General features: G+C 37.1%; 1 protein-coding gene across 1 annotated transcript; it reads left to right on the plus strand.

The window, feature by feature from the left end:
- The first annotated feature begins 18,504 nt into the window (after positions 1-18,504).
- LOC5576028 (cytochrome P450 4C1) lies at positions 18,505-45,722 on the plus strand. The gene is made up of 8 exons (XM_001655916.3): positions 18,505-19,227; positions 27,837-28,034; positions 28,175-28,363; positions 28,571-28,640; positions 28,697-28,823; positions 42,728-42,919; positions 44,939-45,243; positions 45,343-45,722. The coding sequence occupies exons 1-8, from the start codon at positions 19,053-19,055 to the stop codon at positions 45,614-45,616; spliced, it is 1,530 nt and encodes a 509-aa protein (XP_001655966.1). The 5' UTR covers positions 18,505-19,052; the 3' UTR covers positions 45,617-45,722.
- Positions 45,723-72,089: the final 26,367 nt, after the last annotated feature.

Consider the following 72,089-nt stretch of genomic DNA (forward strand, 5'->3'; position numbering starts at 1 on the left):
CTTAAGGTAATTTTCCATGAATTCCCTCTGAATTTTTTCAGAGATATGTTCTGGCCTTCTAATAATTCCTCCAGGGTTTTCAAGGTTCCTTCAAGAATTTGCCTCCTCCTCCTCCAGGAATTTTATTAGAAAAACTTTAAGATTATTCAGGATTATCCAGGGATTTCTCCAGAAATATCTCTGCAGGGATTCCCGCAAAATCTTCACATTGACTCTTCCAGAATTACTTCCAGGATTACTCCAGGAATTTTTCCAAGGCTTCCTCTTGAGATGCCTCCAAGAATATCTTCAGCATTTTGCCCAGGTAATCCTTCAACGATCCTTTCATCACTCAACCCAGGTAACATTTCATTGATTCATTCAGTATTTATCCAGAGATTCCTGAAGGAATTTCTCCAGATACTTCTCCAGAGATTCTTCCAGAAAAATCTCGCCAGGGATTTCTCCAGAAATTTACTCAGCAATTTATTAAAAAATTTCTCAAAGAATAACTTCAAAAAAATTTCTGCATGGGTTCGTCTAAAAACTATTCCTCAGATTTCTTCAGGGATTCCTCCAAGGATTTCCTCGGGAATTCATCAAGAGACTCCCGCAAGAATGTTACCAAAGAATTTTCCATGGATAAGGAAAGGATTCCTAGAAGGATTCTCCCCGATATTCTTCTGGAGATTACTCGAAGGATTCTCTATAGTATTAGAGATTTCTCTTTATTTTTTCTAGAGAGGATCATCAAGGGATCTCTAGGGATTACTCTAAGGATTTCTTCATTAAATTTTATAGAGATTCTTCCAGGGATGGCTTAATGGTGATTCCTCCAGGAATTCATCCAGAAGTTTTTGAAAAACTTCTTCAGTAAAAGAGTTCCTCGAGCGATTGCTGGGAAAATTCTTGGAAAAATCTCCGGAGGCACTCATAGTTAAATTTCTGATATAATCCTTGGAGAAATTCAAGAGGGAATCTATAGATGAATTTGAACATGAATTCTTGGGAAATATTGGAGGAGTACTTGAAAAATCTTTGGAGTGATTCATGAAGCGATTTTCTTAGAGATATCTCTTGAAGAATTCTTGAAGGAAAATCTTGAAGTAATTTCTGGTAGAACCCCTGGAGGAAGTTCTGGCGGAACCTTTGAAGAAATTCCTGGTGGAATCCTTGAAAAAATCTTCGGAATTATTCCTGGAGGAATCTCGAGAGGTTTACCTGAGGGAATTTATTCAAGCATGCTTGCCGAAATTTTTGCAGAAATAATTGGATAAATAACAGAAGTAATTCTTTAACATTGCTGGGGGAATCCCTGGATAAACCAAGAATTTGCAGAGATCTTCATGGTTAAATCCTAGGAAGAGCTTCTGGTAGGATTTCTGGAAGAAGCTGTATAAAAATATCAGGAGAAAACATTCAAAGAGATCTCTGAAGGTATCCCTGGAAAAAGATATTATTATAATTATTAAGGTTACCAAAGATATCCTTGGAGAAATTCTCAGAGGAATCTCACAAAAGATTGTACTGGATAAAGGACAAACGTCTCGAAAAATCTCTCGAAAAAATCATAAAAAGTTTTTCTTGCAGAAATACCTGGAATAATGTTGAAACCGGTCTTAAAAATCAAGTAACGATCAAAAGTTCTCATTGGAGGAATTTCAAGAGGAATTCTCGGAGAAATCGCTGTAAGAATTAGGGAAGAGATTATCTTGGAGGAATTTCTGAAACAATCCCTGAAAGAGTCTTCGAAAGAATTCCTGGAGAAATTTGTGGAATAGTATCTGAAGAAATAGCTGGTGGAAACATTGGAGATATTTCGAAAGGAACTTTTGATTGAATATCTGGAGGTTATTTCAAATTTGGAATAAAATATCGGATTTCAAATGGAAGTGAATGTTTTTATAATTAGATTTTAAGAGAATTTCATAATTCAAAATAATAAACTGAGAAGAGATGAGAATGTTTTATTGATTTGCATTAATTTTTAGTTGTTTTCAATATTTCGATCTTCGCACGCATTTTTGTAACGCGAATAGTCGCGCGTTGTACTTTGTAGAACATCCTTGGTTTTTCGTGTTCAACATGAAATACCTCGCGATCTTGATTGAATATTGAAAAACCATCTTCGACAATGTTATTAAGGAGATCAAGGGCTAACATGTGGTGATTATTCAGTTTCGGAATTTCGCCACCAGGCAGCGTTAGTGTGCATGAAAGTTTTGTTTGCAAACATCTCAAGATCCTGACCAGTTAGAAAGATGTCGTCTTCGATAAAGTTGTTGAGTAGCTTAAGGGCTATCATTATTTATGCCAAGGAATTCGAGAATTTGCCACCAGGCAGCGCTAGTGAGCATAAAATTTTGTTTTGCGGATATCTTAGGATCCTGACCACTTAAAAAGATAGTGTTTTCAGCGAAGTTGTTCAGTACCTCAAAGACACTCATTATAAGAAGCAGTTGATTCAATATTTTGTCATCTGGTGACGCAAATGAAATAGAAACATTTGTTTAGCAATTATCTTAGCAGCCCGATCACTTAGAAAGCTGGTGTTATCGGCAGAGTTGTTCATTAGCTTTATGGCTATCTCTATTGAGGTCGTGAAATTGGAGATTAACTGAAATAATGATAGCCTATGGGCTACTAACGACTTTGTCGAAGATGTCATCTTTCCAAGTGGTCAGGCTCCTGAGATATCTGCAAAATAAAAGTATCTTGCTCACTAGCGCCGCCTGTAGGAAAATTTTTAGATCAACTTGCTTGAACTATGATAGCACTTCAGTTACTGAACAACTTTTTCGAAAACGCCATCTTTAAATGGACAGGCTTCTGAGATATCTGCAAAACAAAAGTAAAAGTTTCATGCACACTAGTGCTATCTAGCGGTCAAATTCCAAATTGAATGAGGTAGTAACAGGTAACACTCCACATCCAGAACAATTATACTGAAGACCCCATGTTTCGAAATCATTTGGATTTAGAGATATCTTCTTCTTCTTTCTGGCGTTACGTCCCTACTGGGACAGAGCCTGCTTCTCAGCTTAGTGTTCTTATGAGCACTTCCACAGTTATTAACTGAGAGCTTACTATGCCAATGACCATTTTTGCATGTGTATATCGTGTGGCAGGTACGAAGATACTCTATGCCCTGGGAAGTCGAGAAAATTTCCAACCCGAAAAGATCCTCGACCGGTGGGATTCGAACCCACGACCCTCAGCTTGGTCTTGCTGAATAGCTGCGCGTTTACCGCTACGGCTATCTGGGCCCCCTGATTTAGAGATATGTCGATTTAAAATTGTAATCTACTCGAACCGTATATAGTGCGTTCATTATTATGCGACTTCTATGTACATTTGTTGATTTTACCGCATCATAAAGGAATACACTGTAAACAAAAACTGTTGAGTACTGTGCCTAAGAAGATTTTTGAAGAAAACAGTTTGGTGTGGTGTCAGATATCTATCGGTTTTGTGAAATTATAACATATATGTTATTATATATATTATATATAAATTTCCAACAGCTGCAATTTACAAAGTACAACAGCGCGAAAGCCCAAAGATTAATAAATTTAACGTTCATTCTGGAAATCACGGGATATTTTAGACGTCAGAAATTATATTCCGAGATAAGAAAATTACCGACATTCATCAAATCCCGGAATTTTTTGGTACGGGATCAACACTAATAAAAGTGCATGATATTCATTGAAAGGCGACTCAACTAATATTTTGGTACGAAAATACCTGTATTTACCATCTTTTTTAAATAAATTAAAATGCTTCTGGTTATTCTAAATATGTTAATTGAAAGCTTATCATAAATTATCGTAAATTGGGGTTTTGCAGTAATTGGGGTCAGAAACCCCCACACTAGTATTCGCCATGTTTGTAATTTTGGTTTTCAAATACGCCCTCTAAATTGACTTCTTAAGGAGATTTTCCCACCTTTAGTTTCGATCTTTCAAAAAAAGCTTTCCTGAAATTCCTTAACATCACATTTCATTTGTAAAAATCTTCTACAGACTCCCTTTACCTTTGACCAATATAGCCATAACAAGATGATAGTGATTTTATTGCATTCAGATTAGTTTTTTTTTAGAAAAATTCAAGTTATACCTGAGCTTATTGAATTCCGATTCTCACGATGCTTTCATGGTAAACACACAGTAATATGTCTCTTTAAGATGCTATAGATTACTTTGGGAACCTATACTTATGCAGAAGTAAAAGTTTAGAAGAATGATTGATATTTCAAGAATTTTGCTCCATTCTTCCACAGATCCGACATACCGGGATATGCTTTTTCTTAAAGGCAATTTGTCACTTTCTGTTAGCACTAAGGCACATGAACCATACGAAAAAAGAAAAAAGTTTTCAGTAGTATATACACTCCCTCAGCATATCTTGCACAAAAGCTGAAGCAATCGGCGAAACTTTTGAATTGGCTCTGCTCCAAAACCACAACGTTGTTGAGATCTGGCTGACGAAAGCGTTGACATAATCCTTGAATGGAGTTGTACATTAAAAAAAACTGCTCTCAAATATGATGTTCCTGTTGCTGATGTCTGTGCGTTTCTGACAACACAAACAAGGCCCAATTACATATAGTACATACGGTAGAGAGGGCACGCAGAAGAGCATTAAGTGAAATGAACCGGAGAAATTAGGGGAGTAATTGCCTAACTAGGGATTACCAAAATCTTTGTTTAAGCTATGTTTTCTCATGTCAATTGAGTCAGTAACAGATATTAACAACTATGCTCAAACATCTCTCAGATCGAATGTGACCGATGCTCAGATTCAATCCTCATACAATTCGTCATACCGTAGTTCCGTTTTAATTCCGGAAGCTCGTGATAATGGCAGTAAGATTTTGTATGCTTTCCATTTCCAAATGAAATGCCACACAAAAGCAAACATCATCCAGCGCAATCCTCCCCCGCTACCATCCATCCATTGGTGCCACCATAGTCATTGCCATCGTTGCAATATCCTGCTGCAGGTTCCTCGGAGTCTGGACAAGGACGACAACAAAGGCAAAACTTTCGCTCCCGCAGCCAGTCAGCTTAACTAAATGGAATAAGTTTATCATACTTTGTCCTACAAGCATGACTGCTGCTGCTGGCGGAACGCAACTCAGCGTGTGTCCCAATCACAGTGAACTAGTAGCAGCGCCCCAATGCTTGCACCCAGTATCGTTTGTGGAGTGTGTTTACTCTCTTCAATACAGTAATGGACAAAAATATTGATTAAAATTTAAGATATCCAATTTGTGGCATTGCGTCCCTACTGAGACAGAGCCTGCTTCTCAGCGTAGTGTTCTTATGAGCCTTCGACAGTAGGGTGCGATTTTTTTTCTTCAAAACTTCGTGTACTATTCTGAGTTCAAATCACTTAATAAGTGAAAACTCAAAGTTTGAGCATAAAATTTTAAGATTTAGAAATGGCAAGCGACTTAAAGGTGAATTTTCAAGATATAAAATATGGCGTTTACTAATATCTTCATTACCTAGTTGTTTTCTAACTAGTTTTGAAGCCCTTACACTTCTTAGAAAACTTACTTAAACAAACACTTCCTATAGATAATTTTGTTCGGTACTGCTTTACAGAGTGCACGAAAAAATTCTCCGAATTTCACATGCCGTGACCATTCAGCAAGCGCCAAGGATACATACACATGTACACTTGATGATTGTGATTTCAAGCGTACTCACATGGAAAATGTTACTCGCACGCTGTGGCTGTGTAATTTTTAGAGTTTCCCACCACTTAGAATGACTCCCGGACGACCTTGGGCTTTTGTTGCCACAACACGCGAAAATTTAATTAGAACTTGTTTACCGGTTGGCGTCAGACAGAACCTATGTTGTGCATTTTCAACTTGTTTTTCACTTTCACTTTGTGAAAACCCAACAATATTACTTCATGAGCTGCTAAAGCTGATATCTGGAACTATATGTTCACTGAACTGAAGTCATATACTTTAGAGATCTAAAACTGACATGGCATGTCTTATAAGTAAAAGAAAATAAAATCCAGGTTAAATCCTGGTAGAAAAATAGTTCATTTTTGATCAACAAATATCACTCAGCTTCGAAAATAATAAAAATACATGTTTATGAACTGCTATTCGCTCGATTAACAAAAATAGTGGAAAATAGTGAAAATTGTCAAAAACATTGTCATAAGATATGGCCATAAAAAGGGCTTAAAAGGTCATTCACAAAAATAAACACAATCTCCTAAATTGAATAAAAGAAGCAAACGTGTGTACAATAAGCCAGTTCCAAATTTAGAAAAGGTTTTGAAATCCAATCTGCCATATATCCCTTACCATCCTTACCGTAAAAATAGTCTTCTGTGAAATTTTAAGCTTTTTTGGTGGTAATTTGAAGGTGGCCCAAAGACAATTATATGAAAATTACTATGTAGAAAATAGTGAAAACTCATTCTTCAAACTATAATAAAGAAATTTACTGAAGAGAGCAAATCAATTCGACGGATAAAAGAAGAGATATTCATTTGTTTGCTCGCTATTATGTTACTTCATTTAGGATTCTAGCCCTGCTAACATCTACAAAAATCCTAAGCAAAATAAGCTTGAAATAGATTTGTTTCTTCAGAAAATTTTGTTTCTACAAGGTTTGAAGAAAGAGCTTTCACTATGGGATAATAAGCCACCGAAAAAGCTGAAAAATTTAACAGAACACTTTTTTTATAGTGAAGATGGTAAGGAAGAAATGGGAGATTTGAATATCAAACATGTTTCAATTTTTGAATCGCCCTAGTGTACACCAAAGAATCATGTTTCTAAACTATCTAAAACTATGCCGAAAACAACATTGCTGTACCTTAACATATTCACAGGTTCAAAGCCAAATAGGCTCAATGGCTATTAGCTTAGCTTAGCTTAGCTTAAACTGACTACACATAGCAATGGTTGCTATTCCGTGATTGACCGAGATCAGTGAAAATGCACAAAGAATCAACTAGAAGTTCGGCTGGAATTGGCCATAATCTTCTTCAGTGTGCATAATTCAGTGCCTCTATTAATACAGGGTCAATAACGGTGCCGGCCACGTCCTTGCAGTCAGGTTGGATTGGAGGAAGGAATGTTAGTGTGTAACCTTTGCTATTTGGAGACCGTGTTTGCCTCTGCATCTCCACAAAGGTTACTGGGAGGGATGTTTGTTAATGGGGACATCAATTTATTTACTTAATATTATTCTAAGATTCCCTGACCCATTACGTAAGAGAGGGTTTGCGTGTGTACACGAATAAAAAACTGTTCTCATTGAAACAAAAAATGCTCGTTGTTTTCAATTACCGATTTCTGTATAATATATTGTGAAACATTAGTGTTTATTGGATTTGTTGAACAACTTGAAATTCTTAACAACTACCGAAAAACTAAACATTACATATACTTTGCAATTGGATAAAATGGACAAATTGCTGTGAAATTTCCGAAAAAGTTACTCGTCTTCTCGGTGAGAATCGAACTCACGGCTTCCTGTTCACTAGATAGGTCACGTTACCCCTGCACTTCGAGAGAACTCATGGACGCAGAAGTATATGCAATTCATAGTTTTTATGGATGATAATGGACCAGAACAGCTTTCCCGGGAAACACAAAACTGATTAGAGCGACGATGAATATTTCGGGCGAACACTCCAGTTCGTTCAAAATCGGTGATGGACTTTCGTGCCTGTTGTTCAACATTACGCTAGAGGGTGTCATGCGGAGAGCCGGGTTTAACAATCGTGGCACGATTTTCACAAGGTCCAGTCAATTTGTTTGCTTTGTTAATGACATGGATACAATCGGAAGAACATTTGAAAAAAAAAACGGTGGCAGAAATGTACACTAGCCTGCGACACGGTTATATGAAAAATTTAGATTCTTGCTCCAGTCCACTTTTTGGATTGCATTTGGGTCCCATAACAAATGTGCAAAATTTCAGCTCAATCGGTGAAACGTCCATAGTGTTTTATTCCAGAAATAAATTCTCTATTTGATTTGTTTTTTTGTTATTATTTTAAGTATTTTCGCAAAAATACATTTATTGCTTAAAGAATATTTTTCTAAGAAAACTTGTTATTTCATAAATTATTTAAAAAATTTCCAAAATAATTGTAGCGAAATTTTTCAAAAAACTTTTCGATATTATTCATAGAATTTTAGTGTCTATAATCAAATTCTTCAAGGGATATTGAAGGGTTGCTTCAGAGCTTTTGCAAACCTCTTGGAAATAGGCTAATATTTTCAAAGCTGAACGATCACTTCGACATCTGGTAGCTAGTAGGAGAACCGTCATAAAAGAGGTTGGGTTGAGAACGCACCGTGTGCAGCATAGGAAAGAGCACACATATTACACTTTTTCTCGGAATAGTTATGTTGTAGACGATCAGAGAGCATTGAAAAACATGATAAACTTTTTTTTCCTTCGAAAATGTACAGATCCGGTCAGTGCTCATGTACGATTAGTGGGATAAAATTGGAAAATTGGTGTTTGGCTACATAGGTTATAAACTTCCGGATTCTTTGTTTGTGGTTAAATTTGTTATGAAATCACGCGTATTGCAAGAATAAAGGGTCGAAATGATTATGCCAATGTAAAATAGTTTAATAATTAGTTGATTATGAGCTAATTTTTGGGTCAAAAAATTGAATTTTGGACGTAAACAAACATTTTCAATAACATTTCTCTCCTTCTTCCCTGGCGACCTCTATGATGGTGGCGCATTAAATTTTCCTATTAGGGAAATAATATTGTGGGGTTTGTTCACACTGTCAAAGCGAATATTTGCTGGTTGAGATGCATTTCTTCTATGTCTATTTTTTATTAGCAAATTTAATGCGGAAAATGTTCCCGGATTTTCTTAAAAAATTTAAATCAATCTTTCAAAAGATAAGTTTTTTCTTGCAATTCCTCCTAAAGCTTATTGATAAAATTAAATCTATTACTGAGATATTTCGCTGAAAGTTCTACTGTAAATTCTTCTGTGAGTTTCTTTGAATAGTTTTCCCTTAAATTTTATTACATTGGCTTCGAATTCAGAGGAAATTTGTTGAAAACTCCCAGGAAAGCTTTTGCTTCCGAAATTAGCATAGCAGTAAAGGAATCTGTAGAGAAACATGTAGCAAAATAACTGGGAAGGAGGAAGGATTTATTAGGATATTCATAAAAAAATTGAATTGATCTTCCTTAAAGCACTTTTTTAGAAATAACCCAACAAACATTTTAGTGGAATAAGAGTTGAACAAACCACTGTTAAGCATATTCCAGCTGAATAAACTGTTATTCAACTACTAATGTTTCTTGGGAATATTACCAATTATTGGCAGAATCTATATTATTGGTTTCAATTTTTGTGCGATACGAGGGATATTTGGCAGAATTTTACCAGAAGTCAAGGAAAAATGGATTTCAAGTATAATTTCTAAAGAAGATATTGATGGATCTTCTTGTTGTTTCTCCTTCCTTCGTATGACGCTTTGAGGAACTTCGTACTAAAATCTTTCCATACTACAAAAAGCATAATCTAAAAAAGGTGAATTGCAGTATACTTATTCGCATAATTCCTGATTCCTGAAGGTCCATAAGGCATTCCTCAACAAATTTGCTTGTTTCCCTAAGTTTTCCTAAAGAATTGAATTCATTAAAATCTAACGTTACGAATTTTACCACAATACATCTTCGGTGATGTTCGAGTACTACAATAGCATTCTAGAACCCCTTGGCATGGCATAAGCTTCAATGGAGCGAACGAGGACGGTGACGTAGCAACGATCGCCTTCACGTATCAATACAACAACCAGTTAGTGTAGAATACAGTGACTCAATTTAATTTTCGTACGGGGCACTGTTTTCATATCAAGTTGGTATAAAACTATTAAATGGAGCATGGACTTCGATATACTTTATCGACAACGAAAGTCGTATGTGTCATCTATTGTTTGGCAATGACAAACCGTATTCATTTACTTAAATCTTTGGAATAATGAAAAAGTATTGAGTTTGTGTCTATAATTGACCCAATTCCATATTCGTACACATAACAAAAAAGAAATATACAACACTCAAACCTAACTTTTAATGGACTAGATGATAGATAAAAATTCTTCGTTGTGTTGTTCAGATGTAGTAGAGTACATTCGGAAAATTTATAAGCGGAAATATTTGAAACTTAAGTAAATTTAAGCAAAATACAATTTTTCTTTTGTTATTTTTTTTTTGCTAAAATGTACGGTAAGTCGAACAATAACTTACATTTTTTCAACATCACTTCCTTAAAAATGACTACTTCGAATATTGTACAAGTTTCAAAAACATATAATCAGTTTTAGAGTAGCTAGGAGTGCATATCGACAACTTATACTCTTGGATCTTAGGTAATATAACATTTATAACAAATCCAAAACCAAAAAAAATTAGTCAATTTCTCTCAGATTGGCTTCTACATGAATATACATAATCCATAGTTAATGTCCCTATCAAAACATTGCGTAATTATTATTTTTAATTTACAGTTTACTACCAAACATGATTATAGAGATTTATAGAATAAATATTATTGCCGTAACCGCAACACAAACGTTTTTTAAAATGATGAAAACAACAGGATATATTCTAGTTAAAAGCATATCAAAACTCTCTGCTAATTCAAGTTATTTTGTATTTTTCTTATAAAATCAGTAAATTGCAAAATACAGTGCTATTTTGAATATAATGTGAATATTAATTCAAAGATAATTGAATATTGCGATAACATCAATTATGTGGAGGCATGTACAGCGTAGTTTAGGATACTTTATTGTAAAACGAAGTTTGTAGTTCAAACTCTTTTAACAGACAAGTTCAAAATTAACATTTACCTGTTGTTTAGAATGAAAATTTGGTCGACATTGATCAAAAATATAATTTATTAAGAGTTTTGAAGATATGGCACAACAATTTTCTGAACTCAAGAGGGATAAAAACTGTTTATGATTTCTGTAAACTGTATTCAATTCAGCTAAATTTTTATCAGAGCTCACGACTATAATTAATAGATTGGATCCAATGAAAAAAATGAACGTTACTGTTCGAATTATTGGATTTTATAGCAAGAATCATTGAAAAACTGGCATTTCTTATAATTTTACCTAAATTTCATATATGTCCTCTAATAAATTGTCCAAATGTGCTTCACTACATCTGAACATCATAACAAAGCACTTCAGCAATCAAATAGAGCTTTTAAATTTAGTTTTGAATGTTGTACGTATGAGTTTTGGTAGGTGTACGAATATGGAATTGGGTGAATTTTGAACATAAATTCAATACTTTTCCATTTATCCAAAGATGAATGTAAATGGAAACATTTTGTGATTGGCAAATAATAAATGATACCTATTACCTTCAATGTGGATAAAGTATTTTAAATTCAATACATCATTTAATAGTTTTATACTAACTTGATGTGAAAATAGTATCCTGTACGAATATGAAATTGGGCCACTGTAGTGAGGATCGCTTGGCGCCAACGACTTCACCTGATGTGGGAAATGATACTGCAGACATGAAAAAGCAGATCGATGCGATAAATACAACTCTAGCTGAGTTCACTGTCTCTCGCCTGTGTGAGTCTAATCAGTATGTCGTTGATCAGCCGATTGCACACCCTTCACCTGCTTCTCCGTACAAGCTTTCACATGGCTGCCGCAAAACAAATGATCGAAATGCAATGCGTAATTCGGCTTCAACTGCAAATAGAAGGCTGGATTTTCTTCACGCGGATCAAAAATGATATTACTGAAGACGAAATTCATGCAATGGTTGCAGAGTCTCTAGGCATTGATGATGGTTTGACATCGAGTTTTTTGAGTTGATCCCCGATTGGAAGGATACGTCACTGCTGCCATTCGTTTCGTTCAAGGTCGGAATTGACCCTATTTTCCGAGATCGTGCAATGCGTTCCTCAACATGGCCAATAGGAATTCACTTTCGAGAAATCCGCGAACAACTGAATACATGGCAACCTTTGGTTCGTTAATGCTCAAACGTATTACACTCTAGATAACTTTGCTAAAATATGTATGTTGTCTAGTGTAGATCAATGGTTTAACTGTAGCAAAAAATGCATATATGTTTGTATCAAAGGTTAAGATTCAATTGGATCTAAGACGATCCGTTAGATTATACAAAAATAAAGAAAAGTACAAAAATAATTCATGAAGAAATTCCCGTAGGAATTCTCAGAGGAATCTGTTCAAAGCACATGATTTATTACCTGAAAAGTTTGCAAAAGAATCGCCAAGGGCATTATTTGAGTTTTTTTGCTAGTATTCTTCAAGGATTTTTGACTGGATTACAAAACTAATCAATCTTTTTCGTTACAAAAATTGAAATTTACAAATATCATTGATTTGCCGCGAGATTAGACAAAATGACAAATAAAAAAAATAATACATATCTGTTAAAATTACGAAATTTGTGAATATCGTTCTTATTGCGACCGACATCACTTCTGTAAAACAAGTATTTGCTTGCCCCCTTAAGACGCCTCCAGAAACAAATCCTAGCTACGCCAATGCATGCTGGTGGGCGGAATCAAACGCGACAGGGCTCGCCTGAACCAGCATTACGATGGACGGGGATACCTTCCAGGTGGTAGATGAATTCATTTATCTTGGATACTTGCTGACGGCGGACAACAATGTTAGCCGTGAAGTACGGAGACGCATCATCTGTGGAAGTCGTGCCTACTATGGGCTCCAGATGAACCTGCGGTCAAAAAAGATTCGTCCCGCCCCAAATGTACCATGTAAAAAACGATGCTTAGACCGGTACTTTACGGCCATGAAACGTACGATGCTTGAGGAGGATCTGCAAGCACTCGGAGTCTTCGAACGTCGGGTGCTTAGAACGATCTTTGGCGGTGTGCAGGAGAACGGTGTGTGGCGGCGAAGGATAAACCATGGGCTCGCTGCATTCTACGGCGAATCAAGCATCCTGAAAGTAGCAAAAGTTGGAGGAATGCGTTGTAAGAATGACGGACAGCAACCCTGAAAAAATGGTGTTCGCTTCCGATCCGGCTAGGGCACGGTGGGCTGACAAGGTGCTGCAAGATCTGGCGAGTGTAGCCCGCAACCGATGATGGAGGGAGACAGCTGCGAACGAAGTTGTATGGCGTGGAATTGTTGACGCGGTTTTATTGTAATAACAATGTAATACCAAAAAATGAATTAATAAGGTGGCGCAAGCGTCTTGAATTTTCAAGTAATAAAAAATTGTCTTCAGAGAAGCCACCATAACTTCGTTATTTTCTTACCAATTTTGAAACTTATAGCACCATTATCTTTGAAATTAAATTTATGAAAACTTCGTAGAATGTCGAATTTTTCTAAAATTGAAACTAGTTTAAGTTAAAAATAGTTTTCTCCAATTTTTTTCATTTTACTAAACATTTTATTTTGTCAAACACTGAAGACTATTTTTATAACATGAAAATTCACCTTCAAGACGCTTACGCCACCTCTAAATCTTCATAGTTGGTTGGTTTGACTTTATTAACGAGATTTTTAGCCCTGGGCTAGTTCATCTCGGGACCAACGGCTTTACTTCCCTTCCGAAGGAAGTCGTCACTATAACTTTTTACGTCATAAGTGACTATGTCGGGGATGGGATTCGATCCCAGGTCCTCGGCGTGAGAGGCGAGTGTTCTAACCACTACACCAGGTCCGTCCCCACTAAATCTTCATATTTTTAGCTCAAATTTTGAAGTTTCTCTTCAATTGCGATTTGAGTTCATGAGAGCATACGAATTTTTGGTTTTGAAAACTTTTGAAAAATAAGCCGCGTCCTAATGGGCAGTCTGCTAACCAGAAGCAAGCCACTCTACCATAAAATAACCTTGCACCTATAACTTTCCACATGAATTGACGTAGATGCAGGGGTAGAGTTTGGGCCAAATTCAAATGCAACATCAATTCTTCCCTCTTACTCTCATTGGTGTGCCTTCTGATGTTTCAGGTGCCGTAGTTCCCTAAATATAAAAGATCGCCAGCACTTAAACAATGACGATGGCTGTTAGCTCCAAACAGTTGGTTTCTTGTGTAATATCACCTGATCTCAAGCTATTATAGGGGAACCTGGTCCAACTCGGACCTTGTTCTAATTCGGACCATCAAGCATTTCTCAATACTGGCGCTAGTGTAGAGATCGTGTGTATCGTTTTTCTACCCACCTTCCGGCTTATATCTAACACAATAAATTTGACGCCTTTCAGATATTTCGTTTGATTTTTTATATTAGTTTGTTGTTTTGAAGTGCTCTAGTGTACTGTCTGTTAGAATTATTTCCAAGAATCTGTAAGCGTCAATAATTCTCAAATCTTTCGGTGTTTTTTTACAATGGAATCCCCAAAGCCTTAGCTTTCATCTGACCATATGGTATTGACATGTCTAGGCACTATTTGTGCCCAACTAGTTCGAATATCACATGGGCGTTGCATGCTAGTCCGTTGTCTAGTGTGGTGCTTCCTTCAAAGGGCAAACAGCCCACTGGAAGCATTAACGTGTAGTGTCTTTTAAAAAAAAATGTGTGTTGCTCCAATCCGGACCTTTTGATGTGGTTCAAAACGGACCTCTTGATTTTCAAAGTGCACTCAGTCTATTCCAAGAGCCCCGCACCGTAAAAGTCTTCTCGTCTTGGTAGAAAATCACAGAAGTTGTAATATTGATCGGTGGTGACTTTTTTGTGTTGCGATGAAGAAAATAACTTCGAAAATATTTAAGAAATACGGTATATCACTAAAAATTAAAGGAATCAGCTACTTGAAAAGAATACCAAAGGTATCCATCAATACTACAGCCAAACTGTATCCGAAATATATTGGCAATACAATATAAAAAACTTGTACGAGTGCTGAGAACAATCTAGACAACTTTCACTTACTTACTTTTACTTACTCTGATAGGAACCAGATAAACTCTTTGAATTGAGCAGTGCTTTACAGGTTTAGCCGTATTTCTTCAGATCCTGCAAAAACGTTAAGCGCATTTTTAATTCAAATATTTTTGAAAACTAATTAGAGTAGAATTTAGAAGATATTGGCCTAATATTCATATTTTTGTAATATATTGAAGGATGATAATTGACCACACCATACTGTGAGATTAGGCAAAGAAAAAAAATTACTCAAATATTGGAAAGTTAACTTTACGTTAGAATTATATGTCCAAATGTCCAAATGTCTAAGAGTTCGGTTTTGCGTCGTCCGATAGATTTTGCTCACGATTTCGTGCGTGTTTGCGTCGCTGGAGATTTTTTTTTCCTGTTTTGGAGCGTCTTGTTGGGTAGTGCTTCGTAAGCCCACGCAGGACAGTTCGGTTTTGCGTCGTCCGATAGATTTTGCTCACGGTTTCGCGCGTGTTTTCGTCTCCGAAGAATTTTTTTTTCCTGTTTCGGAGCGTCTTGCTGGGTAGTGCTTCGTAAGCCCACGCAGGACAGTTCGGTTTTGCGTCGTCCGATAGATTTTACTCACGGTTTCGCGCGTGTTTGCGTCGCTGGAGATTTTTTTTTTCCTGTTTTGGAGCGTCTTGCTGGGTAGTGCTTCGTAAGCCCATGCAGGACAGTTCGGTTTTGCGTCGTCCGATAGATTTTGCTCACGATTTCGTGCGTGTTTGCGTCGCTGGAGATTTTTTTTTCCTGTTTTGGAGCGTCTTGCTGGGTAGTGCTTCGTAAACCCACGCAGGACAGTTCGGTTTTGCGTCGTCCGATAGATTTTGCTCACGGTTTCACGCGTGTTTTCGTCTCCGAAGAATTTTTTTTCCTGTTTTGGAGCGTCTTGCTGGGTAGTGCTTCGTAAGCCCACGCAGGACAGTTCGGTTTTGCGTCGTCCGATAGATTTTGCTCACGGCTTCGCGCGTGTTATCGTCGCCGGAGTTTTTTTTACGCGTATTGTTATTTTACCGTGCACCCCAGTTAATTTGAAAGGTACCTCATGCAAACCATCGGGGTTCATTTTTAATTTGAACATCCAGTCACCCTAGAAACGTGTTTCTGGTTACCTCTTTCGCTGTTTTGTTTTGATTCTGCGTTCCGTTCCACGGCGTTCCATCTCACTTCACTCCGTTCCATGAGCTAAATGACGTTTGAACCATTTTTAATCTGAACGATGTGCAAATTAGCGGGGTACAGATTAAAAAGTGTTCAGATTAAATGTGGTCAAACCAACGGAGGTACCCGGTATACAATCCGATGACTCTGGAGGGATCGGTTTTGCTTTTTACTGGCTATTGAGCAAAAATATTACTCCACAATCGACAAGCATTTCACAAAATACTATTTATACTATAAATAAACTATTGTTTTCTCTTTTGATTGCCGGCATTCAAAAGATTAAATTGAAAACACTTAAGCAACAAATGTTTATGGTCTATCGCCAGCTTTCTAGGCGAATCCATATACCTTCCCCAACCTCCAACTCCGTAGCACTTATGAGGGTGTCGCTGAGTCGGTGGCCTCTCATTAAGTAAGTGCTACATCAACATTTCCTTCCCCTATCCCAAGTTACGGTAAAGATGGGCGTGGCCAGGAATAGTGATATTCATGCTTTTAGTATTCTTGTTTATGATTTGAACAAGGTATACTCCTCTGTCTTGTTCCTGAAAGTAGTCAGGATGAGATTATCAAAAAGAAACATGAATGTTGCTAGTATCCAATCTACGAAGTATACCGCTAACGTAACGCTAACGCTAACGCTATTATATGTCCAAATGTCTAAAGAGAAAATATTGTAAGGTGTTTCAAAATGTGTTTTGTTCTTAATTTTGATTCCTCGGGGGGCCCCCTTCATCGGGGGGCCAGGGGCATTTGCCTCCTTGGCACCCTCCCAAATCCGGGCCTGCTTAGAATATCGAATTTTTCTAAAATTGAAACTAGTTCAAGTTAAAAATAGTTTGCTCCAATTTTTTTCATTCTACTAAACATTTTATCTTGTCAAACACTGAAGACTATTTTTATAACATGAAAATTCACCTTCGAGACGCTTGCGCCACCTCTAAATCTTCATATTTTGAGCTCAAATTTTGTGGTTTCTCTTTAATTGTGATTTGAGTTCATGATAGCATACGAATTTTTGGTTTTGAAAACTTTTGAAAAATAAGCCGCGTCCTAATGGGCAGTCTGCTAACCAGAACCAAGCCACTCTACCATAAAATAACCTTGCACCTATAATTTTCCTCATGAATTGACGCAGATGCAGGGGTAGAGATTGGGCCAAATTCAAATGCAACATCAATTCTTCCCTCTTACTCTCATTGGTGTGCCTTCTGACGTTTTAGGTGCCGTAGTTCCCTAAATATAGAAGATCTCCAGCACTTATACAATGACGATGGCTGTTAGCTCCAAACAGTTGGTTTCTTGTGTAATTTTACCTGATCTCAAGCTATTATATAGTTTTTGTTTTAATAATAAATTAATTGAAAGGACAATAATCCTGGATTATTGAAACAACAAGAGTTCTTATTGCATCCAATACAACGTGAAATTATTGTGGGCTTTATGTCAAATAATATAGATTTTACAATAGTTTTCTCTGCATGTAGCATTATGAAAATCTTCAATATATACCAAGCAAATATACGTCTAGCAGAGTTGGACGAAAATTTTAAAATATTAAGGTACACGAGAAATTAATTTCCCAGCTTAGAAACACTGACAAATATATTTTGTAATTCATTTGCATTATTATCAACATAACGGCCTACTCTTCCCACCAACAAGAACAATACTGAAAAGTGCTACTTTTCAGTACTGTTTTCTAACGATGCTGAACAGTAATACTTTTCAGTTCTAATTTGGGGGTTGATGAATCTTCTGATTCTGCATTGGTTGGACAATTCGAATTAGGCTCAGGTGAGGGAATCGGAGTCAAATTCAGCTCCTAGATATTGAATTATGCGGGGAACTGATGTATTTTCAGCCGATTTGTTCTCTTCGTCATGGGGCGTTTCTGTCGAGCAAATCATTTGAAATGCGACAGTAAGATGCGCTTATATGCTTAATGTATTGATGCAACTTTTACCCCGAAAGGTTTCAGAAAAACACCTAAGATGAAGGGAACAAAACTGCCGAAAACACAACAAGTCATGCATTATCGATAATTTTCGTGATTGCTCGTGATTGTATATAACTCCTTGCCAAACACGATTTATCAACTTGCTGCATAAATAACTATTTTATGATTGAATTTTTTTTAACAGCTTTTTCAATTTCTATGAGCTAGTCTATTCCACACGTCCTATTATGGCGCCCGTATCTTTGATAAGGCAATAAAACCTGTTTGCTCAGAGAGCGGACAACCGGCATTATCTCGTCATATAAGCTCTCCCCTACTTGTACCAATGGACTTTGGACCCGTACCTATCTCAACTTCCGAAGCAGCTCTGCACCATTTGGCATCATTGCGAATGAGCCAGCAAAACAAATGGGAGTCGAGCCCCTCGCGCTACCTGTAAACCGTATTGTGGGTTAAGTACGCTCACTCACTCGTGGTGCTCCGTCATGCTAGATTGCTAGATCGCGAACGGATGCGGCGTGAGTAAGAAATACTCAACAACGATCGTCTCTTTCGAGATGCTGTTCAGTTCAAACTCAGAAGTGTCAAAGTACAGTTTTTGAAGTAAGGTGTTTTGCTGATTCGCAAATTAAGTTGTTCGACAATTATTTGTTCAGTGATATCTTTGCCCGACAACGAACAACCGATGTTTCATATATAAAGATTGTTAAAGAATCTCTCTCAGTGATAAGCAACCGTGAGCCGATTTCCAACGCAACAAGTAGATTAAAATACAACACTTAAAGAGCAATCGTCTCTCAGTCACTCGGTTGATGCATTCAAGTGTGGTTACTATCTTAGAATAGTCAGTAAAACGATCCAAAAAAGTAACAAGTCATTCTACTTATCTGCGGGAAAACAATTCGATTGGATTGGTACAATGTTCAAGACAATCTAGGACAACAATACAATTCAATCAGTGTCTGAAGCGACTTAAAAGTGTCAAATCTAACAGTGTCACAATGTCGGAACTAACGACATTCATCTATGGAATACTGGTCTTCCTGATATTTGCCCCATTTCTACAATGGTGGGTCAAGCGGGCTCGACTGGTACAGATCATCGATAAAATACCTGGACCTAAGGCGTACCCGTTCATCGGAACAACGTACACGTTTTTCGGAAAGAAACATTACGGTAGGTTGGAATCAAGCATGCAATTATCGAATGTGCGACGTTGCGTAAACTCGATATGAACCGGTTCGAGAGTCGGAAGGCTTGAGCGAAGTGATCAATGAGTTCGAAACAAAAATAACCTGTGAAGCTATTTGAATTATTTTATTCGTAAAAGCTCACGTGAGGTGATTGAGTCAGATGCAGCAATCTATATTTAGAACATTGTTACACTTTGTGACCGGAAAAGGCAAATGTAATGCGTACTGTACGTGAGGTTAGTTTAAGTGACTGTGTTCGCATTCGATATGGTAAATATTAAGAGTATTCAATATGAAGTACACCTGAAAGGAACATCAATGTCAGCAAGGTCCAAATCGGACCCCTCTGATAAGTACCGAACGATGCATTTTCTTCTATTTTGATAGCTGATCAATGTCGTTGTTTTTTTCTGATAAGGTGTTGTGCTCTTGTTTCGGCATTTTATTATTAAATTATATTTATTATATTAAACTGTTGCTTTCAATTATATTATTTTATCCTAGTTATGTAAATGAACATTATCCTCGAACATGAGTATCTTCAACAAAAACACCGTTCTTCTGGAGCTACCTAGGAGATGAATAACCTTTTAACATTCAAAGTGATAAAACATATTCTAAATTTCTCGCAATCATAAACATGTTTTTGCAATCATCGTAATAGGTTGTTTTTCATCACGCCAATCTGTCCTGAAACAGCCTACTTTCCTGCACTGAGGTATAGTGTGCGGGAATAGTCATTACGCAACTGAAACCAGTGCTATTACGCAACGCTTTCTCATTACACAACAATTTTTCAGTAATTGTTAAATAATGGAGAATGTATTCCGATGTAATTTCTGATACCTTCTTGGGTCTTTTACGAAATTGCAAAAAATGTTGTTCGTAACTCGATGGAGAACTCGATTTTTACAGCATTCGTCGTAATTATCCTACTCGGCAAGCCTTGTATGATAAATTTACGACTCGTCCTGTAAAAAATTATCATTCTGCGACTTGTTCCGTAAACTACTATTAAACTTGTTATGTGCAGAATTTTATTGAAAAATAGGGTAGGTGTACCAGTATTCTCCACTCTAAGGAAAAATAATAATATAAATCAGTCATTCGATTCGTGATTACAACCAATAGGCTTTTCAACCCATGTTTGGTAGGAAAATATAAAAACTAGTCACAAACCTCGTTCTTCTATGGAAAATTGAGATGTTGAATACTGGATGACCTGCACCAGTATTCGCCATGTTTTTAACCTTTACAGTACTGGGTACCGACACCAAAGTTCAAAAATTAGGTATCTTCGCCATCGTATTATGAATTTTGATCATATTTTCAAGAAAAAAATAACAACTTAGCTATATTTTTTATTCATGCATTAAACATTTTGGATTCCGTGATGATTCCAGATTTAAGTGCGACTTTTTTCGGGGTAAATTGTAAGAAACTTAGAAAAAATCAGAAATCAAAAGAACATTGATTTCTTTAATAGAATATACTGCCCATACTCGCATAACAGTTCCATTTATATAGGAAATCCCGAATAATATGGGACTTTTACGCGAGTATGGGCAGTATATCACTTCCTATAGTTTGGGAACTATTGTGGTAATTAAAGACACATGATCACTAGATATCGGTTCGGGTAGGGACTCTCAGTGATTTTAAACTGAACACGAGCCATAAAGGCTCCCCCAAATCTACGCGACTTTTTACGGCGACAGCGACAAAAAATTGTCGCGATTTCGTTGTTGTGTCGCTGCAAGCACTCTTCTATGGAACCATCTTGATCGCCACGACGCGAATCGCTGCGTAATCGCGTCGCTGTGGCTTAGACGTGCTCATCAAACAGTGCATGCAGCGAAATATCAGCGAAATCGCGGCGATTGTCTGTCGCTGTCGCCTTAAAAAGTCGGTCGGTTAGATCTGGGGGAGCCTTAAATGAACTGAACGCGTTCAAATTTTGCACGTGAATGCAGTAAACATTGAATACTCGTGCAAGATTCTGACACTACTAACCTCAAAATGCTCAGTAAAGCCAAAACTTTAAAACACTACCATTGAATTTTTATCACGTACAATGGATCGATCCCTAAATGTTCCTTGACATATTTTTGTAAACATTTCTACTTTGAAATATGTTTTAAATCAGCCATGAAAACAATTCTCCTTTCGCGTTCATTTTTTAGCTCTTTCGGGTTCAAATTTTTGAACTGATCAATCTTCAAACCTACATGATTCCTATTTCAAAAACTTAAACTGGAACGCAAACTGGACGCGTTCAAATGCAACACTGAGGACTCTAATGGAACACTTCTAGAATATCATGCACTGATACATTTTAACGGCTCAAAATTCAATGATTTTATATTGAGAATCAGTGCTACAGGGCCAAAGCCCTGATAAAGGTGGATGGTTGTGATGGCTATGACCGTGGTCATCATGTAAAGAACAAACGGACAATGCTGTAGCGCAACCCTGGTTAGGTGGCCTATCGAAGACTCTTCACCAACCAAGAAAGGCTAAAGTAGAGCAAACGGATTGATTTTACGGCAACAGACCCGGCATCGAATAAAGGACAACGATTGGAAAGTTGGATCTTGGAACGAGAGAACTTTAAATGAACCCACGCGTGTTGGGCTCCTGGCTCGTGAACTGCGGAATGTCAACGTAAACGTGGCAGCTATCCAGGAAATACGCAGGCCGAGAACCGGAGAACGTGAATTCTGCGTGGTGGACCGCAGTCGCCAACACTTCATACAAGTACCACATCTACTACAGCGGTGGCGACAGAGCAGAACGTGGAGTTGGCTTCATAGTGATTGGGGAGCAGATGAAGCGAATTATTCGGTGGAAACCGGTTAGCGGCCGAATCTGTGTGTTGAGAATGAAAGTCAAGATCTTCAACTACAGCCTGATCAGCATATACGCGCCAACGAACGATAAGCCCGATGACATGAAAGATGAGTTCTATGAGAGCCTGGATAAGGCCTACGGAGAGCGCCCAAAACAAGACGTCAAGGTAGTCATCGGCGACACAAATGCGCAGATCGGGAAAGAAGATTTCTTCCGACCCGTTATTGGAACGGAAAGCCTTCATTCCGTTACCAATGATAATGGCCTGCGGCTAGTAACCTTCGCTGCTGCTAGAGGGATGGTAATCAGCAGCACCTACTTCGCACGAAAGAATATCCACAAAAACATCTGGCGACACCCGAGTGGCGATGCCTGCTCCCAAATAGACCACGTGCTGGTTGATGGGCGACAATTCTCAGATGTCATGGATGTCAGGACCTTCTGAGGCCCTAATATCGACTTGAATCATTATCTCGTTGTAGCTAAAATTCGGGCGCGGTTATCCAGCGTTATGAGTTCCACAACAAACAGAACGCTGCGCTTCAATATACAACGCTTGTCTACTTATGGGGTAGCTGCACAAAACCGTCAGCAACTAAACGAGTAGTTGGGAAGAATCAACGTTGCTGGAGACGTCGACAGCCTGTGAGACCCTATCCACGAAGCTGCGACAACAACGGCGCGGGAAGTGATTGGCACTGGTCAACGATGAAGACGAAACCACTGGTTCTATGAAGAGTGCCAGAGAGTGACAGACATGAAGAATGTCGCCAGATGCCGTATGCTTGTGGCCGGTACCCGACAGAACAAAGAGTGGTACAGAGCAGCGAGAGCCGAAGAAAAGCGAACCCACCACAGGAAGAAAAGGCAGCACGAAGAAAGTGTGGTAGCTGAAGCTCAAGAAAGCATGAACCGGAATGATATGCGGAGATTCTATGCAACGGTCAATGGTGCGCGGCACAATACCGTACCAGTGCACGCCATTTGCAACGGTCGAGAAGGGAATTTGCTGACCGATAAAACTGCGGTGGCTGTCAGGTGGAAAGAGCACTTTCAGCAATTGTTGAACGGTGGAAATGGAAATGTAGCGAGGAACAGGATGAATATTGATGATGACGATCAAGCTGTGGACCCACCGACCATAGGAGATGTTAAAAAGGCTATCAGTGAGCTGGGAAGGACGAGATCCCGGTCGAGCTTCCCAAGCACGGAAGTGAGCAGCTTTATCAGTCGATCCACCTAGTACTTCTGAAGGTATGGGATGGCGAAGAATTGCTCACCGGCTGGTTAGATGGCCTCATACGCCCAATCTACAAGAAAGGGCACAGACTGGTGTGTGCCAATTACAGAGGAATTACCCTGCTGAGTTCGGCGTACAATATTCTGTCGCGCATCTTGTTTAACATACTGAGACCGCTTGAGGAGTCCTTTGTCGGCGAATACCAAGCAGGTTAAGCAGATGTTAAGCTTGCGAATGATCCTAGATAAATTCTGGTAGTGTAACTTGCAGACTTACCATCTGTTTATTGATTTCAGGGCTGCGTACGACTCAGTGAAAAGAAATGAGTTTGGCAGATAATGTCTGAACATGGTTTTCCGGCGAAACTAATGAGGCTGATACGTTTTACGCTGGATGGTTCGAAATCAAGTGTTTGGATTGCAGACGAGGTGTCAACCTCATTCGTGACGTTAGACGGGTTGAATCAGGAAGACGAACTTTCAAATTTACAGTTGAACATTGCACTTGAGGGGGCTATAAGGAGATCTGGTGTGCAGAGGAATGGCACTATTATCACAAGGTCGCACATGCTCCGTGGCTTTGCGGACGGTATAGACATAATTGGAATCGATCGCAGATCAGTGGAAAAGGCCTTCGTGCCTCTGAAGAGGGAGACAGCGAGGATAGGCCAGATAGTGGGTAGGTAACTCACGGTATTTCTGGCGGATTTGATGCACGGAAAAGACCTGGTCCATTGTCGAGCAGCCGTCGATAAAACTTGCTTGATAACTTCCCATGAACTCATTTCCAACAAGTGGTAGACGACGGAAAATCTGGCATAGAACTTTGTAGGCGACGTTTAGAATAGTGATTGCACATTCCAGTCATTGGCGTAAAAACGGGGGGGCTAGATCTTAGCCCTCCTTAGAAAAGTTTAAGACACCAACCCCCACCCCCCCCCTAGAAAATGTAAACTCTCATGTTAAGTTTTCACTTTGCTTAACGGATTTTTTCTATCGAATGGCTCAAGCTCCCTCTAGATTTGATTTCAAGTTACGCTAATGATTCCAGTTTGTCGCTTTTCTTGTGGATTGGGCATATCACGCCTTGCTTCCACTCCTGCGGCAGCTGTTCCGTTTCCCAAATTCTGACAAACAGCCGGTGCAGACAGGCGGCCAACCTTTTCGGGTCCATTTTGATGAGTTCAGCTCCAGTACCATCCTTACCAACGACCTTGTTGTTATTGAGCTGGTTGATGGCATCCTTAAATTCCCTCAATGTGGATACAGGTTGGTTTCCTTCATCCACCGTGCTGACGTAGTCACTTCCTCCGCTGTCGTGACCTTCTACGCCTGTGTTCTCCGTGCCATTGAGGTGTTCATCGTAGTGCTGTTTCCAGCTTTCAATCATCTCTAGTCCGTCCGTCAAGATGCTTCCGTCCTTATCCCTACACATTTCGGCTCGCGACACGAAGCCTTTTCGGGATGTGTAGAACTTTCGCGATTCTTGTGAACGATGCAGCTGCTCCACAACGATGCTTTCTTCACATTCCGCTTTTTCCAGGCGGCGCTTTTTGTCTCGGAATAGGCGGGTTTGCTGCTTTCGTTTCCTCTTAGGGTAAATAGGTATAATACAAAATAATACATCATTTTTTCGTGGATATTTATTGCAGGTTGCTTTGAAATATGGATTTTCAGTGCACTTCGTTGATCACACTTTTTTCTTGCTTGAAGGGAGTTGCCAAAAATCATGTCGCAAATTCATTCAAAAACAAACTTTTTCAATGGAATAAACGTAAAAGATCGCATAACTGGCAACCTTGCTCGCCCTTCGGTGGTGGTGGAAGATCGGAAACCAAAACAAAACCGAGTGAAACAAAGGCAAATTTGGTAACACGTGGCTTTGCCTGACATTTCTCTTTGTCAAAATGATGTCAGATCGCGAGGTTGCACTTTGCCGTCACACTTATAAGTGTCACACTTCCAAAGTGTGCAGTTCGATTTGGTGGGAACAGCGCAATATGATATGTATACATATTTACGTGTTAAAGGAACCTCAATCCCTTGAAAATGAAGTGGGGCGTATTGCCCGGTTGGGGCGCATTATCCCGATTTACTCTATATCGCTCCTCGTTTTGTCACCGATGATAACCTATCGTGACGTCGTGGCTTGGGCAGTGGTCGTACTCGCGTTCGAGCTGCGCGTTAACTGCGTCCTTGTCATCATCAGTGCTTCCGGAGTGTGGGCTTTGCACGTTAATGATACAGAAGTGAAAGAACCAGCCTTTGATTCTTAACTTGCGCATTCTTTGATTGATAAGATACCCATCACTATAAAAGCTATTCCCAGCTCACGTGCGTTGCCGCAGCTCTGGTAGATTGTATGTTTAACTCTAAAAGTTCGCACCATTGCCCCTGTCTAGCACACCTCCTGCAGCGCTACGATTCCGAAAACATCGGAGTGTATACTTGTAGTTCCGATGAAGTACAGAGATTTGCAGTTCCACGTACCGAATTTCCAATCGCTAGTCCATTTCCGTCGCTGTGATCTTTGCCGATTGTTCCGGTCCATATTCTCTCATGGATGTTCCAGAGCTGATGTATTTTTACGGCTGGCTTACAGGGCCTCACACCAACCCCCTAGATTTCTGGAGGACTATTCCCCCTAAATATTCGGAGGGCTAAAGTGCACTGTTTAGCTTAGAGTCCTTCTCTGGCACTCGGACGATGATCAACCGTCCCTGACATGGGAGACAGACGCTGTTGTTAGCCGCTCCTAACATGGAGTACAAACGCTCCAAATTGCACAGGTTTGTTCCCCTTTCAGTCTACGTCCAAAGTTCCCACCGAAGTTGGTGACCCGATCTTTTCTAAGGTTGCTCGTACCCCGGCCAATACCACGAGGAGGTAGGAATAGGTGTTGCTAGGCGAGAGGCTAAGGACCACACAAAGGTGTCTATTTTATGCCTGCTGGTACGCAAGGTACCTGCATGGTACGCCATGCCCAGCATTTACCGTGGCCGGTAGGAAGTTCCATAATCGAAATCACAACTATCACACACAAATGAGTCAGCACGTTGAATATTTGCCATGAGATAGTTGAGTCGGTAATGACCAGTGAACGCTCTGACCAATAGACAGCAATTCTTCTTTGACGGATTTGTTAAATACTCTGCCCTCTTTGGGAATGGCTAAGTAATGTACACTTTTGTCTGACGATATGACTCCAAGTTAATCCAATATTGCTTGAGCTGAGTTGCCGATCATGAAATTCTGAAACTTCACACAGTAATTGAAATTGCATTGCAGGAACAGAAATTGGCATTACTGGTTTAGAGTCAATGAAGTCATGTGATACTTCATTGCGAGCTTAATCATTGACAAATTCATTCCAAGCGAAAGACGAATGGCCAGGTACCTATACAAGGTTTACAGAGTTGACTGAATTCAGTTCCTCAATCTAAGATTGACATGCGACCTTGAGTTGGCCGAAGCAAGAGCTTCCATAGCAGCCTAACTATCTGGCATACTTATTTACAAACAGCCAGACGTCCACTCTTCCCATGAAGGGAGTTGTGTGGAAAATTTCCAATCAATTGTAAGATCACTCGAAGCTATGATATTGCTGTCCCAATTCTTCACTAGGTTTCCCAATGGATGGAGAGAATCCATGAAATTTGCTCACAACCAATTTCCTGTTTGTGGAGTATAAAAATGCATAATCTACAAATTTACAAATGTTCAAAAACGATGTAGCGATGGTTGGATAATGATTCATCATCTGATAAATGCCAATTCGTCAACTCGTGACTGATTCTGTTCGAGCAGAACATTATGCGTAACACCTTTTCTCTAGGAGATACCATGAAGGTTGGGCGATTGCCTATTATAGGTCATCCAAGATCTGTAATATAAGTATTCCATCATACTGAAGCTTCTCGAACTGATATCTGAGCTGCTCCAGATGATATGATCAGTATGAGCATCACTGTCCACAATCAGCAGAAGGCCTTTTGTTAGGCATTGTATGAAAACTCGTTTGAAAACACTCGATAGGGATGGTTCATTATGTGGTAAAACACCGAACGATAGACGTACAGGGGATTGTCAAAATAACAGGGATAGGCAAAAATTTAGTCAATTTCGGAACGCTGTTACTTTGTCAAACATTGACCGAATTTATTTCTTCAAGTGGACGGGTAATCTTATGTAATTGAGAACCATTGGAATTAAAGTCTAATACATGTAGTGTAACGGCTCATTTTTAATGTCTTGGCATTAATAGAGTAACTGTAGATAGAAAAAGGAAATTTAACTATAGGATCCTAATGAACAATCTAGGGGGTGAAACTTATGATTTTTATGGTTCGATTTTTTCTATAATTAAATGGGCCGCTTTACTCTACAGGATTTGGAAAGCGACAACATGTTTATCGATTGAAAGATTTGATATACGTTCATATTATAGTCTCAACGATGCAGTTAACTAACGTCCTCACTCTCCCTCGAACGCACACCTTCCAGAGCTCTTCTACATCATAGACGAAAGGACCCGTCGGTATCCGGATATCCACCGCATCTGGACAGGAATGCGACCGGAGATTCGAATTAGCAAGCCGGAATATGTGGAAACGATAATTGGCGCGAGCAAACACATGGAAAAGTCCCACGGCTATGACTTCCTGTTCGACTGGCTCGGCGAAGGATTACTGACGTCCAAAGGTAAGTAAGACAGCTGTTCGGGCTATTCCTGCCTGCTTGCTGTATCGAATGTCAAGTCAAGTACGGCTCAATTTTAATGACGGCCCTTGTCCCGTTAATGTTCATCTCATTTGCCACTACAATGCGAATAACAACAACAGGTGAGCGTTGGTTTCAGCATCGCAAGCTCATAACGCCGACATTCCACTTCAACATTCTGGATGGCTTCTGCGATGTGTTCGCCGAGCAGGGAGCCGTTCTGGCCGAAAGGTTGGAACCGTTTGCCAACACCGGAAAACCGGTCGATGTTTTCCCCTTCATCACGAAAGCTGCCCTGGACATCATTTGCGGTGAGTAAACTGCTGTGAATAACTCGCATGAAATGAGAGCGAGTTCAAAGGCGGCAGGACTGCTGTGTGAAAGTCAATAAAATGAAAATATTTGCACAAGAGGGTGTTTTCGGAACGAAAATAAACTCGGAAGTTTTTTTTTGTTCCGGTCACTCTTGATATGGACCAATAGTATAATGAACATTTGTTGCTTATTTCATCATATAGAAACTGCCATGGGAGTCAAAGTTAATGCTCAAACTGGTGGAGAAAATAATTACGTGAATGCTATTTACAGGTAAGTAATATTATGAATACTGAAGTAAAAATATTGAATTAAACAACTTGTTTCAGGATGAGTGAAATATTTGTTGACCGATCCATCAAACCTTGGCTACACCCCGAATTCATCTTCAAACGTACTGAGTATGGCCGACAACACAAAAAAGCGCTGGATATAGTTCATGGATATACCAAAAAGGTAACTAACGAGATCGACCCATTATTTATCATATTCAATCATATAGGGTAATCTACGGCTTTGATACCTTTCGACTATTATCGGCAAACAAAGTTAAAACGCTAAGGTCACATTATTTTTCTATCAAAACACACCAATGAAAACACGCAGATGATTCCTTTTTTGTCAGTTTCCCCTGACGAGATTATCGCATAACAAACAATTTCTTCAAAGAAACCATTAATAAAAATAGGGGAACTGGGGGTAAAATGAACACCCAAAGCAATTTTCATGTTTTCTTGCTTATGAAGCTGTCAGATTCTTTTTCAATATCTCAGAATTGATGAAGGATGTTTATGCAATGTAACAAGTTGAAATATTGTGATGGAAATAGAATTTTATCAACATTATTTTAATTTTGAAAATTTCTTTCCATAGAGTCAATGTTCCAAACATGTGGGTAAAATGAACATTCAACGGGGGTAATATGAACATACACTTGGGGGTAAAATGAACATACAATGGGCGTAATATGAACATATACTGGGGGTAATATGAACACATGCTGGGGGCAAAATGAACACCATTCAAATTGAACGGGTTGCGGCATGATTCTGGGCATCTGGTAGGGGAACTGGGGGTAAAATGAACACCCTAAGCAATTTTCATGTTTTCTTGCTTATGAAGCTGTCAGATCCTTTTTCAATTGCTCAGAACTGAAGAAGGATGTTTATACAATGTAACAAGTTAAAATATTGTGATGAAAATAGAATTTTATAAACATTATTATAATTTTAAAAATTTCTTTCCACAGAGTCAATGTTCCAAACATGTGGGTAAAATGAACATGTAACGGGGGTAATATGAACATATACTTGGGGGTAAAATGGACATACAATGGGGGTAATATGAACACATGCTGGGGATAAAATGAACATGTAGTGGGGGTAAAATGAACACCATTTAAATTGAGCGGGTTGTCGCATGATGCTCGGCATCTAGTACATGTTCAATGCATATCTCACGGACAATCCGGAATCGATGGAACGTTTAGCCGTGACCATTTGGATGGCTGCCCATGTATGTCTTTGTATTTTCTCCGGAAAACTCTCGGTATCTGAAATAAAATCCGGTAGTATTCACCCTGCGTTGGTGTTCATATTACCCCCATCTCGAGCGGTTCATTTTACCCCCAAAGGATCAACATCTTAAAATCATGTGTTCTAAAAAATTAGAAAATAAAAATACTTTCAATTTTCGTCTACTTATCATAAATACTTTAGAGATATTATGTGATACGCAGTTGAATAGATTTTTGATGGTTTTAGTCATAAAAACCTTAAATTCCAGGAGTGAAAATTTACATCATATGAGAAAACGAAGAGGCGTACTTTGTTTTTGTTTACTTTTTCAGCTTTTGACAGTTCTAGATCGCGCTAGAGTTGTCGAAATAGTTCCTTAGTCTGAAGATTATTAATGGTGCAATGTTTTGCATAGATTTATATCATAATTACTGTAAAACACAAACCTGTTCATTTTACCCCCCCTGTTCATTTTACCCACAGTTCCCCTACGCCTCAAAATGCGGCTGATTTGTAACTGTCGAACAGATTAGCCTGAAGTTCTTATGGAAAAGCTACCGAAGAAAACGAGGCTTCCGACAATACTCACTCTGTCATGAGATGTTCGAAGTGGTGTAGAAACGTTTCAAAAAAGTGTTTAACAAGTCTGTCGGTGTGAATCGATAAAGGATTGGCCAGCGCTTAAATGTAAACAGACAGACACGTAACTTGTATGGATATGACTGAGAAAATTACAAAAGAAGAGTGGCATCGGCTTAGACTGCCGAGAATATATAAATTTTCCTATATTATTTGGGCTGTTAAATATTAAAAATAAGTTTGAAAATCCAATCTCCCATATCTTCTTCACTATCTATATGGTAAAAAAGTGTTCTAAGAAATTGTTAGCTTCTTTATGGAGAAATTTAGAAAAATGTTCCAAGCAATTTAGTAAGGAGATTACGGGCTGGTAAACACACGGGGCGAAATGAACACCCCCTTGATCTCTTAGAATATGCATACTTCATCAAAAGTTTATATTATTTGCAAGAAATCTGTATTGCATTTGAAATGTTTTAAAGTACAAAAGTTTATTTCTTGCTGCAATTGTCCTTTGAAACTTGACTCAATATTTTTTCTGCTCCAAACTGGCATCTAACTTTTGAGTAAAGGAACGAACCCAGAAGGTTCTGTTTATCTATTATGATTAAGAGCCCTTTAACATATTGGAACAGTATTGATAGTCATTGAATATTTTAAAATCACTAATCAGCACTAAATCACTACACGTACTAGTATCAAAATTTAAGGTGAAGATGAATCGAAGCCAAACCTCAAATTTTCAAGAGCACGGATCTGGAGAACCGAGCATCCATTTGAGCTGAAAACCTAATCGATTGGTCACCACCAGCGAGTGACCAATCGATTAAGATTTCAACTCAAACGGATGTGTGGTTCACCAGATCCGTGCTCTAGTAAATTTGAGGTTTGGCTTCGATTTATCTTCACCTTAAAAGTAAATAAAAAATGCCAATGGTGAAGATGAATCGAAGCCAAACCTCAAATGTTCAAGTGCACAAATCTGGCGAACCGAACACCCGTTCAAGCTGAAAACTTAATCTATTGGTCACCAACACCTAGTGACCAATTGATTAGATTTTCAGCACAAAGGGATAGTTGGTTCTCCAGATTTGTGCTCTTGAAAGCTTTGGCTTCGATTCATCTTCACCTAAGGTCTTAGAAGCATTTTCTTAATGTGTCCATTATACTCCGGTGATGAACTACAATGTACTACTGTAATGAATGTTAACAAATTTATCATCTCATGGACCGATGTACGAGTTCACTAATTTGACGTTTGAGCGGTGCCGAATTCACTGGTTTTCATGGTCACATAAATAACACGGCCAGTGTTGTGAAAAGACCTATTTATCATAATTCATGCTTTAGATTTTTCATGCGTGAGTTGTCAATCACGCTACTCAGCAGTCAAAAAATCATGGCTTTCTAACGTAAACAACAACATTCGGAATTCACGAGTTTTTGATAAGTCTTGCGCCTGAATCATTTTTATACGGTTTGAGTTGATTGAGTGATTTTGCATCAAAATCTCAAGCGTGAGATTTGCGATGCAGATCTCTAATGAGTTTGCTCTCACAGGAGAGCGTATTGATTGAGATTTGAGTGTGAGTCTATCAACACTGAACACGGCACTGCTAGAACGTCAAATAATGAATCCGTGCATAGATCCATAGTAAAAAATCATTCTTCACACCATAATAAAGGAAGTTGTTGAAGAGATAAATTTAATCTGACGGATGATATGTTTATGAAAATGTTTGCTATTGTTTGGCTCCATATGGGGTTAGAGCAGAACAAAAGAATTCTTAGAAATACCTGGATTTGGGATATAAGACACGAGTAATTCATTTTCATTAAAATCGGTCAAAATTTGAATTCCAAATTTATATTCAAATGTCGTAAATCTCATAAAATGACCACTTATGGTTGTAGATACTTCAAATAATTAAAAAGGAGCTTGTTTTCACCATACAAATTGCTCCCTGCCATTCACCTCAGAGATATCAAGCTAAAATTTGCTACGATGAAGAATATTGCCGAAGACCGTGAATCAATCCGACACAATACAATGACGAACTTATAACATTTCGCATTTTCCAAAAATAAGGGACGGCCTAGTGTACACCCAACCTCTCGTTTTCGACGCGATTTCCATTTTTTTCTCAGCGATGAAACCGGACACTATTCAAGATTAATGTTCATTTTGAAGTTTTTTGGAATAGATGCGTCTATTCAAAGATATTTAGTAAAAGGACCTTCCTAGTTTTTTTAATGCAATTCTATCACATATGTGCGATAGCTGCGGATTGAATTTGGTTTTGCCTATGAGCGTGCCAGTGGAAACAACTTTCGTAATGTCTTGAAATAATGAAATAAGTTCATGTTCAAATCAGTATTACAACGCCGTTCAAAAAATATAATCACAAAAAATGCCAGTTAGCCTAGAAAAATTATAGCTCGAATCTGTATAAGAATATATTGGACACGGTGTAAATCAAAATTGAAGGCTTTAACAAGTAGGATCTCGGCATTCATTTGTTTTTAGCAATAACATGAACATGCTTAAGTAAATAAACAAATGTTAGTCTACACTCATTTTTTTACCAAGGAAACTACACAAAAAACGTATTTACTGAGCTTGTATGTCTCTAAATCATAATTGATGGTTATGATATATAGTTTTAAGTACAAAAAGTAACATTTGATTACTCTCAAAATTTGTTTGACTTAAAATACTATCAAAAACCCTAATTGTTTGATCCGTTTGCCTTTAAATTGCAATTCAAAGTAAGGACATGTAGTTTTTTTTTCCAAATAAATGTTGCTTGTAGTGGTAAGGTGAACATGTTTGAAAAAAAAAACAAATATCCGATTACACTCAGAATTTATTTAACTACAACACTTCAAAAATCGTAAATACAAATTCAAAGCAATGACATGTATTTTTTTTTTTCGGTGTGAATTTGCTTGTAGAAGTCAAGTGAACAGTTTTGAGTAGAATAAGAAATATTTTGTTACACTAACAATTTACTTTACCTTGAAAACTATACAAACAAATCAAGTACATATGTTCAAGCAGAAAAAAATATTACTTGTGTTTTGGAATTTTAAATTGGGACATGTAGTTTTCTCGACATTGATTCGCTTGTAGAAGTCAATAAAAAAATATTTTGCTTAACAACTACAATCAAAACGTATTTGCTGAACAAGTTTGTCTATACATTAACATCCAAAGCAATGACATGTAGTTTTTCCGGCTTGAGTTTGCTTTTAAAATTCATGAGAACATGTTTGAGCAGAAATACAAACTTTGGATTACACTCAAAAATTTGTTTGGTTGCAATACTCCTACAAAAAACAATTCTTCTTTCCGTTCACTCGTTCATTGCTGTTCATAGCTAGTAAATTTGTTTTTGTTTTTTACGTAAATTTGCTTGTAGCAGTAAAGTTAACATGTTTGCGAAAAAATACAAATTTTGATAACTCTCAAAATTTATTTTACATAAATAACTACTGAATTTCTAGTGGACCCCTTTGCCTGTAAATCAAAGATTGCAATTATACCATGCAAGTTTTCCGATGTTTAATTGATTGTAGTAATAAAATAAGAATGTTTGAGAACAAAATGAAAATCTTGATTACAGCGTAAAAGTGTTTTATTAGGACAAGCTGAAAAAAAATTATATTTCTACTCAAACATGTGCACCTAACTTCAAACAAATTTATGTTTAAAAAACTACATATCTTATACTTGAAGTGCAATTACAGTCGATTGTACCCTGTTGGCATAAAGTCGTTTGGCATAAGGTCGTTTGGCATAAAGCCGTTTAGCATAATGGTCATTTGGCATAATGGCCGTTTGGCATAATGATTTACTTAGAATGAATGTTGGCATTTTTGAAGTTTTTACCGAGATCAACACCACCGAGCCAATAGCAAACATTTTTGGTAGGTTCTCAATAAGCGTGGTATTTGTTCAGATATATTTCAAACTATAAATGTTAAAAATTGTTGTGACATTAAAGAGCATAACTAAATAAAACTCGTGACATGTCGGGGGGAAGACCTCTTCGAAATAATAATTTTCTCTACATCCCAGAACATAGAGTACCTTTGAGCTGTTGCGATATACATATTTTAAAACAGTAAATTGGCAAAAAAAAGTTCGCAATTAAACGCTCATAGAATATTTCGCTACATATCAAGCTCTGTCCCAGTTTGGACGTAACACTTGGGGAAAATTACTTGATAAAAGAAGGTAAAATTTGTTTGCAAAATTTAGAAAGTGTGCGTCAAAAACACTGTCTAGTATCGAAAGAAGATAAAATTTGCGATTGAAATTTTTTTTCCAGCGTATCTCGAAAGAAGATCCTGTGTATGCAAAAAAATATATGTTGAATATAGGCAGGTTCTAAGGTAATTATCATTCTAACATCACGTCTTGCAAGAATTGATAAAACATCAAAATAATAAAATGTTTAATGGTTAGCTTTAATAAATAAAAAAATTCACAACAGTTTAAATATAAAGAACAGCCAAAATTTATGAATAAACCAATAGAGGATTGGACGCCAAAAAATAGTGCGGCATACTTAAATTAAAAGACACAAAAAATTGCGTTCAGAATCATCGGTTCCCCGGTGCAGTTTAAATAGGTGCTATAATAGTCTTTTAGTGTCTGGATAGTGAACAAGAAAGTACGACAGACAATCAAAAGAAGGAGGTATTCTGGCATTCTCGTATAGCCGAGAAAAAAAAGGCAAAAATTCGGAGGACAGTAAAACTCGAAAGAATCGCCAATTAAATAAAGAAGGGTGCATATTAGATGGTTAGTTCGTTCACCTCCCTGAAATGTATGAGGTTACGACAATTATGAGTGCCAGAAACTTTTCGGGGAAGTGAGCTAATCGGGGAAATGGGATATTCAAGGAACTGGCATTCGAGGAACTGGCGTTCAGGATAACGAAATTCGGGGAAAAGCAGCACAACCCATCGAAGTAACAGCAGTAATCGATTTCTCTTTTCGCCAACAACTTGAGCAGATTAATGTTATCGATAGCCGCCCTTTTGTCAGTTAAAAACAAAACAATATCTAAAAAATAAAGCTCTAAGGATCAGCCTATGCATAAAATAAGGTGAAATTTATTTAAATTTTGTGGTCAACATTCTTCATACCTTTAATTATAATAACATCATATTTAGAAGAAAAAACAACGGAATGTTTGAAAGAAGGATAAATTTGTGCTAAATATATCAAAATCTCGAGTGCAAAAATTGGTTCCAATAGCGAAACTCAATAGAAGAATTAATATTTAAAAGAAGCGTAATTTCTGGATAAATAGTAAAATACTATTGGCAATCGCTTTCCTAATATGCTTCAGTTTATTTAATAACATGTGATTGTTCAATAAAGTGTCATTTTGCATCAATTGACTCCAAAACAAGCCTGATGTCATCAGAAAGATTCAATAGAAACGTAAAAACGAATGTCATCTTAACAAATTCTTGGTTTCAGACTCATTATGCCAAACTACTATTATGCCAAACGACCATTATGCCAAACGACTTTATGCCAAATGACCTACCAACATTACAGTCTACTCTCCATACTCGATATTAGAGGGACCATGGATCTGAAGGGATATCAAGCAATAGAACACAAAATCAGTGCAACTATGGTTCAAGGAACCGTAGTAATGAAAACCAAATGTTTCTATGGTTCTCTTACTCGATATTGAGAAAAACAATATCGAGTTAGGTGGAGTTTATTGTAGTTGCATGTAACGAAAATTGTTTTCTTAGTAAAAATAAATTGGGTGTGACCAAAAATGTCTATTTCTGCCGAAATATGTTCTCTTGACTTTTACAAATTCATAAAAAAACTACATGTTAACCTTCTATTTTGATTTACATATAAACAAGTACAGTCATCTCTCCCTTACTCGATATTGAAGGGACTATCGAGTTAGGGAGGTATCGAGTTACAGAACACAAAACCAATGCAACTGCGATCCAAGGGACCATCGAGTTAGCCATGGAAACCAACTTTTACTATGGTTCTCTAACTCGATATCGAGATACGGAATATCGAGTAAGGGAGAGTTAACTGTACAAGATAAACGGTTTCGGTATATATTCAGCCATTTCATGAAAAACCGATCTAATTCCGTGAAAAATTGCTATTTTGTTCCTTATCCGAAATAAGGCTACACGTGTTTTGGATTTTTTGATTAGGGTGACCATTTCTGAAATAGAGTGACCAGAAAAATCGCAATTTTACGAAATTTTTATTTTTCAAAAAATTATAACTTTTGAACCGCTTAACCGATTTTCAATTTTCTTGGACGAAATGAAAACTAAAGGTTTTGACTTTGCAAGGAAAATATAAAATTTATCAAAAATTGTTTTTTACATGAAAAAAAATCAAAAATTTCCGTTTTTTTCGTGTTTTGAAGGTTTTAAGACAAAAGGGGCTATTGCTGTTCTCATTTCTTGAAAGTTCAGAAAATTTTAGGTTTACTGTATGGTTTTTAGTTTTTGAGAAATATATTTTTGAAAATAAAATATCAGTCATTTTTTTATCAGCACACACAGTAGATCTCAGCGCATTAGATCTTTATTTAAAAAAATCATAACTTTTGAACAGCTCAACCGATTTCCAATTTTTTTTTTAGAATTAAAGCCTTAGAGTTCATTTTTTCAGAAAAATATAAAACTCTGAAAAAAAATTAACATGAAAATATATAAAAATTTCCTAAAAGACAATACATTTTTATATTTTTCTTGAAAATTCTAAATTTTTAGCTTAAATTTCGTCCAAGAAATTTGAAAATCAGTCAAGCGGTTCAAAAGTTATAATATTTTAGTAAATAAAAATTTAACACAATCGCGATTTTTCTGGTCACTCTATTTCGGAAATGGTCCCCCTAAAAAAAAAATCCAAAACACGTGTATCCTTATTTCGGATGAGGAACAAAATAGCAAATTTTAATTGAATTCGGTGACCCACTAGATCAATTTTTCATGGAATGGCTATATTTATGTAAAATAAATTTGAATACATGTTCAAACATGTTCACTTGACTTCAAAAAAAAAACATGACTGAAAAACTTCAGAGCATAAAAAATGCGTTTTGTGTAGTTTTTTAAACAACAACACGTAGTATTTTCATAAACAAAATTTTGAGTGTAATGTTAAAACTAGCTTTTTCTCAGTTACATCAACTTGCTTCTGAAGGCCCAAATGCAATGGTAGCGGAACGGCAACGGAAAGCGGAACCGGTTCGCCTGCATGAACTATAACATGCTTGTCGACTCATTGTTGGTCTATTTCCATTCGTTGACAGCTCAGTCAAGATAGCGTGATTCATGCTGCCGAACCGGTTCCGCTTTCCGTTGCCGTTCCGCTACTATTTCGTTGGGGCCTTAACATCCTTAATCGAAAGTATATTTTTTATATATTATTTTATGTTCGCGCCTGTAGTGGTGCATCAGCACTAATAGTGGAGGGTCCTAAAAGAAGTTGATGACTTGTGCCCTTAAAGTAACTATACTAATAACATACCTCCACTAAAGGAATGAATTTATCTTTTTTTTTTGCAAACGCAAAATATTTTGTTTATGTGAATATCACTATCCTGTGAATTACTTTTCCCAGCGCAATAATTGTTGTTTCCAAATACAATCTACTTATTCCAACATTGAATTCATCGTAAAATCAAATTCATGCACTTAATTGATTGTATTGTATTTATTACAATCGACGTGCCCAATCGCAAAAGGGTGTTGACATTTTGGTCAGTTTTGAGTTTAGTAAACAAAAAAAAAACTTCCCAATGGTATTTTTTTTATATTTTTTCCGTTCATCAGAAGAAATAACATAATTCGAAGAGCATCCCAAGTTACATTTTCAGCTAAACATAGTTTCTCAGCTAAAATATACTCATTTTAGCTGGCTAAGCTGTTACTCAGAAATTGATGTTACTTGGGATACGCTTGGTTTTGGCTTCCATACAATCTGTATGGAATGAAAAATTACTGAACAAACTTTAAAGTCGATTTTCTCATAACTAGGTTTTTGTCACTTTTACACTTCCCTCTATAAAAATGTTAGTCAATATGAGGCTCTTCTGGGCCAACACAGATGCAGAAAAATCGTTGTGCCGATTTTTGCTTCATTTTCCGAAATTTCATATTACATTGAGATGCTGTGTATTGCGAAACATGTGTCAATGTGTCATTTATTTTGCAAAAGGCAAAAGAAATCAACAAATGAACAGTATTTATAATGTGTTGAAACTACACACATATGATGTGTTGCTCCAGGCATGCTCGATTTTGTGCAAATCCTACTCAATTATGTGTAATCTCGTTGAAGCGTGCATTGCATTGAAGAATTTTAGAAGCATCCAATATCAAATTATACTGGAATCTGAATCCATTACTATTGACAACGTCATTGAATTCCTGATCCGTCTTTAAAATGTCAGAAACAGACAATTTTAATGTGTTCACTATCCAGCTATGAAAACTATATAGCATCTACATAATGTAATCAAAAAAGTTTACTTAATCAAAAAATAAAAATTTAATTATAAAATTTGTAATTGGACCCTGGCTTTAATCCTTTTTGGAAATTTTCTACAATTTTGTGAAAAAAAAATCCCCAAAAACCGATTCAAGCATTGAGAGAGGAAAATAAAATATTTCTCGCTTAACTTATTATAACTCCTTAAAAGCCATTGCATTGGCAACCACGTGTTTCTTACCAAAATGAATGAATGAACATCCCAACCATAGCCCTTGATAGATGAGAAATGACATTCTATTCATAATAGCGTTGAACAGTAACGTGTAAATCCATTCATACACTCAGAAACGAAGTGCTACACACGTGGTTACCAATGGCTCTTAGGACGTTTAACAAAAATTATGCGAAACTTTTAAACTTTATCAAAAAAATCTCAAAAACTCAGATTTAAGGGCGCACAATTTCAATTTCGATATCATTTTCATGTGACCCATGGATAGATTTTGTTCATCATTCTAATTGATCAATTTCTCCAGGGTATTCGGTAACGAGTTACCCATCAACTATCGACCGCTAAAACTCTCCATCAAGGTCAGCGAAGTGAACATAAAAAAGTTCAACCATCAAATCCCAAACAAAAATCACATCGTTCACATGACTGGGTGCCTTCCGGTGCGCCACTCATCCGTGAGTCCTTTTTCTCGGCTTGCGTCATCCTTACTATCAATGTCTATGCATTTGTAGGTTATCTCAAATCTCAATAGTTGATTTGTGGTCACTTAATGTTGCGGGTCGTTTTGTTGTCACGTGGTTTCTTCGATTTTTTTCAGCGTCAAGTGTCAATGTTTTCACTCTTCTTCCGCCGGTTTTCTCCACAAAATGAGTAAGACAGACCACCTACCAATATAACACCTTGCTTACTATGTGATGCCGTCACCACATAGCTGCTGGTGATGCAACACCTCGTGGGACGAAGGCAGACAACACCAAAGCAATAGTTTAGCAAATCGATTTTACATCGTTCGTAAAGCACGAAATCCTGTTAACCTTCCTGCAAATCGAAATCAATTGAACCGTGTCATTATTTCTTCTCTCTCGTTCTCTGCTCCGGAACTCAATCCAGACGAGTCTCGAACCCTCAAACACATGAAATGTACACGTATACTTTTTTCTGTTGTATACATTTTCCAGCAAACTGTATATTGTAAGGACTGTTTCGGGTATATGTAGAGTAAAGTGGGGCAAAAGTTCGAGTGGGGTAAGAGTATCTTTTTAAGATTTCTAGCTCAATTTAAAACAAATCTTATAAATGTCATGGTGGTTCGAATACTATTCAAGAAAGAGACTTTCAATCCAAATATCATAAAAATCGATTATGATTTGGAAAAGTTATGGCTATTTGTTGTTTTTCGACGTGAAAATTGTAATTTTTGGTCAAACTTTCGTTGCATTGAACCAATTGAAGATAAAATATTTTCAATATTTTATGTAAGGGCGTTTCTAGGCCTATCATAAGGTTGCTTTGAGGTGTATTAGTTTTTGCATAAATGCTTGAAAACAATTTTTGGCCCATAGTGGGGCAAAAGTTCGAATCAGCGGGGCAAAAGTTCGACCCATGTATAAACTCACGGAAAAAATTGCAAATTGCCTAAAATCCACATATTATCTTCAAATTTAGTTAAATTTGTCTGATCGTGTGAAAATTGTCACCAAAATTTTTCATTTCCACTTTGTTTTGCGAAAAACTGCTATTTTCGAGTATATTACAATTAACCCGGTTTTGGGCAATTTTTCGATGAAAATTTAGTGTGTATTTTTCGTCAAACTTAAGTTTACGGCTGGTGTGAAGTATGCCTGTCATAAAAGGATCGATATTTTGTGTTTTAGCCAGCGAACTTTTGCCCCACACTAGGTTCGAACTCTTGCCCCACCGGTGGGGCAAAAGTTCGAATAAGACAATCAATTTTGAAAGTGTTATAGCTAAAAATGGGTAAATATTTTGACACAAGTTTGTTCAGCAAAATTATAGCCAATATGTTAAAGTTTCACTGTATGGTATTTGTTTTGTTTTAACTGCTATTGTTTTCCTGGAAACTTTGATTATACCACTACGGTCGAACTTTTGCCCCACCTTACTCTATGTTGGAAACATATTTGATAGTCCCAAAATGATGGGTCAACCTTATAAGAAATTTGATGATTGCATATAATTGACTGATGTTTGATGCTTGTGTCCCTTAAATATTCATAATATCTGGAAACTGTTTAAAACAATCACCGTATGTCTTATCTGGTTCAAAAATTAAAAATGTTTGAGAATCCATTTTCCCATATGTTCCTTACCATCCTTACCATAAAAATAGTGTTCTGTGAAATTTTCAGCTTTCTAGGTGGTGATTTAAAGGTGGCTCAAAGACAGTGTAGGTTTATATGAAAATTACTATGGAGAAATTTTAAGATATGTTCAAAACACGCTAGTACTGTAATGTAAGTACAAACTTATTATCCCATATTAAAAACTCATTCTTCAAACCATAATAAAGAAAGTTGCTGAAGAAAGAAATTCAATCTGACGGATAACAGAAGAGATATTCATGAGTTTGTTTTCTATTATTAAGCATAATATGGGATTATAGCCCTGCTAACATCTACAAAAATCCCAAACAAAATTAGCACAAAAGGGATTTGTTTCTTCAGCAACATCCTGCATTAAGGTTTGAAGAATGAATGGGATTATAAGTTTCTACTTACATTACAGTACTAGCGTGTTTGGAACATTTCTCAAAATTTCTCCATAGTATTTTCCATATAAACCTACATTGTCTTTGGGCCACCTTTAAATCACCACCTAGAAAGCTGAAAATTTCACAGAACACTATTTATATGGTGAGGATGGTAAGGAGCATACGAGAGATTGGATTTTCAAGCATGTTTAAAATTTGAATCACCTTAGTGCCCATATCTTCTAATGCATGTATGATATAACGATTTTTTTCTGCATTCTATAATTACAAATATTGAAATTTTTAATTTTTAATTATTCATAACAGGGTTTCGAAAGGTCAATTAGCAGTTTTGCGTCATTATGACTATTACATTTATAATAATAAGGTTTCTGCAAGCTTGTATATGTATTTTTGAATCTCTGTTTACCACTGTTATAGAGTAAACAGAATTTCTAATAATTGATATTTATACATAATATTCAAAATAGCAAAATTGTTATCTATATAAATAAAAACGAAATGGTGTTTGTATGTCAAAAATGGTTTGAGAACGAGTCAACGTATTTAACTAATTCCTTCACTGTTGCATTCGTCAAGGGTTCCGACGTGTTTGTGTGAGGAAAAAGTTTAGGGTTAGTCTCCGGAATAGTTGGAAAAACAGGAGAGAACTAATCTGCCATTTTGTATCGAAGTTTTCTAGCGTCTTTAAACAGCCTACTTGATGGCAAGACAAAGTTTGCCGGGGCCACTAGTTTTACCATAAAATATTGAATTCCTTAAAATACATAGAATACTGTATTCACGAAATCCCATATTTAGAGAGTTACATCTTGATTTATCTTATCCAAAACTTAAATGTAAGGAAGCTTATTGACCTATCTTAAATTTTGTATATTTGTAAAGATTTACCAGAAAGTTGAAATGTGTACAACTGTATTTCGATACAGTCCTCCAACATACTGGTTACTGAAATTCGATTTTTTTTTCACGTTCGTTACTGTTTTTCCACATCGTTGAAAAATACAGGTCATTCGCGATCGGAAGGAAGCTCTGCAAGTGAAGGAGAATTCAACCGGAGCAGGCGATACCGGAGAAGATCTGTACTTTGGAACAAAAAAGCGACTGGCTTTCCTGGATCTGCTTCTGGAGGGCAATGCAAAGCACAAGCAACTTACCGACGACGACGTACGTGAAGAAGTCGACACGTTTATGTTTGAGGTAGGTACGAGGCGGGCGGAGTAGGTTTTTTTCCGAAACTATTGGACGTAAATTATTTTGTATCTTCAGATGCATTTACAATCATTAGAATTGTTCGATTTCTGCTCTCATAGTTTCATTACGATTGGATCTGAGTTGTATGTTTTGAACTCTTGAATTATCTTAACATATGCCAGGAGGATGACTACAGGGCATTTCATAATTATATGGTCGTTTTTTTTTATTTGTTAAATCATAAATGAGACGCACAGTCCAATCCATTATTCATTTGGATCGAAAGGCAATTCTTATCAGTTCCAATCCATCACGGAGTAGCAACCATTGACAAGTATACAATGACCATGTTCACAAGGTCGATCTAAGCGCCATTCACAATTTTAGCGTTCTAACTACACTACTCTACATATGATAGCAAACATTATGTGTTTCATCTCCATTGATCGTTTTTGCCGTTCCAATGTCGGAAATATTTTGAAAACCTCAGTGGTGCTTATTTCGGCTTCGCGAGCACAGGCAGTACAATCACCGTCAAAATAAATTGCCCAATTGATCATAATGACAGAAATTGGCAAAAATCCGAATCTGAAAATGATCACTGTGACAACTTTACCAAAAAACTTCATATATCTGGGTAAAATGTAGTTTTTTTTTTTTTACAAAGACGATATAATATATCCAAAGAAGATATGTCGAAATTACTATTCCTTCACTTATCAGAAATTTCACTGCTTTCGATGTTTTGTCTTTCGACATTTTGTCCCTAAACCCCGATACCGGGCCTTCTGTGCTTAACCCATATAGGCCTGAGCAGGCATTGCAGAATTCGCTCTCTTTTGAGTATGAAGCACGATCAAAGCAAGCAAAGAAAAACATCCGATCTGTTGCAGTCCACGATCGTCATTGTATCGCAAGGTGTAACAAGTCTGATAAATGGAAGCAGCGAGCGAGAGCCCCAAAGAAAAAGCGATGTTAAAATCCATTTTTCTCGCTTGTTTACCGTTGGGGATAGGTGTTTTTCTTTACTGGCACTATATACACTCCACGAACTTCCAATAGCAATAGTGTCCCCCAGGCTTGGAGCATGTTTAGAGGGGTTTTATCATGCACTACTATCCCCCCAATCTGATCAAAGTTGTAGCAGTATACGATAAACAGTCTCTCATAATGTGAAGCATGTTATGATAGTTACAGAGAGCGAAACATGAGAGATTCTCTCAATTTTCTCAGGATTCAATCCCTGTTGGTAGCTGAATGACAGCTTATTTAGCTAATATTCTGTTTATATAGCCTGTTTTCAGCTGAATAACCTGTTGCTCAGCGACCAACGTCACCTGGGTAGTTTCTTGATATATCTTCTATATAAACAAAAATGGAACGGTGTTTGTATGTCACGAAATAACTTACGAACGGGTCAACGGATTTTAATGATTCTTTCTCAGTTTTGTTCGTCAAGGGTTCCGACGGGTTTGTGTGTTTGAAAATTCTAGGATATCCACCGGGAAAGTTGAAAAAACGATCGCGAATGAAACTGTCATTTTATATGGGACGATCAAAAACGGTTTTCAACAGCCTACTTGATGGCAAGACGAAGTTTGCCGGGACCACTAGTTACAGATAAATTTGTTACAAACAGATTCCAGAAGAAAAAACCACGAAGTTAAATCCCTTGTTTCACATAATTATTCAATATATGGATCAATTAAATTGATGTATCAACCAATCGATCGTGGTTTGAGTATACTCTGTACAATAGAGTCTTAATTTTGAAGGTGGTCATTTATTTCTCAACCAACTGTAAAGCAAATTACTTCATCAAAGATAACATAGAGCGATCCTTAGGCTTTGTTGTTACTAATATGCACGTGCAACATGAACGGCCATCGATGTAAACTCTCCCTCAATGGAGAATCGTTTTTCAAATCTTCCCTTCCCGCCAAAAGCTCTACATACCTACAGCCTTCAGTGTGATTGTTGATTCTTACCGTTTAACTCTCTATATATCCCATTCCACTTCCATAGGGACACGATACAACAACGGCCGGCATGAGCTGGGCTCTGTTCCTCCTCGGGTTGCATCCGGACTGGCAAGACCGAGTGCATCAGGAAATTGATTCGATTTTCGCTGGCTCCGACCGGCCGGCCACGATGAAAGACCTCGGCGAGATGAAACTGTTGGAACGGTGCTTGAAGGAAACTCTCCGGCTCTATCCATCCGTATCGTTCTTCGGTCGAAAGTTAAGCGAGGACGTCACTCTTGGCCAGTACCACATCCCGGCAGGAACGCTGATGGGCATTCATGCGTACCACGTACATCGCGACGAAAGGTGAGTCCGGTTTTCAGCACAGATGTTCACAGATATGTGTATGTGTGTTTTCAACTGGATGAAAGGTGTTCTTGAACTACTATAATGGTCCATTCGCAGATTTTACCCTGATCCAGAGAAGTTCGACCCGGATCGTTTCCTGCCAGAGAATACCGAGCATCGGCATCCGTTTGCATACATCCCGTTCAGCGCTGGGCCACGCAATTGTATCGGGCAGAAGTTTGCCATTTTGGAGGAGAAAAGCATCGTGTCGTCTGTTCTGCGTAAATTCCGCGTGCGTTCGGCAAATACACGGGACGAGCAGAAAATTTGCCAAGAATTGATTACACGCCCTAACGAGGGTATTAGGTTGTACCTGGAAAAGCGGCAGTAGTGGTATTGTCATTGAAAAATCTGCATGGAACTAGATTGTCAATAAGTAGTATTAGTAACATATATTATTCAGTTGAATAAAATATTTTCTTTATTTTTGGAACATATTTCTTCAAAACCATTTAGTCCCGATTATACGTCAACAACGTTGTTCATGTGCTCTGCGTACAAAAAAATTGTCTGTTGATGAAAGTTCTAAAACTACCTAGAGCAATAAAACCGTACTCTTTAGTGCTACATTTTATATCTGTTGATCCCTTTTCGATCCTTGTTAAGGCTCGCGCCTTCGATTTTATTTTGAACCCGTTAGCGAAAGCCAGCATTGGTCATCCCTCTTGGACACCGCCTTGGAGAAAATAAAACCATTTACCAGGTCACTTCTTCTTTCGTTTATTCACTGAATACGAACCACGAACAAAAAGAAAGGTGAATCTCTGAATTCACAACTTCCTCCCGGAGAAGTGGGTTTTAAAACTGTCACTAAACAAGAATGGTGAAAATGGAAGAGAGGACGTTTCTCCGGAATGCGCACTTTCTTCCAAGGTTGAAATGGTTAATGCTACTAGCTGCATCGTAATGAGCAATCAGTTTGATGCTTTAGACAAATTTTCCGGCCATCATATCGAAGCAGCCTTTAGCTCAGGTCAAGTGAGGAAACAAAGAATGCCACTTATCGTGGTCAGTTGTTTCGAATTTAGAGGAGGCGGGAGATTTTAAACTCCATTAGAGGAATCAAGGCTTCCTTCCAAACCGAACAATGCCAGATTGGGTTCTCTTTTTCATAATGATTACTTGGACTGGGGAAAATCCAAGTAAATCATTTATTTCATTTTTGATCTCTTCAGGTGACTTATAGTCACTTGAGAGACCTTTCAAGACAACTTTGAACAAACGTTCAGTTTTGTCGTCATAAGTAAAAAATTTGTGCTTCTTCTCTTCAAGATGTCTGAGAAGAAGTTCACGATCTTTAATAGTTTCCGGCAAAACGCGACAGTCTCCTTTCTTTGCGATTTGGAAGGAAACCTTGATTCCCCTAATGGAGTTCAAGATCTCCTGCCTAAATCCCCCAAATTCGGAACAACTGACCACGATAGACGGCACTCTTTGCTTCCTCACTTGAATCAAAGAGCCTGGGCTAGAGGCTGCTTCGATTTGGTGTTCGGAAAATTTGTCTAGAGCATCGAACTGATTGCTCATTTCGATACAATTATTCATTTCACCTTTGGAAGAAAGTTCGCATTCCGGAGAAACGTCCTTTCTTCCATTCTTGCCTCGTGTAGTGGCAGTTTTAAAACCCACTTTTTTGGAAGGAAGTAGTGAATTCAGAGATTCACCCTTCCTTTTGTTAGTTGTTGATACCATGTTTAGTTAATAAACGAGAAAGACGTGACCTTCGAGAGGTTTTTTCCCAAGACGGTGTCCAAGAAGGATTACCACCGCTAGCTTTCGCCAACGGGTCCAACGAAAAATCGAAGGCACGGGTCCAAACAAGGATCGTAAAGGGATCAATAGTAGAAAAAAAATACTGAAAAGTACTGTTTAAGTAGCACTGAAAAGTACCCTTTTTAATTTTAGCACTGAAAAGTACTGTTTTATTGCTTTAGGTAGTTTTTAAGAAAACTTCCAAGAGCAGAGAGAATTCGTGTACGCACAGCACGAAGGTACGATGCGCACTGCCATTCAATTGTTTCTGCTCTACATCTCACCGTATCCTCAACAGCCAGCTTCAATTATCTGTGCTGCAGTAGGCAGCGTCATCAGCCCTGTCGTCCTGCTTAGTCGCGCTTAGTCGACGACTAAGAAGCTTTTCTTTTCCAAAAACAAAAAGGTTTCTGAAATCAGTTACAATCTAACGCCCTATAAGGCACCAATCAAAATTGTCAAACCCTTATCAAATAATTTCGCGAGATCAGGTACATATTAACGACTTGTATGACATGAATTAAAAATGTCCACGCCCTATTTTGGCTCTTTTTCATCAATAAAACATTCCCAGCTGTATCAAACCCCTTGAGTTATTTGCCTTGTTTCACATAGATCAGCTGCATCTTGACGCCCTCTTTTTGAAAATTCCAAGCTATATCAACACCATAGAGTATGTATTTGTGATCCTATTGAAATCAAGTGCATCTTAACGCCCTGTATGACATTATTTTACCTTGTTTTACGTATATCAGGTCATCTTAACGCCCTTTAGGACATCAATTCAAACTCTAAGCTGTATCAACCCCCTGTATAAATCTGACCTTGTTCTAATTAAATCAGACCTTCTTAACGTCCTGAATAACATCAATAAAAATCATCAAGTTGTATCAACTTCCTGGGAAATTTAACCATATAGATCAGCTGCATCTTGACGCGCTGCAGATACATTGAAAATTCCAAGATATATCAGCGCCCTGGATTATTTCATTCCTAATAAGCTCAGGTGCTTCTTAACGCCCTGATGTAATTTGACCTTATCTAGTGTTGATCAGGTCATCTCAACGCTCTTTAGGATCAATTGAAAACTCTAAGCAGTATCAATGCCCTGAATAAATTAGAACTTATCCTTTTAAAACAAGGTTATATTAACGCCCTGTATAACATCAATAGAAATTGTCATACTGTATCCACTTATATTAACGTCATACTGTATCCACCTGTATCAACGCCCTGAAGTAAATCATATTAATCGCATGTAGATGCATTTTAACGCCCCTTAGGTTATACATTATAAAATTTCAAGCTGTATCAACGCCGTGGAGTAAAGCATATTAACGCCCTGTAGGACATCAATTGTCAAGATATATCATTGTCCAGGAATAATTTGACCTTGTCTCACGTAGACCATGTCATTTTAACGCCCTGTTTGACGTCAATAGAAATTGTAATGATGTATCAATTTTCTGAAGTATTTTGACCTTATCTCACATACATCAGATCATCTTAACGCCCTTTAGGATATCAATTCAAACTCTAAGCTGTATCAACACCCTGTATAAATCTGACCTTGTCCTAATTAAATCAGACCTTCTTACCGTCCTGAATAACATCAATAAAAATCATCAAGTTGTATCAACTTCCTGGGAAATTTAACCATGTAGATCAGCTGCATCTTGACGCGCTGCAGATATATTGAAAATTCCAAGATATATCAGTGCCCTGGATTATTTCATTCCTAATAAGCTCAGGTGCTTCTTAACGCCCTGATGTAATTTGACCTTATCTAGTGTTGATCAGGTCATCTCAACGCTCTTTAGGATCAATTGAAAACTCTAAGCAGTATCAATGCCCTGAATAAATCCTTTTAAAACAAGGTTATATTAACGCCCTCTATAACATCAATAGAAATTGTCATACTGTATCCACTTGTATTAACGCCATACTGTATCCACCTGTATCAACGCCCTGAAGTAAATCATATTAATCGCATGTAGATGCATTTTAACGCCCCTTAGGTTATACATTACAAATTTCAAGCTGTATCAACGCCTTGGAGTAAAGCATATTAACGCCCTGTAGAACATCAATTGCCAAGATATATCATTGTCCAGGTATAATTTGACCTTGTCTCACGTAGACCATGTCATCTTAACGCCCTGTTTGACGTCAATAGAAATTGTAATGATATATCAATTTTCTGAAGTATTTTGACCTTATCTCACATACATCAGATCATCTTAACGCTCTTTAGGACATCAATTCTTCAAGTTGTATCAGCGCCCTAAAAATTTGACCTTGTCCTATTTACATCAGCTACATCCTCACGCCCTGTATGATATCAATAAAAATTGTAAAAATATATCAACGCTCTTGTGTATTCTGACCTTGTCCCACGTAGATCAGGTCATTTAAGCGCCCTTAAGGATATCATTTGAAAATTTCAAGCTGTATAAACGCCCTGGAGTATGTTTTGTAATCCTATTTAGATCAGGAAATTTGGCATGTCCCAAGTAATAGCCATTTTAATCTGAAATGACCCAGTGACCCACTCTGAACATAAGTACATAGGGGAAGGGGTTGGAAAAAGAACACCTCAAGGATATCATCTTCTTTCTGATATAAAAACGAGGAATATGCATAATTCTTCCGCACACGATCAAAAATAGGGATGTTATCTAAAGTAGCAACACGAATTCAGATTAAAATTGCTAAATTTTCACATATTTTAATCGCTAGCAAAAAACGATGGAAATGTTCATTTTAGCTACACTATGTGGGTAAAATGAACAGCTGTTGGTGGTAAAATGAACATCATGCAAAAAACCTGAGCAAAACAAATATTTTTTTAAAATTTTCATTGCATTCCCGAAAATATATCTATAAATGCTTGTAACCCATTCAAAAAGAAATCTTAAAGTTTCAAATTTGACATCATATCGCAACGATTTTTACATCACTGCAAAACCTCAAGACCTTTGAGCTAAAAGTTACGTCAGCTCCAGCTTTCAGACGTGGTTTTCTAAAATCTTAATTCTAGTGGATATTTTCACTTCAATTGACTTCCGTATCCACCTAAACACTCTGATGTATGCTCTTAATCGTCCGTGCGTGATAAAAATTGATTGAAATTTGTTTTTTCTCGATAAAAGGCACGGTGTTCGTTTTACCACCACTTCCCCTACCAGAATTCCCTTAGCCAGTTTCAGAAACTAGATATATGTACGAGTATAAAAAATGTATTGAAATCTGTTAAGTATTCGCTGAGCGGTGAAGGTTTTGATGTTCTTGCTTTCACTCAGGCCTATATAAGTAAAAGCAAGTTTATTCAAATTTTTAAAATTTCGTATCTTATACAAAAAGTTTCTACATTTAACATGTGATAAAATTCGGGGTTCGTAGATATTCTTCTCCTTTACTCAGCTTGTAATGGAAAAAAAATCCATTCTTTGAAAATTTCCCGCCGCAACTCGTCTACTGATTAGTAATTACTCGTTAGTATTGAAGAAATTTCGGGTTCTAGTTTTTTGACACCTAGAGAGATCTACAAGAAACTGCGATTTGGAGGGATGGAGCAATTAAACATAAACATTAAATAGCGTGCTTTATGGATAGCTCTTAATTGTTTCACTTGCAAGAACGAACGAGTTATTGAAAGAAAAAAGATATCTTGGAAGTAATTGAAAAAATTTCAATTCAAGGACAATTAATGAAATTATACTTTCGTGACACCAATAAATTCTGAAATTGCCCCTTGGTGTAAACATCACCTGTTTCCTATGTGAAACAAAATTATTTTATAATTTTGACATACGCTTTAGCATAAGTGAAAGAATATCAACCGAATTATCTCAGGAACCTCTTCTTCTTCTTCTTCCTGGCGTTACGTCCCAACTGGGACAAAACCTACATCTCAGATTAGTGTTCTTATGAGCACTTCCACAGTTATTAACTGAGAGCTTTTTTTGGCGATTGACCATTTTTGCATCTGTATATCGTGTAGCAGGTACGAAGATATTCTATGCCCTGAGAATCGAGAAAATTTCCATCACGAAAAGATCCTCGACCAGCGGGATTCGAACCCACGACCCTCAGCGTGGTCATGCTGAATATCTGCGCGTTTACCGCTACGGCTATCTGGTCCCCATCTGGCTATCAGGAACCTCATAAAATTTGATGAAATAAGTAAAAGTTTGAAGCTGAAAAAATCTTCAACTCATATGTTCTTAAGACAGTCTATTCATTTTCTTGTTCATATTGGGCCAATTTTAGCATACATACACATATCATACATATTAAAGCAACAGCAATTCTTTATCAACTTTTTATAGGAAGTAACATTTTCATTCGATCACATGCACAAATCCACTGATACATCTAACACAAATGTAACGAAATATTCAGCAATCGTCAACTATCTATTAATTTGAAATTACTTTCAGCTCGACACATATTTTAATTTGGGCGCTATATTTGGCTGCAGACCTGCATTTTAAGAACCCAAAACAATGAAACCTTTCTAAGACCTCAAACATAATTTCGGGGGATTAATTTTTCGATTCATATGTTTCTTTAAAAAAATATCACAAATTTCTCCAAACTAGCAAAGTTATCGTTGAACAAAAAAATTTTATCGCTATTTAATCACATTTTTTTGTCAAAAATAACGCTGCAAATAGAGGGGTGAATTAAAACTGGTTTTAACCAACTTCTAAAAAATCCTTCAAAATCCTTCAAAGAGAAATCCTTTTGCAGTCTCCGTTTTGAAATTTGCTTGAGTCACTAGTCATGCTTGTAAATGATGAAGTTATGAAACCTTAAATGGTAAGATAACGTTATGATGCTTGAATTAGGAAAAAAAAGTTCAGAGTTGTGAGCTAATCAAGTATTTCTTTATTCATTTTTCGATTACCATTTTTTCAAACGTTGGGATATTTTTTTTTTCATACAAATCAGTTTCTGATTTTCAGAGAAAGTATAAAAGTACAAAATGATGCTCTAATTCAAGTTCTTTTTATCAAATTAATGTAGCAGCCTTCTGGAAACTATTGGATTTTTTTTTTTCGAACCTTAAGTTTTATAAAAGATACAACGCGTTTATTAGATTAAATTTTTAAGTAGCGTTTCAAAATTGTTACTACATAGTTGCTCTGTTGAAACGTTAGGTCAGTACGAAACAGATGATACAGATATTTTATTTTATTTATGAATCAGTTCTATGTTATTTATTGAACATTTTACCTGAGCAATAATTTGTTAATTTATTTGTACGAAATTTAAGTTCATTATAAACTTGAACATTTCTTATGAATTTGAGCACCAATTATATAACATTGATATCGTCTATTCAATAAGATCTAGAATGGGATGCATTAATTATCATTCAAATATATTTTGAACTTGTACTGGTTGAATGTTTATCGAATAAGGTATTCGAAATGTTGTCAAAATATTTAAGGAAAATAATTTATTTTAATCAAAATTTGCTAAATTAGGGTTCATTGAATCTAAATCAACTTTCAAAAATCTTACAGCTTGTTAATAAAGCGGTTAATTTTCGAAATATTTTATACTGAACCACACTAAAGGCTTAAAGTTTTTCAAACTAAATTTTGGCTTTCTTGACATTTCATACATAAGGGTACGGGTAACTTCTCCAAATGAATTTTAGATTTTAAATTTTAGATGTATCAAAGGTTTTAAACAAGAAGTGGTGCTCGTAAACAAAAATCCGCTACATTTTATCAATAACACTTAACACTTTGCTCAAATCGAATAATAGATTATTGGTTCCGCCAAACCGACTTGTATGTTTTCCCCAATTCTTTCCCATTATATAAACTTATCTACTGCATAGCATTTACTTTTCAATTAATACTTTAAGATCAACGTGACAACTCTAGGAAAGTGTTAGATGATTCAATAGCGAAATCGTCACGTCATTTGACCAGAATCGTAGCAAAGTTTGTCGCGGTTTGGGGTAATCCTAATTAAAATAATTAGAGTTGAAGTTCATAAGCTCTACTAACATTTGTCCAAATACACTTTCTTGTGCTAGTTCAGTTGTTTTTTTTTAACTTTTCTGGAAGAAACTCAAATATCCCACTCAGTTTATCAAAGCTAAATCTTTGATAAGGATTGCCGACTTGCTAAAATTTTTCACTACAAAACAAACAAGCCCACGCTTATGGTTGCTATACTTACATGCAGCCGTGCAAATCGAGTTAGTCAGAGCTGCTCAAAAACAACTCGTGATATAGCTCGAGATCAGTAAGCTGTTCCACCCCTTGGAACGCCCTCTGGGTTATAGTAACGCCCCCCTTAAAAAGGGGACGACTAAGAAGCTCAAATTTAACGACGACAGGGCTGAGCGTCATCCTAGCAACCCAGCGTTCTTGCCTGCTTTGCTTTGTGCTATCAAAGCAAGCAGGGCGCACGTTTCCAAAGAAACGAATATCGTCACCGTACTTTGCTTGCGTATAGGGCTCTGCACAAAAATCTGTCGCTCTCTTTCGCTCTTTCATGAAATTAGTAAACAGCAAGGCCAGTAAACGTCAAAATCCCATGCAAATTCGAAACAGTGCAGAGGCCCATAAAAGCAAGCCAATTTTGCATGTAGTGTTTCGATCTACTTCGTCGTAAGCGCTATTATTGGTCGTATCAAACATAAAATGTTCCACTACGGTGGATATTCCAACTTACCTGCAACATAGATTCATTTTCCAAGTGTATTTTTGTGGAAGCTGTCATGGTTTGTATACTTTTACATCAAAAATGCAATAAAACTACTGTATTTCGTTAAATAACTTCAGTTCAATTATCCTCTTTGCACTTTTTCGTCGAAATCGCATGGCCGAACACGATTTGAGAGAAATCTTCAACGATCGACACCAGTCACATCACTTTATGATACGAGTTTCTTATTATTGGGATTGGTAGAGTTAATTTTATACAAATACGTATTTTTATCGAATAAGCAAGTAAATTCTATTCACTAGTAAAATATTTGAACTGCTACATAAAATGAAATACAATATGATGTTTACAAAATGCTAATTGTTGATCAATTTAGTTTTACCAAATAGGTTAAACAGTTTTGCTTATACATAACCCCAATATAAAAAAATGTAATGTCTTAAATGATACTAATAAGGGAATCAAAAATATCCATTACATAACGTCCCACTTTCAAGAACATACATTATTGCACTCCCCGCAGTTGCAGCCATAGATCATTTTCCAACTAATTGAAATGTTCAGACAAGCAGAAGCGCTCCGAACGAGTTGTAAACTCGCCTCCATTACGAAGCATTGGGCATCGGATTTGTGTAACGAATCGAAAAACAAGATTGAATCCTCCCGAGATGACATCGTTATCTTGAACCCACAACTACTGCTGGCTGATGCCGCTTCCGGTTCCGGTCATATCAGAAGATAGCGATCGCATTGCCAAGCGTAGGGTTCGACCACGTTTCGGAGCCTGCTCAACTCACTCCCTGCCGAGTGTAGTCGGTGGCATTTAAGTTGCAATCCAGTTGAATGCAATAAATCTCGAATGTAAATTCCTCCTGTCAGTGCACGTTCGCACCCTACTGTCTTTTTCCCGCACATTTGCAGCGTTCGAGGACAACACCCATAGATGGGGGCACTGCTCCGACTGGACTTGCCGTTTAAATTCAAAACTCTCAATTTTCACTTGCTTGAATTCGCACCCGCCTAGAGCTGTGCGTCACCACGTCACGCCGCCATGCCGCCATGCCGCCATGCCGCCGATTCATTCTAGTATTTTTACGTAAAAATGCAACAAAAAATATTTGGTGTTACTATGAGAGTTCTACGAGGAATTTTCCCGGAAATACGACTGTGATGATTATGTTCCAGGTTAAGGCTTTCAGTCTGTTATGCTCTAAAACGGATTTTATGTTTTCATCCGACGTTTCGGACATAGGGTCGATGTACCAATAGCCGCATAGCTAAGAACAAATATTCGTATAAAATCGAAAAATAACGCTAGCGTCATTGTTTTTACATCATCTGAAAGCTTTTTATCTTGGTTTTGTGGGAAAAATATGAAAACTGCGAAAACTTATATGTTTGCATTTATTATCGCTTGTGCCACTATAGGAATACATGTGCCTATAGTAGCACTATTTCTAATTTCTGTTCCTATAGTAGCACTAGCATCACGGCGTTGGCAAAATACTAATCAAAACCGTATTTTTACAAAGCCTTTATATTTTTCCTTGAAAGTGTGGATCAAAAGCTTTCGTTTGATGTAAAAAAAGTACTTAACTCATTAATTATTTCGTATAATAAAAAATAGTTTCTCTCAATAGTGCTACTATAGGAACAATAGGTTAACTATAGGCGCAAGGGAGCTCAAATTTTAAGCAAAACTAATTATTTCGATCATTTTTTGAACAAAATCAAGCTGTGTATCAATGGTACTTAGATAAATAGCTCCTGACCTTCATGTCAAAAAATATTTTGAAAAGATTCATAGCAAAACGGCCGTAAAATGCCACTAGTGCGACTATAGGGGACTGTCCACTAAGGGAACACTGACCCTATTTATTGTGCCTTGTGAAATCTTGGTGAGTGACAATGAACTGTTTATGTTGTGTTTGTGTTTGATTATGTTAAGGTATCTTACTAACTGTGTTCCGTTTTATCGTTAACATGCCCACAACATTGGCAGCATGAGTCAACATACGAGGCTTTCTTGAAAAAGGTACTATAAATGTGTCCGAACAAAGAACATAAACTTTGGGCTTCTTTTTCCATACAAAAATGCTCTGACGCCGCCGATAAAAAAATACATCGGCACACAGGTCTACACCCACTCACCACCGCAGCACAATGAATCGGAACATATTGGATCCCAGGGAAATGCACAATGCTCAACCTAGCGGGACGACACATTTCATGATGTTTGCACTCTCCTTCGTTGCACGTTGGCCCGAGTGCTCTCTTTCTCACGCTTGTTTGGGTAACGTTCTGGGTCCAGACTGGGCTTCTGCAAGCTTCGGGATGAATGTGTGTGCAGTGCAGTGCAACCATGGTGATGTGCTGAAAATGTGTTTCCTACCTTACAGCAGTTGAAAGAGACAATGGAGCGAAGAAATTGCTGTTACACCAAAATGAAGTGTGAGAAGTGGAAATTTATTTGATTCGAACCTTTACCTTTCACACTTCGGGGGAGTTGAACTGACAAGGACGACGAGAGATATGGTGGTTGAAACGAGCACGCACAGTGTGAACATCTGTAAAACGATTATTGGTCTTCTTCAAACAACGACTGTAAGATCTTGATATTTTTTTTTTCTGGTACACATTTCTAATCAAATTGTTAGATGCCTTTTAATTGATAGATAAATTGTGTAGAACGTTTCTAGGTCATCTAAACGGAATAATCATTCTATCCCACTATTCGTTTATACGAATCACATCACCAGAACCAAGGTCCAGAAGATCCATACCCTAGATGAAAAAGGAAGGAGACACATCCTGGAAAAAATAAATTCTCATTTTCCCTGTGTACCAAACACTTACCTACCAAACGACATTCCAAAGTGCCCCAATAGTGCAAATGTGTCACTGTGGAAAATTTAAAACGAATAAAATAGAGCACCAGGGCACCGGCAAACGATTCGATGCGTTGAATGCATCGTAAATATCAATAGTTCCATAAATAAACAAGTAACAAATAACTGGAACGACCTGTAGCGGGAAAAATCTTTCTCTTGCCACAATCATGCAGACAGTGAACTGTAAAAAATGTGTATATGTGCAATTGATCCGGTAAAACTAAACGAATTCCGTATAATAAATAGCATCAGATTCAACTAATCCATTTATGATAATAAACTTTCAAGCTGTTTAGTAGAATACCTATAGGTAGATGAAAATAAAACGAATTTAGTACTATACCATTTAATTCCACTAGAGTTTGTATCCTTTGACAGATACGCGTAATTTGACCTCAACTCTAAGGCCGTCTTCAGTGTCGTGTACTTGACTCGTGTACTAAGGGGCGATCCATTGATTAAGTAAGGGTTTATGGGGGGAGGGGGGGTCTGAGATTTCTTACTTGCCATACAATTTATTTTTCATTTTCATACAAAAAATCTTACCATGGGGGAGGGGGGGTTGAAAAACCCCGAAAATTGTCTTACGTAATTAATGGACAGCCCCTAAGTCGAGTCTAGTACACGACACTGAAGACGGTCTTACAGTTGAGGTCGAAATACGCTTATCTGTCAAAGGATACAAACTCTAGTGGAATTAAATGGTATAGTACTAAATTCGTTTTTTTTCATATACTTAATCCATTTATTTAATGGAAAATCAATTCCCAAACCCAGGATTCCAATTCTGGTTGTTTCATTACAATAGCCTATAGAAATGATCACGCACTGTGATGGAGTATAAGAAAGTTGCTCTTAAATCTTTAATGTTTGATGGATTTGACACATCTTGATTTTCAACATATATTTTTTCAGGTGTTTTTTCCTCCACGAGCACAAATGTATGTAATTTTATGAACAAAGTAGGGTACACGAATATAACTGAAGTTGGATATACCTCTGATGTTTTTTCAACGAGAATAAGTACCGTCAAACGGGGTATCTTGCAACAGGGATGAAACAATTCGACTTGTAACCGAATTGTCGTTTCGTTCAGTATTGAGTTTAATTATTATAATTTATTCCGCCGTTTATTGACCTTAGGTACACAGTAGAAGATTTTGGCGAGGGTTTGGGCATTGATTATTTTTGGTTGTTTTGATGAAGGTGAAAATCATATTACAGATTGAATTGTTTTAAATTAATGCTGAAAAACGTTCCTCGTATCACACAAACGGTAGTAATTTAAGGCATTTACTATCACTTACAGTACTTAGCAGTGTACAAATTGACAATATAAAAGTTTTGATAATTTTATGCTTAAACACTATAAAAATTCAAAAACGAGGTTAACTACCCTAATGGGGTAACTTGCAACAGCAATTTTGATCTCAATTGTTTAATATTTCTTACCGTTTGTCATCGAAAACACACGAAAAAGCAAAAATGAACATATATTTGTTCAGTAACAAAAAAATGTTGTACCTCAATCAATTCAATGCACATTTGGTACTAAATATTAAAATATTTACATACATTGCACTATTATTATTCCATTGAATGGTTTTTACAATTGTAAAATTGATGTTCATACATATCAACCTTTGATTGACTTGTCGTTATTTCATGAATGAAAACAATTTCCAAAACATTTACATCCTCATTTTGCCAATATCTTATTTGAGTGTAAGTTTGATGGAATTGCCCCTGCACAATTTTATTTTACAGATGGTTCATTAATTCAAGATATCACGAGTTTTGGAGTATATAATGAGTTTTCGGCTCACTTTTTCAAATTGCAAGCTCCGCCTGTTTTAGAGCGTCTTGCTGGGTAGTGCTTCGTGAAGCCCAAGCAGGACAGTTTTTACATTCAGAAATGGAATAGTGAAAAGTGAAAAATGAAAAAGTGATTTGTTTGATTTGTGTCCTCAGTACTGTTGGTTTTTGGCTGCCCTAATTTCACCGAACCATCCGGAAGTGACAGGCAGCACATAAATTTAGAGAATCAATCCGGTGAGTTTGTTCCAGTATGATACTTTTTCTTTTGTGAGCCTTCCGGATCGTTTTTGTCCGCGTCGTGGAACTTCTGATCGTTTCTTGAACGGAAAATGTTATTTTCGGAGTTTGATAATTATGTTCAGATTGCGCATTCTGTCCGGGCGGGTGTTACGCAACTAACAATCGGTTGTGGATGCTTTTTAACCATTCGATGACCCTGGAGGGATCGATTCTGCTTTTCGTATAATTTTGAGCAGAAAAACCGACTGTGTTATCCTAGGGTGTTTAGTTCGAACGCGCTTCCTTTCGTTTTTCGATTATCTAAAAATACAGTACCACCCAGTACAGTTTTTCAATAGGCGTGATTTTTTTTTACGCGTATCGTTATTTATACAATCCGATGACCCTGGAGGGATCGGTTTTGCTTTTTACTGGTTATTGAGCAAAAATATTACTGCACAACCGACAAGCATTTCGCGAAATACTATTTATACTATAAATAAGCTATTGTTTTCTCTTTTGATTGCCGGCATTCAAAAGATTAACTTGAAAACGCTTAAACAACAAATATTTATGGTCTATCGCCAGCTTTCTAGGCGAATCCTGACAATATACCTTCCCCAACCTCCAACTCCGTAGCACTTATGAGGGTGTCGCTGAGTCGGTGGCCTCTCATTAAGTAAGTGCTACATCAACATTTCCTTCCCCTATCCCAAGTTACGGTAAAGATGGGCGTGGCCGGGAATAGCGATATTCATGCTTTTAGTATTCTTGTTTATGATTTGAACAAGGTATACTCCCATGCCTTGTTCTTGAAAGTAGTCAGGATGAGATTATAAAAAAGAAACATGAATGTTGCTAGTATCCAATCTACGAAGTATACCGTAACTACGCTAACGCTAACGCTAACTTTTTCAAATTGCAAGCTCCTTGTTCTATTTTCTTAGCAAATTAATCGCTTTATACTTTGCTTGCAACTTGATTAAGGAGTGTCCACCAAATATTTACATTGTATGTTCTGATAGCTTGAGTTGTCTTCATGCTTTGAACACCATTTCTTTCAATTTCGAAGCTCATTATATATTATTAATGTTGAAACAACTTTCATTTGACTTACACTCTCAGGGATTTATCATAAAAATAATATGGATCCCTTCCCATTGCAAAATTTATGGTAATGAACAGGCTGATTTATTGGCTAAATTTGGTGTTGCTCGGGGGTTCATTTATAACCGTGACATTTCTTCTTCTGAATATTATCCCAAATTAAAATAATATTCCATTAGTAAATGGCAAATTTGTTGGAATTCTAGCGACAAAGGAAGATGGTGTTATTCAATTTGTCCTAAGGTCAGTCACAGGTAGAAGAAATTTTATTTGCTCTTTTTCACGACTGATATCAAATCATTATTTGTGTAACGGTCATTTATATCGTATCAATATTAAAGATTCCAATTTGTGTGAGTGTGGAATCTCGTATGAAGACATTGACCATATTGTACTTCAATGTTCAAGATATATTTTACCGAGGGAAAAATTATTTAACGATATAATCAATTTTGGTCATCCAATTCCTGTTTCTATTCGGGATATATTGGGTACAAAGTATTACCCTATACTTAAACTCTTATATCAATTTTAATTGAGATCTCATTCATTGTTTGATGCTATTTTTTTTTTTTTGTATTTTTTTTTATCAGATATCAATATGATGTTTGGATACCAAGATGATGTTTAGTAAACCCCCTCTCTCATCCCATTTTTCAAGATATCAATACACACTCAAATTATATTGCAGTATATGGCTCTTTTATGTTTTTTGTTTTACCGTGTGAGCTTTAGGTTTTAGTTTTCTTATTGTTTTGTAACGTTATGTGAAAAGATAAAGAGGTTTTATGCCTCTTTGAGAAAGATTTCGAAAGGAAATCACTCAAAGGGGTTTTCCCTCTTTCAAAATTGTTGGTTAAAATAAATAAATAGATAAATAAATAAATGCACTATTATTAGATATACCGTGATGAATCAAAATCCGGACGGTACCAATATACGGATACTCTAACAATATTCATAAATTAAATCTATATTTAAACGCTTATAAATCAAAATTTTGAACATATTCTTTACTTCTAACATTGTAGATCATTGCACTGTTATTTTAAATCTAGTTACCGCTGCCAAATGACAGTCAAGTTCAAAAATCTAAGGACGCACAAGTCAAATCTCGAACAATGTTTTGTTGAAGAAACGATTAGTGAATCATTTTTTATGCAGTGTTTGAAACATAATAGTTTACAGAATGCATCTTTGAATGTTCGATGGCCTCACAGTTGAAGATTATTTTGCAAATTTGGATTTTACGGTGTGTTAATAGACTGTCCGGGATTGCGAATCATTGGTTTCAAATCCGGACATCATTTGGAATTCGTGATTTTAACTAGTGAAAGTGATTTTTTAACTGTAAAAATAGGAGAAGGCTTGGAAAATAAATCATGAAGAGCGGTGTGGGTAATCAGGATTCCATTTAATGCAAGAAAAATCACATTTATCTTTCGTTACTGACACTCAAGGTACATGTACTTCATTTCGAGCTACACATGCTCCAGCTCAGGTAACCAAAATACTAATATTACTTACTTACTATTTTTTGCAATACTGTGAAGGAAGTACGTTTAAAGATTTGGTTGTGGACTGATATTTAATTAAGTTTGACATGATTTTCATATGCAATATTCAAATATTTCATGTATCAATACTGATGTCCGAATTTCGATCCAGCTGAGTCCGGATTTAAGAACGTCTTTTGCATCCGGTGTCCGGATTTAAGGACAAGGTGAGCTCCAATATTTAAACAATTTTCTTGTAAAAATCATGTTTAATACTGGAAATTACATCACTTTCATGAAGTTCTGGTCTGTAAAAATGTATTGAACAATTAATATCCAAGAAAATTCTAAAGAACATACTTAAATAAGAGCTGTGGGCTTCGTGGCCTTGCGGTTAGTGGCGTCAGTCGTTTAGGCGTATTGAGCTACGAAGCGTGGGTTCGATTCCCGCTTCAGTCGGTGGAAACTTTTCGTCAAACGAAAAATTAATCACAGGTCTACTGGGTGTTCTGTGTTGTCCGTTGCCTAATTTTCGTGATTGTTCAGTCTGTGCAGCCTTTGGCTGAAGACGGTGTAAATTGTCTTTTTTATTGTCTTTTTTAAATAAGAGCTTGAGTATTTGTGTCGTCTTAAGGTGAAGATAAATCGATAAAACCTCAAACTCTCAAGAGCACAAAACTCTCAAGAGATAAAACCTCAAACTCTCAAGAGCACAAATCTGGAGAACCAAACAAACTGGAGCTGAAAACTTAATCGATTCACTACCCGGTGTTGACCAATCGATTAAGTTTTCAGCTCAAACGAGTTTTCGGTTCTCCAGATTAGTGCTTTTAAAATTTTGAAGTTTGGCTTCGATTTATCTTCACCTTAAGCGTCCAAGTATTGATTCATCACGGTACTTGTATTTTCATTATGAAAAATTTTAAAATCTGTATTCAAATTGGGAACTCAATCTATATGTGATACGTCGTTTCGATTTAAATCTGTATAAAAAAAAAACTGACCTACTTGAAAAACTTGAAAAAAACTTATATTTGTGAATTAAAACCTTAAATTTTATTGTATTTGTAGAAAAATCGAATTAAAACGTTTTAATGGATTCCCACTAACTGTCAAGACTTATGATATGCTAGAATTTCCCCGTGTTGACACCCTTTGCAATGTCAATGGAATGAAATTTCAATCGAATTAAATTAATACTAATACTTCAATCAGAGTAGCCTGTAACAGATTGTTGTCACTGCAGAAAATTATTAAATTATGATAATAACACGCTATAGGATAAATTTTTAATAGTGCACTTTAGGTAGCACTGTGTGTTGCATGTTACCCCACATAAGAGTAGCATTAAAAATGTATATTCTAACTAAATACTGATAAAATAAGTACCGCGTGATATTATTTACGTGGCGATTAGGGTAAAAGATGGTTCTTGTCTCACCTGAATACTCAAATTTTTCATCCATATAGCATTGAAGTTGAAAATTGTTGCAAGTTACCTACCCCGTTTGACAGCATCTCGACAAAAATTTCACAATCCTGTAAGTTTGAAAATATGCTGTTACGGAAAACTGGATTTCTTCAACTCTAACCCTTATACCAGCAGCTTCAGTTTTTACAGCAAAAAAAAAAAGAATCATATCCCGGTAACCTTTTTGTTTCTTGATATTTTTGCACCATTTTTTCACATGTACTCAAAAAGCTACAAATCACCAATTATTAATATCGACACGGATTCTCAAACTATAAATACGTGTCGATATTAATAATTGATGATCTGGTTTTGAAGATATTCCGATGTTTCTTGGGGGGACGTAATTCTCCATAAAAAAATGTATTTGGCGGCCAGTTTGTTTACGTCAGTTTATCAAATAAATGTGGACTATACAATACTAGGCATTAAGAAGCTAATGTGAAAAAATTATACTAATCGGTTCAGTATTCTTGGACATACCTAAGAATTGCGATATGACCCAGTGTATACATGTATCGTATGCAATAGTGCATAACCAAGGAAAAAAACCGCAGCAATTTGGCTTTCGTGTAAATTTTTTGATGTTTCATGACAGTTACGTGAATTCTATAATTGTTAGAGCCGACATTTAATGTTGCCAGAAGATGATATTTTGTAATTCGGCTTTTGGCCCTTTTTAAAACATTTTTGAGCCAAAACATAAAGTCAAAATTTTATGGCTACAAAAGCAGCTTTATTGCAGCACAAAATACCTCACTTAAACTGCTTACCGTGGCTGAACGACTTTTATATATTATGGCTATGATAAAAGAATCACCTCAACGCCGCAATATGCTTATTTTCCGGTGGAATGAGTTGTGCAACGTATCACAGAAGTTTGAATTCTATAGCAAATTAAGCAAATAAATTGCCATACAAGCTGGCAAACTTGCATGCAATTTGGCTGATATAGTCAAATTTTGCATTTTCAACAGGGAATATCTCAAAAACTAGATGTGCTATGATATTTTGAAAAATGGCAATAGATTCAGCAACCCTTAATTGAGTTAAAAGTGGTATTTTGATGCTTAAGACAAAAACGTGTTCCACAGTGTTAACTGTGGGCCAAGCGAACATTTGTTCAGTTTCAAATAGTGTGATTTACTGAAATTAATTTAAATTTTTGAATGTATACCAAAAATTTATCAGTTCCAAAGCAATGCTGAATTCTTCGTCATTTCTAATGAAAATATTCAGATTATCTGTATAAGCAATGACTCTTACGAAAACATCATCAATAAGTACACCTTTCATATGCTTTTCAATCATCCTCAACAAAAGCTCAATGTTCAGCGCAAATAGTGCCATGTTCCATCGCCATCCTTGTCTTATAGAGCATTAAATTTGAAACGAATTTGTCAAAAACACATTGAACAGAACTTTTGAGCTAGCGTATATAACTTTTTATTTATATAACTTTTGCATGCAGACACTCAATGAATCTATTCGGGATCGCAAAAGTTTTCAAAATATCCCAAAGATATTAATGATCAACTCGATCAAAGGCCTTTTCCAGATCTATGGACAATATAATACCCTTGAATTCCTAAGATTTATTTGCTTCAATAATAATTTTGGGATTCCATCATGACTGTCAGTGTTTATTTGTCGGCCTTAGCAGTCTATATGGTAGCCAAAACAGGGTTTTGTCTTTTAATCCGACGTTTTCGGTTATTATTTAACCATATAGACTGCTAAGGCTGAGAATATCCACAGTTTTCGCCAAATTTAATAATAATGTTTCTCAATAACAACAAGTTATTTATACAAAAAATATTTTCAATACTTGCTGTATGTCCTGGGCCTAGTAGTTTCTTCATTATTGGTTTATAGTCACTTTTGAGCATACTGGTTGGTCTTGTATTGCCTAGATCGAAGTTATCTCTTTTTTTTTTGGAATCAATGCGATTATTCCAGAGGAAAATAGTTCAGCAGGATATTCTCTATCAACAAAGTAAGAATTATATCATGTCTGCATATCATCTTTAAGTGGATCAAAAAACGTTGAATAAAATTTATAATTGATACCATCCGGACCAGGTGAACTGTTCATGGATGCTTCTTTGATCGCATGCTCAATATCAATCATTTCAATCGGTTTAATCAAATGCCTGTCAAGATATTCTAGAGTATTTCCACAGCCATTTCGTATATTATCATCAATCTTAAATTTTTCAGAAAAATTATTAGAATTTTCTTCTTTCAGTTGCTATGGAGGTGACAAATTTCAATTTCAACAATTTTGAGTCTGAAGATTTATTTATGAATGATGTAACATGGAAAAAATACCATTTTTCGTCCTAGTGCAAAGAATCCGCTTTTAGTTTATATCTGAACCTGTTCAAACAACACTGTTACAGGATCATCAATTTATACGTTGCTAATTTCGATTCTTTTGAAACATCTATGTTTAAATCTTGATATTTTGCAGCATCATTGAAGCGTTTGTAGCAGAAACTTTTCTCACTGAAGAAATGAAAAGTTTTCAAATGCCACTTCCTGCATGAACACTACATCAAGATCATTATTCCACACAAACTCTTTCAGTAAGTGTTTTGCGAAACTCCTTCAGTAGGTATTTTGCGAATGTACACTCGCGTTCAAAAGTTTGGGTTCACCCTTTAAAAACCATACAAGAGTGTGCTTTCCATATCTCTTTGACTACATGTCCAATTTAATACTTAAAAAGTTACATTTTTCAAAAAACACACTGGAAAAACATGGCTCACTTTCTCAGCATCGTAATCGTAATCGTAATCTTATATTCTTTGAAGAGCGCTCACAAAATTTTGGCGAAAAATTCTGAAAACTTTTGAAAATAAATGAAACAGTCATTCAAGTCATCGTGCAAAAGTTTTGGTTCTCTCCTCAGTATGATGCAAATTGTGCAAAAGTTAGGGATCACCTGAGCCGCACGCAAACCATTTTTGTCAATATCACTGCCATTTTTCAACCAATTTTAATAGTTCAAAGCTTTTTCAAATGCAAAAAAAAATGTCGCATACATGACTGGTTTGAAATTTCACAGAATATTCGTGTTATAAGAAAGTTCAGGTGAACCTAAACTTTTGCATGAACCATACTGAATGGTGAACCCAAACTTTTGCACGATGACTTAAATGACTGTTTCATTGATTTCAAATAGTTTTCAGAATTTTTCGCCAAAAATTCGTGAGCGCTCTTCAATGAATATTAGATTACGATTCTAATGACACTTTGATTTAAAATTTTGGTCGATCCAATGCTGAGAAAATTAGTCATGTTTTATTAGTGTGTTTTTTGAAAATGTCACAACTTTAAATAAAAATTTAGTATACAAAATTAAAAAATGTGTTTGAAAAAATACTTATGAAGTAAGAATAACTCATTACTTATCGAATGCGCCACAGAGAGTTTAAATTGGACGTGTAGTCACGGAGATATGGACAGAACACTTTTGTATGTTTTTTAGGAGGTAAACCCAAATTTATGCACGGGAGTGTATGGCATGTTCACTCTACACTACGATACTCGATAACTAAATGAAACTCCACTGAAGCTATCGAATCCAGGGCTATAAACAATTCATCTGAACGCCCGATATTTTCACACATACCATCACTATTTTAGTCGTGTTATATTCCATCAGAAACTCCCACGAAAGTTACCACGCGAGCAGCTTCTGATAATATTCGATGAATTTCCGGTGTGCTGCTTCTTTTTCCGGCCACGTCCTTTACCTGGTCGCTGGAGGTCTTTTCACACTGTTCTCCTCCGTTGTACGCGTGATGTATCATCCGTCTCCATCGAACCAGCGTTGTCTCCGTCGCTAGTGTGCGAATCTTGCACATATGTTTGAGCCGGCTGGATTTCAGCCATGTTTTCAACACTCATTTGCTTTGCACGCACATGTCGCTATTGTTTCGCTTGGCGTCACTTTATCCCCTCTCTCCTGGATCTTACCTGTGTAACCGTTCGTAAAACTATACTAGAGATTATTAGCAAACTCGGTGGCTTAAGCGCCACTCTCAATGAGAGACCACCAGTCGTGTTCAGATTTGCCCGACGTTTAGAGACTTTTTCCCTCTGGGAGAGTTTTGAACGGTTCTTGGTAAACAACACTAGAAAATCCAACGCAAGAATGACTTTTACTCCTCCACAGCCTTCAAGTTTTAGCGAATTCAGAAGAGGATGCTTACTCAAATGAGCTAATAAACGGAACGAAACGTAATGTAAGTTAGCGAGTAGTTTTATTTAAGCATAGTTAAACGTAACGGAAAAAGTAACTAATCTTTCTTCAAAACTGTTTATTTTAGGAAACGATTCACCATTCATTCGGGTTGGACTAGCAAAAACCGTACTGAATGGAAAAGAGCAAACATGGCCATGTACAAATTAAGCTCTTGACGTACCTGCGCAGGCTTTTACGTTGACTCGATGAAGGCTCGTTGACGGGGAACGGAACGTCGACTCCGCAGACTCGATGATGGCGACGATCGAACTCGGCGATGGCGGTAGCGAGATGGCGACCACCGGCGTGTCCGTGTTGCAAATTGGCGGGCAGCGAAGAATTAACCCGCGTGCAAAATGGCCGAAGTATCGTTGCGGAAGGGAGTGGCGGCTGGAACGGAAGCTTCCGATTTCGAACTGTTCACGAGAGTAAGACGGCGATTTCGCCGAGTAATACCCGGGTCGATCCGCTCCTGCCAATAGGAATACACGTACCCAGCGACCCGGCTTCGCGTACCTGTTCGCTAATCCGGGCGGGGAGTAATGCAGCCCTATCTTTGGGTTAGGATCGAGATTCGCGGCGTGCAATTGGCGACACGCTTCAACGAACCGAACTCTCGGAAATGGGTCCACCAGAGATGACGTAATGGGACCTTTACTTTCGGCAATTGGCGTCCGAAGGAGGAAAACTCACTGCAGAAGAGCTTTAGCGACTTCACGCACGCCTCCGTTTAGCTACCTGATGAAAAGGCGGGCCTTTGCACTGCACACGGGTCTGAACGATGAACGGACTTCCAGAATTCTCGACGGACGGACTACCAAAATTCACGATTCGGCGGTGACGGATGCCGAATGCCGACGTAAAATCCAGCCGTACGGAAAAAGCGCAGAGCGCTGCATGTCCAACGCGAAATCACATTAGTTTTGAGTCTTCATGCTATTAATTAAATATAATTACCTTTTTCCGTGTAGATAAACGCAATAAAATCTTTTGAACAGAAACGCGAGTAATTTATGGACCTCGGTCCTCTAAAAAATGAAAGAAATACCAAACGTTTAACACAACTTCTTGCACAAACTCATTCACTAACTTTTACCTTGAATTTAGAAAATCACTTCGAACTAAAATTCAACTTAAACTTCACTTTAACTGAGCGTATTAGAATGCTTGATTCGCGCACTTCTGTACTCCAGCCAACTTTGTAGCGAAATGAACGAGTTGAAGAAATTCTTGCGCCAAGAAACTGCCTATTCTGACCGTCCAACTATTCAAAGAAAAAGCAACTATTATAGAAAATCGCGCCAACTGCTTTTGCATGGCGTGCGGTAGGTATGGCGACAAATCTGAATTACGCCTGTAGTCCGCCAAAATGTGTACATGGCGCTTTGCGAAGCTTTCATAATTCGTTATGGCAAACGCAATCCATATACGCTTACGCTACATGGATCGCTGCATTTTACGAACGCAAACAAAATATTTTTATTTAACGCTATAAAAACTAAAATCCTTTTTTGTTTTATTTTTGTTTTGTTTATTATTTATGTTTTTAAACTAAAAAAACGTAAAACGTTACACCTGCACTTGGGTGCCTCGAAACTGTGTACGTCATCGACGAAGATGGTCAGCTCTCATTTTCACTGGAACTAGTTGCTATGCGTAGATTTGTTGCCACCTGACTATACATCTTACTGTTGGCTGGACCAGAGACTCCTTTTTCCTTGAATTCCGCTAGCTTAGGATAGTTGGCCTTATTGTGTCCAGCACAAGAAACATTTATTCTTCAATCCGTCGTAATAGCATCTTGCACGATAGTGGCCGATGTACAAATTCACCGGAATTTCTTTTTCGATCTCAATGTGGACTCCTCTTACGCGGCTGCAGGATATCACTCAAACACGTGAGAACTGTCCCAGGACTGCTGAGATATCTTTGTCCTCTGTTTCAGGGGACAAATTGAAAATTCGGACATACTCGAACTGTCTATATCATATGTACAAATTCCAAAACCTTGACGCCAACAGTTATATGTTAACATACACGATGAACGATTAAGTAGAATTATCCCAAGAAGAAAACTCGATTCTGAGTCGAAACGTCGGGAAAAATCTAAAAACATCGTTTTGATTCCTCGCAAGACTGCAGTGCCGAATCCAGTAGCTATAAAATTCACATCAGTCGAACCTCTTCTTTCAATACAACAATTTGTTTTCTAATCTTTTATTTATTAAGTTCTCTAGTTTGAAGAAGTAAGAACTAGGATTCTGATGCATGGACAATATTGGTGTATTTTTTTGGCTTTATCAAAAGATCCGATTTTGACTGATAAAGGGGCGCGCCTGTGGAGAGTGTACCCACCACATTCTTCTTTTTCTGCGATCAAGTTAGGAATTACAACTGTAAGAAAACCGAATACTTTATCACTTCTCAATAGTGATACGGTAACACGACATGCACTAAACAAAGGACAGTGGTTTATGTTCCGAACAGAAAAACCTTAATCCCAGCCAGTAGCGAGCTAGATGGTTTGACCCTGTTTGACTAAGTGGAGCAGGATCTTGACAGATTTGATCGAGAAACTGGTGATAATCAACAAAGGACTGAAATTGTTCTGTTTAATTTTATGTAAGAGAACGAAGGCTTTATACGTCAAACATGACCATTTGTATGAAAAATGGCAGGCGTTGTTTTAATGCTGAACAGCACTGCACATGAAAATCTTGTTTGAATGCTGTAGATCACTATGATTCAAAATCCTTTATATTGAAACTTTAAATATTTTAGTTTTTAGCTGAGCTCATGACCAATTTTGAACATGCTTAACAAATTAACAACTTATTGTATTTCATTATTCCACTAAGCATCACGCAATTGGATCGCGCTATTTCTAGAAACTATTTTGCACTGCGTTCACCCAATTCACCAAAATTGCGCACTAAAATTACACTGACAGAACTGAAAACAAACTTTACGTAATTCTATTAAACCTCATAAAAACTAAATTGCACTTCAAAGTACGCTCGTGAGCTGGTGCTCTCGTGGCACTCAGAGTTGTTGCTTTGCTTCATAGTTCACATGTCAAAGACAAAACAGCAATCGTTCCATCTCCTCATTAGCAGCTAGAGTTCCTTCCGGCGGATGTTCGCAAATGACGGGATGCGCTGCCGACGAGTGACGATAATGGCAATGGTGATGCCTACCTGTCTAATGGTAATAAATCACAACACGCGCAGAGCGACCATGAGGACACAGAGAAATGTGCATTACATTACCTTGATAAAATTTACAGGTGTTAATCCAGCGTTTTGCTGGCTACGGTTGTACCGTGAAACGGCATACACCAAAGTGTTGCTGTTGTCAGCTAAAAAGATTAAGAAGCATTGTCGACAGAATTCCCTACCAGAGTAACGTACGTTTGTCTGTGGCAAGGAGCTATGATGGAACCTGCCATATGCCATGCCAAACTGTCAAACGGTGTGTGATGATTGGGGGAAACAAGAACACATTATTACTCATCTACATCATTAATGAGTTCGCCTTCATTGACGGAATACAGGTATTCTCCATTGTGAAATCAAAATCAAGTGAGCAACACATTGCACTGTATGTGGAGACGCAGCTCACTTTAAACAGATATAAAAATATAACATTTGGGGTAGAATAGGAGCCAAACTTTCGTAGTGCGGTAATTTTCATTAGAAATTTAATTAATTTTGCCGCTCTCGAAAAGAGCATTACCCTCGGCATTCCCTCTCAACTAGGAGCATTAAGGACGCGGTACCGGTATGGCGTTATGTGTGTACAGTAGTTTCTCGAACCATGTGCACTGTTCAAACCAATGATTAAGTGTGAGAGTAATATTTCTACATTTCTTAATTCTTTATTAAGCAGATGAAATTTTTAAGTACTTCAGGATTTGTTTTAATTTCATTCATACTTCAATTCGAACCCTCTGAGCATAATCTCAATAGAGAATCAAAAAAAGTTGATTGGAGTACCTTGTACCTTTTATTTCCGCCCTAATTGCTTATCTTTGACAGATGCGTGTATTACAACTACTACTTGTAGCCTTCTTCAATGTCAGTTACTCGTATCAGTTAATTTAACGTTACACTAATGGCGGCTTCGACGAAAACTACTACTAAGTATTTTTAATTCAATTTTTAATTCGGCGAAATTGATGAATTATTTTTAGGAATACAGAATTTCCTTGGAAAACTGACAACTTCTGTCAAATGGTATCATTCTGTTAGCACTTAAATGGTTTTGAAAATCACGCTCTTTGAATATTATGAAGATCTCACTTAAATTTCGCTTGGATTTGGCCATCAAACTTGAGGATATTTACATGGAACAAAGCACTCAAGCAGAGATTAGAATAAATAGGGGCAAAAATTCCAATGGGGCAAGAGATTCTTTTTTAAGATTTCTAGCACAATTCAAAACAAAACTTATATATGTCATGGTGGCTCTAATGCTATTCAAATAAGAGACTTTGATTTATTGAGATTTGGAAAAGTTATGGCTATTTGTTGTTCTTCGGCTAGAAAACTGTCATTTTTGTCAAAATTTCATTGCATGGAATCAAACAAAGGTTAAATCTTATTATTTTTAATTATGTAATGGCGTTTCTAAGCCTGTCATAAGGATGCTTTGAGGTGTATTAGTTTTTCCATAAATCATTGAAAACATTTTGTCGTCTATAGTGGGGCAAAAGTTAGAATCGGCGGGGCAAAAGTTCGACTCATATATAAACTCACGGAAAAATTTGCAGATTGCCTTAAATACTCGTATTATTTTCAATTTTAGCTAAATTTGCCCGATCGTGCAAAAAAAATGTCACCAAAATGTCATATTTTCGCTGAGTTTTTTGAAAAACTGCTATTTTGGGATGTATTACAATTGACCCTGTTCTAGGGCAATTTTTAGATGTAAATTTAGTGTGTATTTTTCTGTAGACATAAGTTTATGACTGGGATAGAGTATGTATGGCATAATAGAGACGATATTTTGTGTTTTGGCCAGCAAACTTGTAGCGGTATTCCGAAATTAATTAAATTAATTAGTATTATTGCATAATATAATAACGAATAGTAATATGATTC

This window comes from Aedes aegypti, chromosome 2 (genome assembly GCF_002204515.2).
Source record: "Aedes aegypti strain LVP_AGWG chromosome 2, AaegL5.0 Primary Assembly, whole genome shotgun sequence".
Lineage (NCBI taxonomy): Eukaryota > Metazoa > Arthropoda > Insecta > Diptera > Culicidae > Aedes > Aedes aegypti.

Bases quoted from the DNA above. Each gene is read 5' to 3' on its own strand.
- LOC5576028 (XM_001655916.3), top strand. From the start codon at position 19,053: ATGTCGGAACTAACGACATTCATCTATGGAATACTGGTCTTCCTGATA. The intron at 19,228-27,836 runs GTAGGTTGGAAT...CACACCTTCCAG, and splicing joins TTTCGGAAAGAAACATTACG to AGCTCTTCTACATCATAGAC. The intron at 28,035-28,174 runs GTAAGTAAGACA...TAACAACAACAG, and splicing joins AGGATTACTGACGTCCAAAG to GTGAGCGTTGGTTTCAGCAT.